Source organism: Enhydra lutris, unplaced genomic scaffold (genome assembly GCF_002288905.1).
Source record: "Enhydra lutris kenyoni isolate GAN:26980312 unplaced genomic scaffold, ASM228890v2 scaffoldscaffold17, whole genome shotgun sequence".
NCBI classification, from domain to species: domain Eukaryota; kingdom Metazoa; phylum Chordata; class Mammalia; order Carnivora; family Mustelidae; genus Enhydra; species Enhydra lutris.
The window spans coordinates 5,656,219-5,721,563 of record NW_019154101.1 but is presented as its reverse complement, the minus strand read 5'-3'; the positions used below and the strand labels follow the sequence as shown (position 1 = coordinate 5,721,563).

Genomic DNA, 65,345 nt, shown 5'->3' with positions numbered 1-65,345 from the left:
CATCCTCCCATCACTGAGGCTGGCCTGACTCTCTGGGGAACGGCAAGTGCAGGGAGGCCCGGGTTGTTTTGTGACGTGGCCCAGCACAAGGCTTTGGACTGCCCACTCAGCTGCCTTGGACTCTCTGAGCTCCCCAGGCCAGGAGAGGCCTCACTTGTGCCCTGGGCACCTGGCTGCCTTCCATCCTCTCCTCTCTCCTGGAAGGCCTTCCCATTTGTTGTGTAAACTGTTTACTGATGACCCCACCAGATCCCGCCCCCCCTTCCTATCTCCATCTGCTCTACTTGTTGATCTTGAACCTTGTTCCCTGATGACCACAACTTAGCACTCCGCTCTTTCTAATTGTTGTGCCCGGAGGGGAGGACACTCCAGTCCCCCAGTGCAGGTTCCAGCATGTTCTCTGGGAGCAGGGAGGAGCAGGAAGCCTGGCCTCAGGGAGAAGTTGCAGGAGGCCCAGGTACCTCCCCATTCTGCCCCGAGGGCAGGGATCAGGGTGCTCGATAACAGTGGTAATGACAACTGTACACGGCTCCCTGGGCTTTAATGTGAACCCATACAACTCCTGTGGGGTGGGTGCCATTAGCCTCATTTGGTAGAAGGCAAAACTGAGGCTTAAGTGAAGTGACACGCCCGAAGTCCTGCTGTTAAGTGTACCCGGGGCACTCAGGATTCAGCCTCTGAGTCCGTTGTGTTTCCAATACCCCATGGCTGCCACCTGGTACTGGCAGTGTGACCCACATTAAACTGGTTTGGCTTCTTAGCCACAACTCCACCCCTACCGGTAAACCTCTTCCCAAAGTAGAGGAAGGAGCTATGGCTTCTTAGAAGGAGACAGTGGCAGGAGGTCCTGCCAGTACCATGCCCCCACCTGGCCCCCAGGGATCACCCCTGCAGACCCCTTCATGCTTCTGGCCTGGGCCTAGTGGAGCGCCCCAGACCCCGACTCCAGGGAAATGCTCCAGGGTCTGAACTAACTGGGGGTGAGGGGCGCCCTCGTAGCCTGGGCTCAGGCCTTCTCCTGTGAGGTGGGACAGCCAGGGCCAGAGAGGGTGGAGCAAACTGGGAGCTGTTTTCCTCTGGTTGGTGAGGCTTTCGAAAGGTCCCTGGAGTATCATTCCTCTTGAGTTTAGCCCCACTGCCCCCACCTGCCCCTGTTGAAGGCTCTGTGGGCCATGAGATTCCAGTCAGAGACTCAGGTCCTGCCCTGGACTCTGGGGGCTGGAGCTCAGGGCTGGGGAACTGTTTGCAGCCCCCTGGACTGTAGGATTTTGTGGCTAGTCTCTGATACCCCTGTTCTGTCTTTAACACACCGCACTTGAGTGCCTGGCTTATGTACGTACCCAGAGCTTCACTGGTCCCTAAAGTAGGATAGGACAAAGACCTATCCCCTTGCTGGGGTGTAGGCCTAGTGGCCCAATCAAGGCCTGGTCCCAGACCAGAGGGCAGATGGTGCTGTGACTGCTTTGCTCTTTGACCTGTGGCTGCTGTGGATAGCACCTTCCTCTCCCTACCCCCCAAAGGGCCGGGCGTGTTGCACACGCACTGCTTTCCACCCACCTACCCCAGCAGACAACCGCCTCCCTGGCCCAGCCTGGAAGGGCCAGAGGCGAGATCCAGCTCCCCAGGTTTTTCTTTTCCTCTCCCCACCGCACATCCAGACCTTTCCAAGCCTGCCTAATGCCTCTTGCTCTCCCACACCCCATCTCTCCATGAGATGAGGGAGGGGTCTGGCTGAGCTCAGGTTAACCAGATTTTAGTCCCCTTATTGGAAATCCTGTTAGAACAGGGTTTCTTAAACTCACTTGAACATGAGTGTCACATGGAATGCCTGTTAAACAGACAGATGTCTGGGCCCATCTCATATTTGGTGGCTTAGGGACCTGCTTGTCTAACAAAGCTGTTAAGATGAGGTCAGCTGGAGCCCACTCCAGCAGGAGGAGCACAGGGTGTTGTGCAAAGAGCGGGCAGCAGGACCTCCATGAAGTCAATGTCAGGGTCGTGTTCTCAGAGGCACAGCCAGTCAGAATCCAGAGAGGATCAGTCTGTGTCAGAAACTTCCATCATCCAGAACTGCAAAGGCTGATGAACCAACTAGAAAGCCAGTTTCTGGGAGTGAAGTCTCAGGGGCAGCTGCCCAGGGACTTTGTGTTCATTTTATTTCTTTTTTAGTTTATTTTTAGAGAGGGAAAGAGAATCTTGAGCAGGCCCCTCTCCCGGTGCGGAGCCCAACGAGGGGCTCAATCCTGCAGCCCTGAGATAATGATCTGAGTGGAAAGCTTAACCAACTGCGCCACCCAGGCCTTCCTCTGTATTCATTTTAAAGGGCAATTTCTAGAAAGCGGTATCCTCTGTTTCCCAGTTTCTGGATGTGATTCCCACGCGGTATCTTTTTTGTGAGTTAGAAGACAGTGCTTTCACACCTTTGACTTCCATCTGTTAGAAAGTCATGTATTTAATATAAATCTTATGAGGATAAGACACTTGGCCGCCAGAACATAATAATAAATTGGCAAACCCATGCTATTTGCAATAGGAATGACAGCCCCTCAGATCCGGAATCTTTGTGCAGCACACAGCTGGCCACGTGTCCCCAACGGCCCTGCAGCCCCTGAGTTCACAAGTAAGAGCAAAATGCCTCTTCTATTTTTTAAAAGATTTTATTTATTTGACAGAGAGACAACAAGAGAGGGAACACAAGCAGGGGGAGTGGGAGAGGGAGAAGCAGACTCCCCACCAAGCAGGGAGCCCAATATGAGGCTTGGTGCCAGGACTCGGATCATGACCTGAGCTGAAGGCAGTTGCTTAACCGACTGAGCCACCCAGGTATCCGCCCCCGCTGCTTTTTTTTTGTCTTAAAGCCTGTTTTTTTTGTGTGACAGATGCACAGTCCTCTCCTAACTGGTTGAGAGGAAGGCTCCATGGGCTGCGCCTAGCAGCAGAGGCTGCTGAATCCCTCTTGAGCGTCCCCTGATGGCCCATTTTGTTCTAAGGAGTTTTGTGGCAATAATAGCAGGTGGTTTTTGAGTGTGGACCCTGTGACGAGCCCAGCTCTCTGTGCTTTACGTACTGGTTTACCACAGCTATGGCCTGAAGCCCGGGGATTCCTAAAAACTACTGAGGTAAAGCACATACAGGAAAGTGTACCTAAGTATACAGCTCACTGTTTTTTTTACAAACTGCCCGAGTCACCAGCACCCAACTCCTGAAAAACTTGATTACCAGTGCCCCCTCCTCACAGACACCTCTCCCACCACAAAAGAACAGGGACTTTTGTCTGTTTTGTTCACTGTTCTATCCCCAGCACTTAGTCTAGTACCTGGCGCAGAGTAGCTTCTTAGTAAGTAGCTGCTGAATGAATGAAGCACAGAAAGATTAAGTAACTTCCCTAAGGTCACATTCTGTAAGTGGCCCAAGCAGGGTATGAGCCCCTGGTGGACTGGCTTTGGTGGTCTGGGAGAGAGCCACAGTGCCATAGCACCCTGCAGCTATGGGCCGGCTTGGGCACTAAACCCCCTTACATGGCTCTCTTCTAGAAAGCAGGCAGCTACAGTCTTCAGAGTTCAATGTGGAGAATACAATGAGGAGGGAGATAACTTTCTTTTTTTTCTTTTTTTAAGATTTTATTTATTTGACAGAGAGACATAGAGAGGGAACACGGCAGGGGGAGTGAGAGGGAAAAGCAGGCTTCCCGCTGAGCGGGGAGCCCAAAGTGGGGCTCCATCCCAGAACCCTGGGATCATGACCTGAGCTAAAGGCAGACACACCACCCTAGGTGCCCCAAGGAAGGTAACTTTCAAACCTTTCTCCCTTTTCAGAGTTTACAGTTGTGTGTGATTGAAAGCCAGCTTGACCCTCATGTTGCTCTCAAGGGCTGGCTTTTTTTTTTTTTTTTTTTTTTAAGTAATCTCTGCACCCAATGTGGAGCTCGAACTTACAACCCCAAGGTCAAGAGTCGTCTGCTCTGCTGACTGAGCCTGCAAGGGGCCCCTCAAGGGCTGGGTCCTGTTTAGTTTTTTGAAGAGGAACCCTAACTTATTCATTCTTTAAAATTGTATTCTCCATCTACTAAGGTTGTCCCAGCCAACAGAATTTAAACTTCTGTGAAAATGACTGTGATTCTTTATAAGGAGGTGTTGTTGCACATTGAGAAGGGAGAGAAGCAGGCTGAGCCCATTACCAGTTCCAGGGATGGCAACACCTATCACCACCACCACCCCTAAATATATATAAATATGTAAAAGGTTCTCTGTTCAAAAAGGAGAGAAACAAAAAAGACAAGGGACACCCAGGTGGCTCAGTTGGTTAAGCCTCTGACTCTTGATCTCAGTTCAGGTCTTGATCTCAGGGTCATGAGTTCAAGCCCCATGTTGGGCTCCATGCTGGGCATGGAGCCAACTTTAAAAACAAATAAAACACTCAAAAAGCCAAATTTTTATTTTGTTAGGAATTACTCACTGAAGTGGTCTTGGTATCTTACCATTCATCACATCAAGACAGGATGCCATGTGCTAAGTCAGTTGTTTGAATAAGAAATGCTTACTTAGCCTGTTACCAGGGCTCAAATAGTGTGTCATTTTTTTGTGGAAGAAGAGCTCAGTGAGCAGATTGGTTTGCACTGAAGAGGTCTTATTGGACTTTAGCACACCTTAAAATTGCTTATAACAAAGCATGAAATGGTCAAAGAAAACCTCTCTTCTTAAACATTTGTGGAATCCTTGCAGGTGCACCAAGTTTAATGGTAAAGGAGCGACCTTTCATTAGTGTCGCAATCCACCAATGTATGGATCAATTTTACACTCACTTAACAGGACTTTATTAAAGCAAATTAGGTCTTATATGGTATATTAAAAAGTCCAAAGAGGAATCCACCGTGATCTATCTGTTAGCAGAGTCCATGTGGGTGGGTGGCTTCCCTCCCCTCCCCTCCCCCAACATCCTAGTGTGCAGTCTGGGGAGACATAGCAGACAAGAGGTTCCTTCCAGCAGCTTTGGACTGGAGTTTAGAAACTGGCATCCATCCTCTGAAAAATTTCTACCTCGTCCGAATCTAAACAAAAACAGGATGCCCTTCAGTTGTAGTTATCGTATGTACATATTTCACAATTCTAGGATTTTAATGTGTCCTCAAGTTGGAATAGCCTGGGATTTGGTCCAGCTCCAGCCATAGTCCCAAGCTAAGGTTTTTTGGAAAACATCACACATTTGGGGATGAAGAATTTACTCTTCTCAACTAATCCAGGGAAGCACTGCATTTTTAAAATACCCTCTATTTTGGGGGTGCCTGGGTGGCTCAGTGGGTTAAAGCCTCTGCCTCCGGCTCAGGTCATGATCCCAGGGTCCTGCGATCGAGCCCTGCATCAGGCTCTCTGCTCGGCAGGGAGCCTGCTTTCTTCTCTGCCTGCCTCTCTGCCTACTTGTGATCTCTGTCTGTCAAATAAATAAATTAATTTTAAAAAACCCCTCTATTCTCATTTTCAGTTAAGTCAGACTGTAAATTGATTTAGAGTCTGTGATTGTCTCTTCCACAGCCCAACGCCTCACATTTAGTTTCTCTAAAATTCGCTGAACTAACAGAACAAGAGGCAGTTGCAGTCTGCATCGGTGCGCAGGGGCATGACACTTTAGGGGTGCAGGACTGCAATTATTTGGTCTGTTTTGGTGGCAATTAAAGATTACAACATTTAGATAAAATTTTCTACCTTGTTAAATATCAAGGAATAACATCTTCACGTAGAGAAGAGTAGAAACATTTGTTTTGGGTAACAGTATCGATTAATAGAAAAATTCCATTTGGAAAACGATTTGATTGTAATTATCCAAGTGTTCACTCTCTTGAAAAATGTTAAATGTTCAGAATTTGGGGAATGATTAAACAAGTCACATCTACTCAATGTAGTCATTGAAAGCATGATTAAGGCCCGATAATTTAAGGTCAGGAGAAGAAAACATGCTTTTGATGGCTAAAAGTTAAGAAAGAAAAAAGGTACATGAAATGTCATGTGTCTTACGATGTTGACATATTTTTTAATGCCTCTGGATGAGAAAGAAAGTAAATAATTATTAACTTTAGAACAAAAATCTTTTCTTTCAAATGGATGGGGCGCCTGGGTGGCTCAGTCATTGTTAAGTGTCTGCCTTCGGCTCAGGTCATGATCCCAGGGTCCTGGGATTGAGCCCCACATCGAGCTCCCTGCTCCATAGGAAGCCTGCTTCTCCCTCTCCCACTCCCCCTGCTTGTGTTTTCTGTCTCTGTGTGTCTCTCTCTGTCAAATAAAATCTTAAAAAAAACAAAAAAAGTTGGAAAGTATACTTCAAGCTACTCAAAACCTTTATTTTTTTTTAGATCCAAATTTACCACTAGTATTCATATTGTTTTAAAAAATCATACTATAGGGCGCCTGGGTGGCTCAGTCGTTAAGCATCTGTCTTCAGCTCAGGTCGTGATCCCAGGGTCCTGGGGTCTACATTGGGCTCTCTGCTCAGTGGGAAGCCTGCTTCTCCCTCTCTCTCACTCCCCCTGCCATGTTCCCTCTCTTGCTGTGTCTCTCTGTCAAAAAAAAACTCAAAAAAACAAAAAAAAAAAACTTTATAAAAAATAAAAATCATATTATGGCTGTGTGGGTAAAATTATATGTTTCTTAAAAATTGTAAGCATCAATATTTAAATAAAAGATAACTATTTAAATATAATTCCTTATCAGAATGGAGAGTATGGCCTTTAGCCTCTAAAGGCTGCAAACCAATCACAAAAAAATGTTATGCAGGGGCGCCTGTGTGGCTCAGTGGGTTGAAGCCTCTGCCTTCAGAACAGGTCATGATCCCAGGGTCCTGGGATCGAGCCTGCATCTGGCTCTCTACTCAGCAGGGAGCCTGCTTCCCCCCTCTCTCTCTGCCTGCCTCTCTGCCTACTTGTGATCTCTCTCTCTTTGTCAAATAAATAAAATCTTTTTTTTTTTAAAGAAAGATTATATAATCTTTGGGGTTCCTCTAGCTCCCAGATTCTACAGATAATGAAAGGGTGAGCATAGGGGAGCCACCTTCATTCTAAATTCCATACCTAGCTCTTTCTGAAGCCCAGCAAAGATAGTGGGGAAGGCTGTTCTTGCTGTCTTGGGCTTCACTGGGGGGCATCATATTGCTGAATCCACCTGAGTTTAGGGTCTTGTCCTAGAATGAGATCTGCTTTGGGGAGAAGGGTAGATGTGCACCAACCAAGCCAAACGGCCAATTTATGAAGTGACAGCAAGCACTGTAACAGCAAGGGCACCAAGCTTTTCCACCCCTAACCCTGGACTTCCACCCTGTGGGTACCTCTATCGAAAGCAGATAGTGTTTACAAAATTAAAACTTCTAGGGGCGCCAGGCTGGCTCAGTTGGTTCAGCAGCTAACTCTTTTTTTTTTTTTTTTTTTTTTAAGATTTTATTATTTGTCAGAGAGAGAGAGCTCGCACAAGCAGGCAGAGGCAGAGAGAGAAGCAGGCTCCCTGCCTGAGCCGAAGGCAGCAGTTTAACAGACTGAGCCTCCCAGGCATCCCTCAGCGGCCAACTCTTGCTCTCAGGATCCTGACAAGCCAAGCCGCAGGTGGGGCTTTGTGCTCAGTGCGAGTCTGCTCAGCCCTCCGCCTTCTCTTGTTCTCCACCCACCGCCCTTCCCTGCACTCTGGCAGGCTCTCGCTCTCTAAAATAAGTGAATAGATAAAATCTTAAAACAAAAATTCAAAACTTTTAGGTGTGCCTGGGTGGCTCAGTTGGTTAAGTGCCGGACTCATGATTTTGGCTGGGGACATGATCTCAGGGGTTGTGAGATGGAGCCAGTTCCAGCTTTGCACTGGGCATGGAACCTCCTAGAGATTCTCCCTCTCCCTCTGCCCCTCCCCCCGTCTAAAAATTTTTAAAAATAACAGACTTTTAGGGGCACCTGGCTGGCTCAGTCACAGTAAAGCATGCTACTCTTGATCTCAGGATTGTGACTTTCACCCCCATGTTTGGTGCAGAGATTACTTAAAAATAAAATCTTTAAGAAAAAAATTAAGATTTTTATTTTTATGTTTGTTATTATTCTTTATTTATTTATTTATTTATTTGTGGTGATGGTGAGTTTCAAACAGGGGCCTCAAACAGCAAATTGTGCTTAGAAGGGTGCCAGTCAGTGAAGAATTGGGAGGAAAGGGCCGACCCCGCCTTAGCCGACTCAGGGGAAAGCTTAAGCGTTACCTCCACCCAGATGAGCACCTGCCTCCGGGTGGGGCATGACCCGCTGGGCCAGAACTGCTCCTGGACTTGGGTGGCTGGACTAGCATTATCCCCAGATACTCCCTATTCCTCCCTTTCCTGGCCGACCCAGGCCTCCTTCAGCGGACAGTCCTTCTTTAGATATGCTAATATCTTCCTTCGCCGGGGACGGTCCAATCCGAGGCGCTGAACTCGGTGTGGACGGGCAAGTTTTCTTTCCTCTCTACCCAGTTTACGTGGCGGTGGAGTGGGCGATCTCACCGCGGCCCCCTCTGCTGGCCCCTCCCGAGTGCTCCAGAGGCCAGGCTTAAAGGGGGTGGGGCTGGGCGGGCCCTTTCCCGCCGAGGGGTCGCGGGGGGGACGGGATCTTCCCGCAGGCGAGAAGGGCTGGTTCGCCTCGTTGGGTGGTGCCCTCCCCGGGGCTGCAAGCCCAGCAGGGGCGTGTCCCCGCGCTCACCTGCCATTGGGCAGGTGGGGCGGCCGGCCTCGGGCAGGGCCGGACTATATAAACGCGGAGCGGCGCCGGGCCAGGCGCGCCGCAGGATGGTGGACAGCGTGTACCGCACCCGCTCCCTGGGGGTGGCGGCCGAAGGGCTCCCGGACCAGTACGCGGACGGAGAGGCGGCGCGTGTGTGGCAGCTCTACATCGGGGACACCCGCAGCCGCACGGCCGAGTACAAGGCCTGGCTGCTCGGGCTGCTGCGCCAGCACGGCTGCCAGCGGGTGCTCGACGTGGCCTGCGGCACCGGGTGAGCCGGGGCGGGGGGCGGCGGGGGGCGGCGGGGGGACCTCGGCCAGCTCGTCCGGCAGCCTCCTCCGGCGACCCGAAGCCGGGCGGGGACGGGCGGCGGGGTAGAGCGGGCGGGAGGCGGGGCGGAGGGCACCCAGGGTGCGAGGGGGGTGTGGGCACTGCAGGGTGGGGACTCAGGGTGGGGACTGCCAGGCGTCTCGGGGCGACCCGGCGACCGGGCTTTGGAGCTAGACCGGCGGAAGCTATCACGGGTACTGGCTCTGGCATGGCTCCCCAGGGATGGCCTTGGACAGTGTTAACAGTTAACATTCGTTCAATATTTGTCCGTGCCACGCGCTGTGCCAGGAGCTGTCCACAGTCCGCGTTTAAGGTCCTCACAAAACCTCATGGGCTAGGGAATGCTGTCCCGTTTACAGTGGTCAGAAACCTGCCTCAGAGGAGTGAAGGCCCTCTACCTAGTAGAGAGGAGATTCAGACCTGGGTGGGTCCGGGTCTGGCGGATGCTCCAAACCCCCAGGCTATACTACCTCCCCAAGCACGGGTCCTCAGTTTGCCCCATCTCTCAAGTGGGGCTAACACCAGCTACCTCACAGGGTTGCCAGGAGGATTAGTGCACGCTGATAGGGTGCCTGGCTCTGAATGGGTGCTAAAAAAACAAAACGGAAAAGTTGCTTCCTGGTGATAACACACGGATGTGAGGAACCTCATTCGAGGTAGGTGGAGAGGGCCTGGGGAGACGAAGAAGAGGAGTGGAAGAAGACGAGTGGAGGAGATGGAAGTGTCCAGCATAGGGTCTCCTCCTTGCCTTCCCAGGCCCCCTGACTGCCCCTCTCTGCCTCTCCCCTCCGGCCCTGCCCAGGGTGGACTCCATCATGCTGGTGGAAGAGGGCTTTAGCGTGACCAGTGTAGACGCCAGTGACAAGATGCTGAAGTACGCGCTTAAAGAGCGTTGGAACCGGAGGCATGAGCCAGCCTTCGACAAGTGGGGTACGCAGGTCCAGTCGGGCCCTCCCTGCCCAGCACCCCAGGGTGCAGTACTTTCTGCCCCGGGCTCCTTTAGCTCCTGTGGCTGGAGTGCTTGATTTCCTTAAGGGGACAGCAAAATTACTTTCATTTCCCGGGAAAGGGAGGCTCAGGCACCGGAATGAGGTATCTGGTAACGAGGGGCTAGTTTTAATGATGTTTGTAGGGTCTTCTCCCTTCTCCCAGATAAAAACCGGGAAGCGCAGAGCCATTCTTCCCAATCACAGCTTCCTCCCCCTTTGACTCCTCCTCCCCTTCACCCTCCATTCCCATAATGACCCCCTTCCCCTAACTGGATAGGGAACCCCGTGTGTCTTGAAGGGGAAACTGAGGCAGGGCTGCACTTGGTGAAGGTGGGTACTGCTGGGGCCATGGGGCCACCCTGATCCCTCTTCCCCTTCATGGTCCCAGTCATTGAAGAAGCCAACTGGATGACCTTGGACAAAGATGTGCCCCTGCCACCAGGGGGTGGCTTCGATGCTGTCATCTGCCTTGGAAACAGTTTTGCCCACCTGCCAGACTGCAAAGGTGAGAGGGGGTGTGGCCTGGATCCTGGCCCCTGCTTTGAGCTCTGCCTCTTTCCACAGACCCTCTGGGTGCCTGCTCTCCTGTCAGAGCAGACTGTTTTCTGCTCCGCTCTGCCTTGGCATCGGTATCCCCAGGGAGGGAGGAGGAAGATGGGAGGGAGACTGGACCCCAGGGCTCTCGGCAGACGCAGCCTCTCTGCCCCCACCCTGAGCTCAGGAGACCAGAGCGAGCACCGGCTGGCGCTGAAGAACATCGCGAGCATGGTGCGTTCTGGGGGCCTGCTGGTCATTGACCATCGCAACTACGACCACATCCTCAGCACAGGCTGTGCACCCCCAGGAAAGAACATCTACTATAAGGTGGGGGTCCCCGAGGGTGGGAGGCCCAGAAGGAGGGGATGGCATCCCGGGGTCCAGGTCCTCCAGTGGTTGCAGAGGCTAATGTAGCCTGTCCCGCCACCTACAGAGTGACCTGACCAAGGACATCACGACGTCCGTGCTGACTGTGAACAACAAGGCCCACATGGTGACCCTGGACTATACGGTGCAGGTGCCAGGGGCTGGCCAGGATGGTTCCCCTGGCTTGAGGTAGCCCCTGGGCTCGCTGGGGGGTGGGGGGGGGGTGGTGCTGAGGCTGCCAGTCTTCACGGCTGCCTGGGGCCTCTGTTGCAGTAAGTTCCGGCTCTCCTACTACCCACACTGTTTGGCTTCCTTCACGGAGTTGCTCCGAGCAGCCTTCGGGGGCAAGTGCCAGCACAGCGTCCTGGGTGACTTCAAGCCTTACAAGCCGGGCCAGGCCTACATTCCTTGCTATTTCATCCACGTGCTCAAGAGGACGGACTGAGCGCTGAGCGTGGTCTCAGCTCCTACAACCCTCTGCCCAGGCCCTGCCCGATCTGGCTGGGGAGGTGGGGACCAAGGGTCCCATACGGAGGGCAGCCCCCAGCACAGATCCTGGGGTGTGGGGAGGGGCAGACTGCTGCTGTAGGTGTAGGGATTTGGGCAAATGGAAGCATGAGCAATACAGTCTGTGCCTTTATCGTTTTCTGCACGCCTTGTGTTTGGGTCAGAAGGCTCCAGCTTCCGGAGGTGCCTTCCCTTGGCCCTACTCCTTCCACAAGCTTGCTCTTCCGCGCGCCAGCCGTTCAGACCACAACCAGCAGGGGGCAGCATAGACTTTATTTTCAGCCAAGACTGGGCTCCCTCTGGGGCCCAACCCCAGCGCTCCATCCAGGCCCAAGCTCCTCCTCCTGAGCAGGGGGTCTTTAGTCCTGGAGCTGGAGCTGGCATGGAAGGACAAACCGGTAGGCGGGGGTGATGCCCTTTGAGCGCTTGTGGGGCTGCTCAGCTCCGGCTCCGAGGGCGTCTGCTTGGAGGTAGGCAGCCTTTGGGTGCGACAGCAGCAGGCGGAGAAGGAGCCCTTTGCTCTCTCCGGAGTCTGCGGGGTTACCTAGCACCTTCGGCCCTTGCGGGCGGGGGCCGGACGGCAGGAGGCTCCTAGCAGGCCGCAAACTTGCGCTGGCTGCGCTTGTACCTGAACAGTTCCTGCTCGCTGACCGAAGGCTGCAGCCGGGCGGCGGCCTGCAGCAGGTCCTCCATGGTGAGGAGCAGGGCCGAGCTCCCGGCCTCCAGCCCTGGTTGGGGGAGGTAAGGGAGAAACAGCCTGTGGTCTGGGTCCGAGGAGGACAGAGCCTTGGGGTGGGCCCCTTCTTGCCCAGAGCCCCCAGATGTCAGTAGTCCCTCCTCTGAAATCCAGGAGCAGGCCTGGATCCCATTAGCTTTTTGGTCGACCTCTGGGGCTGGCAAACGGCTCACCTTCTTCCAGGTCCCGGACCCTGCGTTTGAGGGCAGCTGTCATGGCATCAGAGCAGAGGGAGTAGAGGTCTGCCCCCGTCAGCTGGGGAGGGCAGCGATCCAGCACATTCACCAAGCTCACGGAAGGTTCTAGCTTGAATCTGTTGTGCCGGCAGAGGAAAGAAATGGTTGAGTCTGTCAAAAGGCATTCCGGACCAGCTTATTCTGCACATTGCCTTTATTCCCTAACCATCCCAAGGCCCAAGGCCCCTCAGAGTCTCCCGCTAACGGGGCATACTTGCGTGTGATGGCACTTAGAACACGGAGCTGGGAGGCACGGTCCTCGCTCACTCCCACAAACACCAGCTTGTCAAATCTGTAGGGAAACGGTCAGGCATGAGTGTCAGGGAGCCCAGCGCCAGGGTGGAGGGGGCACAGGCTGGGGCTCAGGGGCCAGGCCCATGTGGGCGTGGTTGAGGTGAGTGGTTCAGGGTGTGCACCTGCCGGGCCGCAGAAGGGCAGGGTCCAGGAGGTCTGGTCTGTTGGTGGCTCCGATCACAAACACATCCTGAGTGCTGTGAAGCCCATCCAGCTCGGCCAGGAGCTGAGACACCACCCTGTGAGTGAGAACATGGAGCCAGAGTGTCCTTGGCCCTTCCCCAGCCTCTGCCCTGCCTGTGGGGTCCCTCCTCGCCAGGCCTTCCCCGAGGGGCCACCGGCACAGCCGGGTCCTGTGTACCCCTCCATGCAGGCCCCCTGTTCTCAGTGTCCCCCACCCGACCCCACGGCCCCCTTTTCTCTGTTACACTGTTTCGGAACTGGAATGGCTGGCAAGCTCCGGGCTCTATAAAGACTGCGGCAACCTGTCTCCCGTCCCTCCCCGCCTTAGACCCCAGACTCCAATCTGGCTGAGACCCCCACCTGTCCATCACACCTCCAGAGTCTCCGCTTCGCCCCCGGCTCGGGGCCAGGGAGTCCAGCTCATCGAAGAAGATAATGCACGGAGCTGCGGCCCTGGCTCTGGAAAACACTGAGGAGAGAAAGGGACCCAAAGGAGGGGGAAGCTCAGAGGGTCTGAAGTCAGGCGATAGAGGAGGGGAGCCAGGAGTGACAATTCGTCACTCTAGGTGCTAGGCCACCCTGGGCAGGTCCTCTTGCAGAAAGGACCATGAGGCGGTGCAAAGACCAGGAGCCGCAGGAGGGTCGGGGGGGCACAAGGGCCATTAGGGTTTGGGAAGAGCTAGGAGCCTGGCCCCTCCTCGCTCACCTTCTCGCACATTCTCCTCACTCTGACCCACATACATATTGATGAGCTCAGGCCCCTTCACGCTGAGAGAGAGGATGAGACTCGTCAGATGTGTAAGCACACGACCTCCCAGCCACCCCGCCTCCGGCTCCCCAGCCTCCGGAAGCTCCCAGTCCACCCACCACCCCTTCCATACCCCCTTGCCACCTGAGGAAGGTAAGGCAGCATTCGGTGGCTACTGCCTTGGCCAGGAGGGTCTTGCCCGTGCCAGGCGGACCATGGAGCAGAAGGCCCGAGCGCCTGAGGCCCAGACTCAGCAGCTCAGGGTGCTCTAGAGGGAGCTGAATGGTCTCGAGAATCTCTCTTTTCACCTCCTGCAGCCCGCCCACATCATGCCAGGACACCGAGGGGATCTAGGAGATGGAAAGTGTGTGGTTGGGGGCAGGGTAGTGGAGAGAACTCCTGTCCTACCTCCGAGGACCTGGAGTCTCTACCTTGGGGGCTCCAATGGCCTGGGAATGAGCTGTCTGCAGCTGCTCCAGTGCCTGCCCGAAATCCTCAGCCAGGAGAGGAAAGCCAGCAGCACACAGCTCCCCCTCGTCCTCCTCAGTCAAGCCACCTGCTGAGCTGCAAAGAGAAACCCAGGAGGACCTCTGGAGGAGCTGACCAGAAGCATCCTCCCCAACACGGTCCTCCTCCCCCTTCCCCAACTCCCACCCTCCTCCTCCATATTTCCTCTTGCCTCCTTTCCCTCCCAGTTTCCTCACCCCGAGTTCTTGATCCTGGCGCAGGCTGCCCGGCTGCTGTGGGTCAAAAGGGCATAGAGATCCCCTACCACGAAGCCCTGGGGAAGCACAGGAGAGGGCACGGGAGCTGGGCACAGCAGGCAGGAACCCTCAGAAGCCAACCCCCCAGCAGGAACAGAGGCCCAGGGCTGAAGCCCGCAGGGGCAGGGCAGCGGGACTTGGGGGCGGGGTTGCGTGCCTCTTCAGGGTACTCACCGCACACCGCCGTGCCAGCTGTGTCAGGTTCACCTCTTGGCCCAGGGGAAGGTGGGCGGTGAGGGCCCGCAGGACACTGAGCCGCTGCCCCTCTGACAACACGGGCACCTCCAGCTCGTGAGGAAACGCCGTCTGCACATCGGCGGGCAGGTCCTGGGCCTGGCTCGTGGTGGCCACGACCAGCAGGGGCGGGCGGCTGCAGACACAGAGCCAGCACTGAGGACCAGAGCATGGCTGGTGGCCCCTGAGGGCTGCCGTGTCATGAGGCTGGTGCAGTGGGGCAGGGAGGTGGGTGGGTGCTGGGTTGCGAGAGGGAGCTGAGCACCCCAAAGCTTCCTGCAGAGGCTCCATGGGCACACCCTGAGAGGGAGACCTGTGTCCACCCCCTCACACAGGGAGCTCACTGAGGGGAGACGCTGTGCTTTTCCTCTAACGTGGTGCTCCCCCACGAAATACTAGGGACCGCATCATCCCCCTCCCTCTGGATACCCCAAGCCCCTCAGCTCAGGACTGCCAGGAGGACAGCCAAATGGGCTAGAGGTCTGAGAAGCCACTGAGGAAGAGAAGACAACAGGCTGAAGAGAGGTGGGGGGGGCTGGGCCCCACCCTTTACAGACCCAGCTCTGCACAATACCTGGTGAGGGGATCCTCATCGAGGAGGAGGCGACGCAGCGTGGCCACCACACGGGTGTCCTCCCCTAACCCGTCACGGTCCCGGCCCAGGAGGTCCACGGCTGTCAGCAACAGAACCGCAGGCCGGCAGCGCCGGGCCCGGGAGAAGGCGGCCTGCAGCTTCGTCTCCACAGCCCCACTGCTGTCTGCGCAGAGGCTAGAGCAGGGCACCTGGGGACAAGGTGGCCTGTGAGCAAAGGGCAGGCGTGATGGAGGCAGAAAGGGCAGGGACAGGAGCCACAAGAAGAGGCGGAAGATCTTTTTTTAGAGGGCGGAGACGGGGGAGCAGTAACACTGGCCAAGTGGTACCTCTTCTTTACCCTGACCTCAGTCCCTGGACCGCCCGTCACAATCTTCAAACCCCTTCCTTTTTGAAAGTATCTTTCAGTAGCAGAGAATCATGGGAATATGTCTGACCTGCTCAGGTCCTGGGGCTAGGCTGGTGGCCAGAAGGGGGAGGGGAGAGGGAAACTCCGGGCCAGGAGGTGTACTTGGGGTTCAACTCTCCAGGTACCCTCACCTTCAGCAGGTGGAGCCCGAGGCGGCTACAGGCTGCGGTGACAGCTGTGGTTTTCCCACTGCCCGGGGGGCCCCGGAGAAGGACACTGCTGGTTCCTGTCAACAGAGCACCTCTGCAACCAGAGAACAGACACTTGTCTTTTCTATTCTGCTCAAACTGAGAGCCCTCAGTAACAGAGGGACCCTTGGATTGAGAAAGCAGGCACTCTCCCTCCTTGTAGACCCCTTCCTCCTCCAGGGCTGCTGCCCCGTGTTGAGGCTGTAGTTCCCATGCCACCTGCGGGGCTCTGACAGGGGCAGGGAGCGTACCCAGCAGCCAGGACCGTTCCCTTTTGTCATCGCTGCCTTCAGTAAAGCCTTGACTACTATGTCTGGTCTGGACTATATTAAGAGGAGGGAGGGCAGGGTCTGTGTCTACACATAGGCCAGTGGTATGAGGAGCTGTGTCCTTTGGTAAAGGCCAGCATGGCTAGTGGGCTCCCCGCGGGGAAGGGCGATCTCCAAGACAGCCGTCCCCGGTGGAGATTCTGCTTCCACAGCCAACCCTGGTGGGTAGAGGTTACCCCCAGGAAAGAACCTATGAATTTGCCTACAGAAAGGACGTGGGCTAGCGGCCTGGGCATACTGGTCTGAGGGAGGACCACCAACCCTATGCTGGCCAGCGCATTAGGGACTGCTTGTCCAGCCCACTGCCCCTCCAGAGATGTCCCGAGCAGGCTTCTCTCATACCCTGGGGCTGCAGCCTCACTCACCCTGGCTGGAGGCGAGGCTTCAGGGCAGCACAAAGCTCAGTCACCAAGGTCTCCAGGCCTGGAGGCGATAGGCTGTTCCAGGGAGTGGATTCTCCTGAAGTGAGACTGGGAACAGGGCTCAGGGTAGAACCCACCTATGCAAGGTGGGAGGAAGCTTTAGTGTCTGGAATCTGTTTCTGTCCCTTTTCCCAGGCCTAGTCCCATCCCCAGGGCCTCACCAGGTACAAGGAGGTATGAGCTGTGTCCGCCAAGTAGGCCCCGGTCGGCCCATCCGGAGCTTCGCCAACAGTTTTCTTCACTTTAAAAAACATTTCCCGCCACCTGCAGAAAAGAAGCCCAATGAACTGCAGATCCAGAGCCCGCATACGTCCCTCCCAAAAGGACAAGGTGGCTGTCTCCAGCACAGAGGTGGACCGCAGGGACAAACTCAAGGGCAGCACGAACAACTGCCCCCAGACACAGCAGGGGGTCGGGGGGGAGGTAAGGGAGAGCAAGTAGCGGTCCTTCTTATCTCCCTGGCAGGCTCCTGCGCATTTTGAGGGCAGGAGCGAGAGCTGTCCCCCATATCCCTCATGACAACCATCAGAGAGCCTTGGGGTGTTTCTCCAGGTAAATGGCCCCCCCTACAGTTCCAGTGGGAGAAGCCACAGCTGCACTGAGCAAATGATCATCTGACCATTTTCAAAGGCTTCAGAACACAGTCTTCCCCCCGCCAATTCATACAAAGCCTTCCAAAACCTCAGCAGGAAGGGGCCCTTGGCTCTTATCCAGTAATCCACAAAATTGAATTGCAGATTCCTTATTAAAGACATCTAATGACTTTCCATTTTGGCTGCACATTAGAATTATCTGTGAAACTTGGGAACATCAACATCTCCTACATGTTGTATGATTCCATTCGACAGACTGGTATTTGCTGGGGCTGTGGGAAGGAGGGAGTAGGTAGGGTCTGCTAATGGGAAGGGGTTGGGGGGGGATGAAAATGTTCTGGAATTAGATACTGGTGTTGGTTGCAAAACCTTACGAATATAGTAAAAGCTACTGAGCGGTACACTTTAAACGTATGAATGAGATCACAATTTTTAAAAAAGTAGTCTCAATGCCCAGTGTGGGGCTTGAACTTATGACCCTGAGCTCAAGAGTTGTATGCTCTACTGACTAGCCAGGCAGGCCCCAGCCTCACCTTGACTTTGCACCAATAGGTCTGGGGCAGGGCTCAGACATCTGTAATTTTGAAAGCTCCCCTCAGCCATAACCAGGGCTGTGCATTCACTGGCTAGTCTCAGAGTGAGTTGGGGCCACTCATCCTAAGAAGGGTGCAGTGGGGAGCAGATAGTAGTTACTAGCCGAATCTTCCAGAAAAGAAACGATGAACGACTCCCCTCTTTAATCCTAGGGGCAAAGGCAATGACTTGACCCAGACTCTAACTTGGGCCTCTTTAAGCTCCAGTCCATACAAATTCTTTTGTTCACATTGTCTCATTCATAAAGCTGCTTACTCTGGCAGCAAAGTGGGGTGTATGGGAATAACTCCAGGTGGAGGGGAGAAGCATACTAGATTGGTACTATGAACTCTGGCAGTTATTAGGGTAGGCAGATATCGTGATAAAAAGTGGAACATAGGGAAGCCTGTGTCTTCCTGTTATTCAGTATTAATGAACAGTGGGTAGTTCTAGAACCTGGCATCTCAATCCTGAGTCACAGTGCACATGGTGAGCAGTGGAATCCAAGGAGGAACAACACTGTGGAAGGCTAGGGGGAAGTCTCCCCTTCCACGGACAGCAGGACCATCTCGGTAAGTACAAGGACCAGACCTCTTGAACATATCTGGGTATTGGGGAACACTGGGTTGTGTTCTCAAGAGACAGAGGGGAGACAGTGGAGCTGGATCCTGCTGGCTTGTTCTGGGAGAGCAGAACCGTGGAAGAGCTTGCAGAGGCCACAGCACCATCACTGGAATTCCAGTCCAGGGATCACAGGACTCCCCAGCAAAGGCTTCCCTTATCAGGTTTGGGGGAGGAGGGCTAAAGCACCCATCTCTGTCTGTCTTTGGACCCACCTGCCCACCCCAATCCTGCTTTCCAGGACCTGCTTAGTGGGAAGAACTTTGGGCTCAGCACCCAAAGGAGGGAGGCAGGTCTCTACAGGGCTGGAACAGCAGAGACCCAGGAACAGAACAGGCTTGCTGGTCTGTCTCAGAAGGGCCCAGTGCCTGCTTTCCTTTGAAGTACAAAGGGTGGGCCTCCTGTAGTTTTCCTACAGAAAGCTAGCTCATAGATATTGGCTATATTTAAGATGGGAGACACATACAGGAAGTAACTAATACACATCAGCCTGGCATTTTCTACCAGGCCCCAGTTGTAGATTAGATTTGGGAAAGCTCAAAGAGGTGCCATGAGCATTAAATGGGGTTACAAAGGGCACTACCAGGCCCTCGCGTGGGTATCACAGCTTTGAATAAACCGAGCTCTGAATGTTGACCAAGAATGAATCAGTTACACTCCACACAAGGCATCACTCCTGGCAGAGGACCCAGGCTGCTAGGCCAGAGACCTTGGGCATGCCAACTTGTACACCTCAGTTCCTTCTGGCTGGCTGGCACCACCTCATTGAAATCCCCTGTGAACGTTTGATTAGCATGTCTATCAGTTGTGTTCTCCTTCTAGTACATGGCTACAGAAAATCAGTCTTAGGGTATCAGGCTACGCATTCTCCTGCTTCACAGAAAGCCAAAGCAGTCTCTGAATTCTTTGCCTTCCATTTTACATGGAACCTCTATGATCAGTATCTACAGTGGGAGAAAGGTTGGACTCCTTGTTTTGGGTGCTTGGGTCACTTTTACTTAATTTCTCACTCTTTACTGAGAATAAGGAAAAAGAGGCAGCCTTTCAACGACAGCAGCAATCTGTCTCTCCCTTATTTAGGAGATGGGATTGAAAAGCTGCATGTGCACACACCATTAATTAGGGCAGAAATCAAAGCCCGGGTCTCCTTATGTTGAGTATATGGAAGGTGTGGCCCGAAACCTGGCCCAAACGACCCTGTGGTTGTGAATGAAAAGCAAGGACTCTCATGTTGGTCTAGGCCCTTAAACTTCTTAATGCTTTCCTTTACCTGTGACCACCCAATTATTTGAGGATAAAAACCTCCCAAAGGCAGCAGGCAGTGGTTCTTAATCTTTTTTCAGTCCCGTATCTATTTGAGAACCTGAAGAAAGCATACCTTTTCTCTAGAAAAATGTACATGACAGGGGCACTTGGGGGTGCTCAGTGAGTTAAGTGTCTGCCTTCAGCTCAGGTCATGATCCCAGGGTCCTGGGGTAGAGCCCCAAATCAGGCTCCTTGCTCAGTGGGGAAGTCTGCTTCTCCCTCTCCCTCGGCCCCTCCTCTGTGCTCGTGCTCTCTCTCTCAAATAAATGAATAAAATCTTTTTAAAAATGTACATGACAACAACGGTTTCTTATATAAAAAATTATTTCACTTGTGGGGAGGTGATTATAGAACTCTTGCACCCAGGTTAGGAATCCCAGCTGTAGGATAAGAGGCAGGTGCGTACCTGGGCAGTTTCTCTGGGCTTCCTTCCAGGATCTCTACTTGCCCAACTGTTGGCACACACAGAACATCCCCTTCCTGGACTGCCCTGCAACACAGCAGTGGCCCTGGTCAGCTCACAGCGAGAGTCAAGAACATGGGCCGACGCATCCGCACATGTCTACTCCCAACCCGCAGACCATAGGGGCCTACCACCCACCCAGAGATCCCAAGCAGTTGTCTGGACACCAGGTCTGACCTAGAATGAGCTGGGGGGAATGGCAGAGAGGCTAGAAAGGGGGACTCAGCAGTGAGGGGCAGAGCAGGATCCTGGCTCTTTGCAGGCCCTCTCAAATCAAAGAGGTTTCTCAGTTTAGAATGTCCAGATTCACCTTCTGGTACCAATTTCTCTTCTACTGACCACCTGCCACACGAAGAGGCATCTAGCCACAGTACTGCCAAAAATGTGGCTTTGTAAAGTCAGAGGCTCTGTGGGACCTGATTCTAAGGCATGGGATAGAAGAGCAAGGGTGAGATGCTATCCTCCTGAACGGGGGTAAGCAGCTAACCTGGGTGTCTGAAAGTGCCGGTAAAGAACACGGTCATAATTTCCGTTGGTGCTGTAGTGTGGAGAGGACACAATTTCGATGTGCAACTCTTTGGCAAACAGAGGCCCAGGCAGCACTGAACAGCTTCCTTTGTCTTCAGGCGTTCTGGAGCCTTCCAAGTACCTCTATCAGAGAAATAACCACCACCTTACAACCTTCTTCCAAGGAGTCAGACTCTGCCCCACCTTAACTGTAGCAGCCAATATTTCTCTTTGCATCCTCCAGCCACAAGGCCTGTGGGAGGGGAGGCCTAAGGTAGCCAAACTGAATTCCTGTATCTTCCCTAGAAACAGAAACCTCTCCTTCTCATGGGCACCACCAGGAAGAGATTTCTGACTCTAGCTCCAAAAAGTTCCCCAGTACGAATAACCTTTCTGCAATACCTTTAAGTTGACCCTGAGCCAGGAAAATGGTAAAGACATTTAATTTCCACAAGTCCTTTTGAGTGACACCAGGCGGCAACTGGAATCGATATTAATTGGACATTAGTGGGGCCACTGAATTCAGGCTGTGGGAAAAGGATATGATCTCACTGAAGCTGAAAGGATTGGTTCAGCTGAATGAGATGAACCTCAGTGAGCTGTCCTCAGTCTGAGGGCTCCAGTTTCTCCACCATTCAAAGGGAAACCCACACCTGACTCCCATTCATGCATATCTTATATCCTTCTTGACATCTTAGAGCACTAAGTGGATATGCCAGCATTATCTAACAGAAGTTTCTACAGTGACAGAAATGTTACCTACATGTACTATTGAGTATTTGACACGTAACTGAAGCAACTGAAGAACCGAGTTTTAAATTTTATTTAGTTTTAATTAATTTAAAAAGCCACACTGTGGCTAGCGGCTTCCATATTGGACAGTATAGGTTTAAACCATACATCTAGGAGCCTAATTAAACAGTAAACTATATTTGTTCCCCCCAATACAATGATCTTCTTGAAGTAATCTCCTTAAAGGGAGAAAGAAAATTTCTCTTGGGTATATTTACTAAAATATGAAAACCAAATACCAGGCACTAAAGAGAATATCGAGCCCTCCCCTTCGAGGAATTTACAATATATAACTGAGTATTAGACAGAGTACATAATCATAAAGGGAAAGAAAATAAATGCCCTAAGAAAAGTACAAAACGCTATAGGAGAAAGAAGTCATGTTAAATATACGGTAAGATCATGTAAGGCTTTGAGAAGAAGGTGGTGTCTTTCGATGGGCTTTGAAGGAAAGGATGGTAGGACCTTAACAGATGAGGCCAGCAGAAAAGGAAGGAATTTGAAGACAAGGATAAGCATGAGCAAAAGAAATGAGTTATCATCCTCTATATTACTCAGTACAATCCTGGATACACTGTAACCAATTCAACAAACAGCTGATTAAGCAGATTAATATACTGTATATACCTGGTAACTTGAGGATGACTCTTTCCTTTCACCTGAATAGATGAAAGCCCTTCCCATGTGCCACTACACCATGGAGGATTATATTTTGATTACAGAGATAAATAAGACTAAGAGACATTAAGATCTAAGAAGTAAGTGATCTAAACTCTACAGCTCTCTTATTCCAATATAGTTTAGATAAGGAAGAGGGAATAAGGAGTGGAAGCATTCCTGACCTCAGTCCTGTATCCTACCTGAATTCTGAGCTCTCCCACTTCCAGGAGATCACAGCCGAGATTAAAAGCCAGAGTGGCAGGCACGAGGGCCAGTCCGTCCGCGAGGGGCTCTCCCGGCTGTCCAGAGCCGGGTCCCAGCCTTTCAGAGAGGTCCCAGCGAGGCTCTAGGACCTGAACCCTGGCCAAATGTGGCTGAGAAGTGTTCGAAGATTCTCCCGCCCGGGTCACCCATACCCATTCGCCCTGGAAGAGGCCCAGGCTACGGAGACAGCTCCGGCTTACTCCGAGCGAATCTCCAGTCCCTCCCAGAACTCCCCGGAGTCGCCGGACTGTGCGGTTAACTGCGAAGGAGGACACCACGGGTGGGGGTGGGGGCCGGCTGCTGTCCCCAGCCTCCTGACCCAGTTTGGCTCGCCCACGGAGCTCAGTCACAGCTAGCCGCGTCCCTGGGCCCAGCAGCCCTTGCAACGCCGGCCGCGTCTCCAGCACCCGCGGTCCGGGCACTGGCAGGGCCTCTCCACGCCGCACCAGCAGCGGCCCGACTCTCGGTCCCAGCCCGGGCCCCGGCGAGGTGCCAAGCAGCGCCCAGCCTAGCGCCGGAGGCCGCCGCACAGGCCGCGCCCGCACCCACGCCCCGGAGCCCAGAGCCAGGAGCCGCAGCAGCGCGCGGCTAACCAGTAGCTGCGGGGGCCCTGGACCCTGCTCCTCGGTCTCCGCGCCCGGTCCCTCCAGGGCCGCCACTAACAGCGCCGGCCCTGCGGGGCTCTCCTCTGCGGGCCGCAGGGCTAGCACCAGGCCCAGCCCGGCCTCAGGCCACGGGCCACCGGGGGGCAGCAACACCGCCAACGGGGGTGCCTCGGTCGGGAAGGGTTCCAGGACTCGCAAGACTGCCAGCGCCATGGTGACAGGAGACCAACGAGGAAGGGGAAGGAGAGCCGCTTCCGGAGCCAGACCGCCGCCCGCCGTTTCCGCTTCCGTCGAGGGCGGTGCGAGGACAGTGGGCGGGGCGGCGGGTTCCTGGCTAGCGTTCTCCTGGAGGGTGAGCGGCCGCTCGGATTGAAGGGTGGCTTTGTCGGTGGCGGTAACGTGTTCACTGCCGCGGAGTAGTCAACATTTTGAGACGGTGTTTGCAGGGATTTGCCTTCCGCGCCTGCTAAGGGAGTAACGTCCTCCCCACTGCCCTGCCTTGCACTTAACAGTTAATTGAATGATCAACGAACCGTTGGCGTGCCCAGGACCAGCTTGGCCCAGGGCTGGGAGCTACGGGTGGAGTGTTTAGGAAGGAGTCCAGTCCTCCGTGGAACTCCTATAGTTTCCACGGTGGAACTGTAGGCACTGAGGCTTGGTGGTTGTGGGGAGGATTGCAGGAGGGAGTGGTAGGATAAAACTGCCTCAGCTGTGCTTATGGCTATGTAGTGGCTGCAGGCTGGATTACTACCTGTGATTCATGGAGCCCTGGAGTATTTGGTACTGCCTCACCTGTTCCAGCACATGCTACACAAAACCCACGTCCCAGTGTTTCTTGTCCTGTTTCTTGTCCTGTTCGTTCTACTCCCACCAAGCTTGAAGACAAAGCAGCTTCGCTTTTTCATCCTCCAAAACAGTGGCTCTCCCCGCCCCACCAATCGTTGCAGACTGGAGACCCACGTCCTGTTTCTACCCTGCGGGGTGAGGGGCGATGTGGTGGTGGGGGCAGTAGAGCAGGTAGAAGAAAGGGGTCCAAGTCTTCAGTCATGAGAGGGAACCAACAGCTTGCTTCCCAGTTTTGCTGTTACTTAGATTCCATCCTTGTCTCCAGTTCCACTGCTCTGGACAAGGCACTTGGACACCGACAGGCCACACCTCCAGTAATTAACAAAAAAAAAATTTTTCTCTTGGAATCAGTCCATTGGTTGGTGGTAATCTACCCTTCCTGGACCTTGCATTCTCCAACCACTGCCTAACTTTCCCCTTTCCTTCACAGCTGAACAACTTGAGGCAGTCTTCTACTTTGTACATCATGAATTCCTGAAAATCTGAGAGTTGAATATTAGATTTACATGTTAGAACGTATTTCTATTCCTAGTGAGACGAGACGGTATTTTTATGTATTTTTTTTTTAAAGGTTGTGTTTATTTGACGGAGGGAGTGAGAGAGCAAGTGGGCACAAGCAGGGGTGTGGCAGAGGTAGAGGGAGAAGCAGGCTTTTGGCTGAGCAAGGGAGGACAATATGAGGCTTAATCCCAGGACCCTGGGATCATGACCTGAGCCTAAGGCAAACCTTTAACTGGCTGAGCCACCCAGGGATCCCTATTTTTTATTTGTTATTTTTTAAAAAAAGATTTTATTTATTTATTTGACAGAGATCACAAGTAGGCAGAGAGGCAGGCAGAGAGAAAAGGAAGCAGGCTCCCCGCTGAGCAGAGAGCCCAATGCAGGGCTCAATTCCAGGACCCCGGAATCATGACCTGAGCTGAAGGCAGAGGCTTTAACCCACTGAGCCACCCAGGCGCCCCTATTTTTTATTTGTTAAGTGGGCTTCACACTAGGGCTTGAACTCATGACCCAGAGATCAAGACCTGAGTTGAGATTAAGAGTTGGATGCCGACCCAGCCCTCCAAGAAAATATATTTTAAAAGTCTGATTATAGTTCCTGGAGGTGTTTCTAGTCTTAAACTTGAAATTGCCTAATTCCACTTTTGTTTTATTTTGTTTTGTTTGAGAGAGAGCAGGCATGCTTGAGGTGGGGACAGAAGCAGAGGGAGACAATCTTAAGCAGACTCCATATGAGCTTGGATCCCAGTGTGTGGCTCCATTTTACAGCCCTCAAATTATGACCTGAACTGAGCCAAACTCAAGAGCTGGACATTTAACCAACTGAGCAATCCAGGCAGCCCTCCACTTTTTTTCTTTTTTTAAAGTAATCTCTGTGCTCAACATGGGCCTGGAACTCACAACCCAAGATCAAGAGTCACATGTTCCACTGACTGAGTCAGCCACGCTCCTCTTCTAGTTCCACATCTTTAAAAGAGCATGTAAGAATGTACTAGAGACCTGAATTCATATGGGTGAAAGTTCCCATTTGGTAGTTCTGAACTGTATAATGTGGCTCTGTCCCTTGCTTCCCACAGGGACCAAGGACTGGGAGGATGGTGGGGTGAGTCCAAAAAGGATATGCCTGCTTTACATAGGCAAGCTCTGGGCCTCGGGACTACAGTGCTCCTTGAGGGCTTAGGAATGGGTAAATAAATCTGGTCTCCTGTCTGGTTCAGCAGTCATATAGACACAAATATCCATCCACAAATATCCTTTCTTTCTTCTTCTTCTTTTTTTTTTTTAAGATTTTATTTGTTTATTTGAGAGAGAGAGAGTGAGAGAGAGCATGAGAGGGGAGAAGTTCAGAGGGAGAAGCAGACTTCCTGCAGAGCTGCCCCAAGGCAGGACCCAACTCCAGGACTCTGGGATCATGACCTGAGCTGAAGGTACTGGCTTAACCAACTGAGCCACCCAGGCGCCCCCACAAATATCCTTTCTTCCCAGGCTTTTCCCCCAGCAAATAATGGTTGGCATGCAGTCTGCTTTGTTACTTTGAAATTGTCATTAATCAGTAGGAGCCAAATACTATTTCCATAAGATAGGAACCTATATTTGTTGCCTTTACTTCCTTACCTCTCACTCACTCTTCAACTCATTATAACCTTCCTTCCACTTCTATAAAACTTTCCCTCAAAGATCATCTACAACTACAGAATCAAGGTAGTGTTGTTTGATCATTATCTTACTCAGTCATTCCTTGGAATGTGTCACTATTGACCAATCCTCTTTTTTACTTCCTTTGCCATTGCAACACCGGTTTTCCACCTACACCTCTGATGGCTCCAGAAGTCATCTTCAACTCCTCCCTTTCCCTTACCATCTTCTGCACAGTCCAGTGAATCACCAGATCCTGTTGATTCTACATATTTCCCAATTCTGTCTTGTCTTCTCCCTGCCATGGCCTTTGTCTTAAAACACTGCTGTATGGGTCAAGGGTCACAGGCTTTTTCTTGAGCCTTCTCCAGTATCTTCATATAGTCAATAGTCTAATGGAGTCGACTTTTTGCATGAGCAGGGGGAGAGGCAAAGGGAGAGGGAGAAGCAGACTCTGTGCTGAGCCGGGAGCCTGATGTGGGACTTGATCCCAGGACCTGGACAGCATGGCCTGGAGAGCTGAAGGCAGATGCTTAACCATCTGAGCCACCAAAGTGCCCCTTTATTTTATTTATTTTATTTTCTAAAGGATTTTATTTATTTATTTGACACAGAGAGACACAGCGAGAGAGGGGACGCAAGCAGGGGGAGTGGGACAGGGAGAAGCAGGCTTCCCGCCCAGCAGGGAGCCCAATGCGGGCTCAATCCCAGGACCCCAGGATCATGACCTGAGCGGAAGTCAGATGCTCAGTGACCGAGCTACCCAGGTGCCCTGATTTATTTATTTTAGAGAGACAGAATGAGAGAGCAAAAGCGAGAGTGAGAGAGAGAGAGAGAAAGAAAGCACAGGGGAAGAGGGAGAGAGTCTTAAGCAGAGGCCATGCTGAGCATGGACCCCGGCCCAGGACTCCCATCTCCTGACCCTGAGGTCATGACCTGAGCTGAAACCAAGTGTCAGACGCTCAGCTGAGCCACCCAAATGCTGCCCCACGCCCCCAGCGTTAGATTTTTTTTTTTTTTTTAAGATTTTATTTGTCAGAGCACAAGCAGGGGGAACAGCAGGCAGAGGGAGAAGCAGGCTCCCCACTGAGCACGGAGCCCAGCTAGGACCCTGGGATCATGACCTGAACCAAAGGCAGACTGAGCCACCAAGGCACCCCTTGACTTTTTTTTTTTTTTTTAAGATTTTAATTATTTATTTGAGAGCACTTGTTGCCCTTGAGCACCAGTTGGGGAGGGGCAGAGGCAGAGGGAGAAGCAGGCTCCCCGCTGAGCAGGGAGCCTGCCAGAGGCTGGGCTCCATCCCAGGACACTGGGATCTTGACCTGAACGGAAGGCAGAAGCTTAATTGACTGAACTACCCAGGTGCCCCTGGAGTTGACTTTCTGAAACCTATTCCTCCAGCCACTTCTAGATTTGTGTATTTATTACATTGTATCTTAAGCATCTGTTCATACAAGTCTGTGAACTTCACCAGTCAGTAAACCCCCTAAAGTCAGGATCATTCATTAGGACATTGGCTTGGGCAAGGTGGAAGTAAGGGATGTCTATCCTAAGACACTCAACGACATAGCTTTTCCACTGTATTCCCAAGTGTTCCAATCTAGTTGGTTCCCCAATCACAGGACACTTGGCAATAGGAACGGGGACCCGCTTTCCAAAATTGTAACAAACCCAGAATTTTCATTTAATTTCACCCAGGTCCCCGGGAGCCAGCCTTCTCCTTTCATTCTCTGCAAGTCCCGTCTAGGAAACGGATTCCCTGGAAGACAATCGGGAGCTCTCTCCACCAATTTTGCATATGCAATTAGTGCTAAGTAACCCTGATGAAGAAAGGTACCCTTCATTTTACGGCTTCTTTCCTTCCATTCAGACTGAGCGAAGGAGCAGAGCAGGGAAAGAGTAAAAGCCACTTTGGAAGGGACCGGGCTGCGAAGAATGGCCGAGGCCGACACATACCAGCCGCGGGAGTGCGGCACTAGGTGCTATGCTAGGGTTTCCCCTTATCCCCGCCTCCTTTGTTAAGCTCGACCCACTTTAGGGCGGGACCTTCCGCTTCAACCAATTCTGGGAGACGAACCCTGGCGGTTTGTACTCTTCCTTTCCAATGAGAAAAAAAGGAAGCCGCTTGGCCCCAGTAACCAATCCGAGGAGGCGGTGCCTGGTTGTCAGGCAGGTTTGTAAGAGTTCGGGCCAATTGGAGGCGCAATCACCGCTCGACCCGGGCGCAGCGCGCAGGCGGTGGCGAAGAGACGCCGAGCGGGCCGAGTGCGGCCGAGCAAAGCCGGAGCCGGAGCGGGGCCGCAGGAGCCGGGCTGGGTCCGGACGGGCAGAGATGCCCTATAAACTGAAGAAGGAGAAGGTGAGTGTGGCCCTTTTTCTCGCGCCTCCGCCTCGGGGCCTGCGCGGAGCTCCGGGAGAGGCCGAGCCAGGCCCGGGACAGCCCCAGACTGACCCTCCCGTCCGGCCCCCGCAGGACTCCCAGGGCCAGTTCTCCACCCCCGCTGCTGGCCGCACCCCCAGCCTGTGCGGCAGCTGGGAAGCCTCCCTCACCTTGCCTGGGATGGAGTCCCCCGCGTACACCTCCATCCATTCCTCCCTTCTCCTACCCCCGGCCCTGGGTAACCACCTCCCTCCAGATCTGCCCCACTCCCAGGTCACTCCCCTGCTTTTTCTCCACCAGCCCCCCCCCCCCCCGTTTACCCGTTTGGGACAGCCCCTCATCTGAGACTGCACCTCCCTCCAGCCCACCTCCCCGCCCCCCGCGCCCCCCATTGCGCGCAGCCCCTTCTCTTCTTACATGCCTGGGCCTGGGCCTGGGCCGGCCTTCTCCACCGTCCCCTACAGCCCCTTCTCCCTCCCCGCGAAGCTCCTTGACCTAGAACTGCTCTGCTTTCTCTCTCCTCCACCAAATCTGGCCTAGGCCCCTCCCTCTAGTTCTTCCTTCACACACAAACTTGTAAGCCAGAACTGAGCCCTTCCTTCTGTTGATGGAACCTCAGAACGTCAATGCTGGAAGGGACCTCTGAGTGCATTCAGTGCACTCCTTAGTGATACAGATGAGGAGACTGAGGCCCCGATAGGGGAAGGGACTTGGCCAAGGTCACACAGCCTGCTTGGAGGCCCAGCTGCAATACGAGGTCTCTTGATTTAAAGGCCTCCTTTGTACCAAAGCCTCCCTATCAGGCATCAAGCGACTTGCAGGTTCATCCTAAGTCAGTTACCCTTCCTACTCTGAGCAAGCTCCTCCTTTAATTCCTAATCTTAGGATAACCTTTGCATTTTTCCAATTTTGCACCAGTGGTGGATTCCTGCCTTCCTACAGTACCCTCAAATCGGGAATCTGCCCTTACTATGGGATTAGTTTTCCTTCTTACCCCAAAGGCCAGACAGCCGCCCCTGGACACCTTGACTTTCTCATGGTGTCCTGATACAGACTGTTTCTTGATGTTGCCTTCTTTACCTTCCTCTTCTACCTCCATACTGCCTTCCCCTGCTCTTCATCCCTGCCTTTCTCTACCTTCTATTTCCTGCTGTTGCTGAGGTCTGACTCAGAGGTGTGGTTCCTTTGAGGTACAGACTCACACAGAGGATGCTAGGATACCAGTTCCAGCCTCCCCCAGCTTCTCCTCTCCTGGGGTTGGCCCCTCGTGGTGTCTGGTCTGGTGCTCTGCTCAGTCACTTTATGACCCCAGAGGTGTCTTGCTTTCATTTGCCCTCCAGTGGGCTGGGTTGCTGGGTTGCGGTCCCTGACCTTATCAGTTCAACTCTTTATCTTGGGGCTTTCAGAGATTTGGCAGGCAAGTGTGATTCTGGGTTGTCCCTATAACCTCACAGGGACAGAGGTTCTGAGTGGAGGGCTGGTGATGGTGTACTAGGCACTGAAGCTTCTGGGGTCCTGGGCTTGGCAGGTTGGTGTGCTGCACTCAGGCCCTGTGTCCTTGGGGAGTGGGCCTGCTGAGGTGGTTTGGGCAGTGGAGCTGTGAATGACACACAGCCGCACCTGAGGCTAAGGGGCTCCGTCAAGGAGTGTGGGGGGGTGTGGAATTCAGAGGAAGCTGGTGAGGTCCCCACCCATCTGTAGTTTTTAGTCTTGTTGGAACAGATATTGTCCCATCTACAAAAAGCCTTCTACTAGATGATTGAGAAGATTCTTAGACTTGCTAGGACCATAGATATTTGACCATAGTACTTGGCTGGGAGAGAGTATTGGCGGAATTGGGGTGCACAAAGCCAGGCATCTTTGATTCCCTTTAAGGTTTAACTTTCTGCTCTTGATTTCCAGTTGCATTTGGCCTCCTTCAGTGTTAACAAGTCCGGAGGGGGTGGAGGGACAGTGTGACTGAGGTTTGCCTCGATGGGGTGGGAACAGAGAGGAGGGGTGGGCGGGGGATCTTTAGTTTGGGTCCATCCCCTTTCCTCGTTCTTAATCTCTGCTCGGCCCAGTCTTGGTCATCCTTCACAGCCTCCTCCCTGAAGCCTTTTCTGAGCCCTCAGTCAGGAGGGAACTCTCCCTCCTCCCCTGGGTTTGCACAACACTTGATAGGTCCCCTGGTCTTTCTGTGTTCCTGTGGACTGCAATTAATTGTGAACAAATCTTTTCTTCCCCCTTGAGATAATAACTAAGCTCCATTTTGGCTGGCCATCTTCCTTGCACACAGTAGGCACTCAGTAGATGAGTACTGAGTCAATCCCTGGAGGCGATTTGCTTCCTTCCTCTTCCCTCAGGTTCTGATCTGGGAACATACCTCTTAGGTTCCTAGGCCGTGTGCCCCTGCTCCTTTCTACCTTGTCGCTTTTGATAATAGTCATACCATTGGCTAACATTGGGATATTCACGTGCTGCATGGACACTGCTACAGGGGATTAGATCATTTGATTGCTGTCACTTAAAAGCTGAGGACTGAGGCTCAGAGAGCCTGGTTCACCTGCTTACGATCATAGAGCTAGTAAGAGTTGGGCCCAAAACAGAGTGTGGGGTCCGAACCACCGTGCGGGTGGCACTTGACGCTGGACTGTTCTAGGGTGCTCTGGGGTGCGCTGGGGTGCTCTGCCGTGTGCACACTCCCCCTGTTCTGCAGGAGCCAGGGAGCAAGGGTGGTGGGCGTGGCTTCCCCATGCCCCCACACTCGCCCACGCAGGCAGGCAGCTGGGATCTCTCTTAGGAGCACTCCCTGATAGGTTTGAGCAGTCGGGCTGGTGGAGGGGTGCTAAAAGGAGAAGGAGCTTGTGGTGGAGCAGAGAGATGAAACCCATGCAAAGATGGGTCAGCTTTGTCCACGCGGCCCATGTCTGGGGAATGTGTGGGCACCTCAGTGACTCGTGCCTGCACCCCCTCGTCCTGTTGCGCCACACCCCATGCTCTGAGCCATACTCCCTGGCCCCTTGGCGAGGGGTCAGTGTGCCCAGCCTGGTCGGTGGGCAGTGGAGAGGGTGCTTAGCCCCAAGGAGGAGCACCCTGTGACACGTAGAGCTGCTCCACACCTGGGAAGGGCTCTCTTCCTCCCTGCCCCCTCCTCCAGCCCACACAGAGCTCTGTTCTCGCAGAAATCCCTGTGCCCCCATAGTCCCTATGACTTAACATTTGTCACCGAAGGGGCTCAGGTGCCTTCGAGCGGCAGAATCTCAGAGCTGGAAGTGACTTCCAAGGTCCTCCGACCAAGTCTGCATTTACGGCTCCCATCCCTTCTGCCCATGGTTTAGAGGAGTCAGGAATGCTCCTTTGCTGGAAGGCTCTTGGGACCCGGGAGCTCGCAGCCCCATGAGGCAGCCAGTTTCTGTGCTGCTGCTCTAGGAGAAAATTCTTTCTCGTTCGGAACCTCAGTCTGTCTTCCTGCCACTTCATCCCATGGCTCTTGGGCCCCGGGACCCACATAGAACAAGTCGCAGCTTTAGTTCGCATGCAGCTCTTCATTTATTCCCATTGTTAGCCATCCCAGCCTTGCAGCTGTTGCTCTCAGGACAGGCTTTTGAACCCACTCCCAGTACGGGTTGTATTTCGCCAGAAGAAAACCTAGGGTTTGTCGTTGTCCCTCCCAAATTCTGATGCTCACGAGTGAACCAGATCTTGCCAAACAGTCCCGTGAAGTGCCAAGGACAGGGGCCCTTTCCCGCTCTCCCCCCTCCCCCATGCCAAGCACTCCACACTCCGTCTGTTAATTGGATGGAAGGTCAGGGGGTACAGCCCTGGCACTTGGATGATTTGTGTTGAGCTTGCAATCAGACCTAAATCCCCAAGTCTTTTTCACATTTTCCCCATCCTGTCCCTGTGCAGTTGCTTTTTTTGGCCCGAAGCATAGGAAGAGATGCCGCTGGGCAGGCGAGAGCTCTGAGCCCAGCGGCCCAGTTCCCGAGGGAGACTTCAGACTAGCGCTTGTCTTTGTGGCAGGTCAGGGTTTTACCTCGGTCCCTGTCTCTGTGCTTGTCCACTGGGGAGTTCTTGGGATAGTTCCTATACCCGATTAGGCCAGTAGCACCCTCTAGTCTGGGTGTGATTTGTAATTTCCCAAAAAAAGGCTTCCAGGTCTTTGCAGATGGCCTTGGGTAGGGGGGAGTGGTGATTCCCTCCCCTCCAGCGTGAGAGCCTAGGCTCCTCCTTCCCGATATAGCCAGAAGCCAGGCTGAGTATGTTGTTCTATGGTGCTTCTCCTTCAAGCCCCTTACCCTGGTTCTTCCTAGACAGAGGCCCTCCCAGGCCCCAACTCCTACACCAGCCATGCGAGGTGACAGAACACTATCTTGCTTAATTATCCTATCTTCACAGTGTCTTCCTGACCAGATTCCAGACTGTGTGGAGAGACTGACTCTCCCTCTGTGTATCCCCAGACCTCCTCCCCTGGGCTGGGTTCAGGGTACATGCTCCATGATTCCGATTGATTGATTGATTCGGTTGGACAGAGGATAATTACAGCACAGACTTACGGGGTCCAGATGAGGCCACTCTCTCCCCCTTGCACCTGCTGACTACCTCCATCTTCCCCCTTCAGGAGCCCCCCAAGCTTGCCAAAGGCACGGCCAAGCCCAGCAGCTCAAGCAAGGATGGTGGAGGCGAGAGCACCGACGAGGTAATGATCACGGACAGGACCCTAGTTACGGGGCGGGCACCAGCTCCATGTGCTTAATGTCTGGTGGGTGAGGGATCCCAGGGGGCCGAGAGTTATCCCAGCAGAAGAGACAGGATTTCCGCAGCCTGGGAGGGACTTGGACAGCCCAGCCAGGTAGCTGCCCTCGGGAAGCCTTCCCCTATGGCTGGTGTAGAGCAGAGAGAGTCTGCGGGACTTCAGACTTCCCATCAGCTCCCTTGCAAGTCGTTTCTCTGTCTACCAACTGTGAGTGATGAGAACTCCTTTCTCCTTAGGCAGCAAGCTAAGGGTATCAGGGCCTGGGGAGAAGGGGAAAAAGTACACGGGTGCTCAGTGGGGGATGAGTGGCTTCAGCAAGGCTCAGGGTAGGGCATGGGGGTGGGGAGAGGCTGGTGTCCCCACACTGCAGACAGGGCTGGGCCCACTGCCCTTGGTTCTGATTGTAGAGGAGCTGCTAAAGGATGGTCATGCACAGCTTGGCAATCTAGGGCTGTAAAGCCATAAATGGCAAGCCGAAAGAGCACTGGAGGGTGGAGAGACTTAAGTCCAGAGTATGTCCAGGAAAGTTCAGGAGTGTGCAAAGTGAGATGTTTAAGATGGTGGCCAGGCCCGGGGACACGTTGAGCAAGTACCTGTGTTACTCAGAAATTGGTGATCCTTGTTTTCTCTGCTTCTTCTGTCCTGTTCTGAACTGTTCAGAGGGTTGGAGGACAACAGGAAATAGCTCTCCAGTTATGGGCACAGCTTGTGGGGTTTTTGGGAAGAAGACATCAATTAACAAGTGTTTGGGGTTAACCCTGGTTTTGGCTTTTTCTGGGTACTTCTGGTCCCTGTCACCTCTAAAGAGATCCAAGCACTTTTCACACCTCTGACCGTCGTTTTAGGCCTCACTTAAGTCATCAGAAGAAGAAGGGTAGGTTTTCCCCATTTTACAAACAAGGGGAGTGGGGACCACAAAATATGAATTCCTCCTTCCTCTGCACTTATGCAGTAATCTGAGCGTGTCTCTAGGATAGGCCTTATCACTTGGTGTTGTAACTATTTGTCAAACATGTGTTTCTCTCCACCAGACTATGGACTCTGAGGGGAGGAGCTGGGTGTGCTGGAGCTGGTACATTGCTTTTTCCACGTACCTCTATGCTCATGCATTGGGTCTTTTTTTGGAGGTCGGGGTGTTTATATTTATTAACTTTTTTAAATTTTTTTATTTTTTTATTTTTTTTTAAAGATTTTATTTATTTATTTGACAGACAGAGATCACAAGTAGGCAGAGAGGCAGGCAGAGAGAGAGGTGGAGGCAGGCTCCCTGCGGAGCAGAGAGCCCGATGCGGGGCTCGATCCCAGGACCCTGGGATCATGACCTGAGCTGAAGGCAGAGGCTTTAACCCACTGAGCCACCCAGGCGCCCCTATTAACTTTTTTTTAAAGTAACCTCTAGAGATGCCTGGGTGGCTCAGTCAGTAAAGCATCTGCCTTTGGCTCAGGTCATGATCTCAGGGTTCTGGGATTGAGTCTGACATCAGGCTCCTTGCTCAGCGGGGTGCCTGCTTCTCCCTCTGCCAGCCACTCCCTCTGCTTGTGCATGCACGCGTGCTCTCTCTCTCTCTGTCAAATAAATAAATAAAATCTTAAAAAAAAAAAAAAAAAGAAGAAGTAATCTCTACACCTAATGTGGGGCTTGAACTCATGACCTCGAGATCAGGCATTACATGCTTCTACCGACTGACCCAGCCAGGTGTCCTCATGCACTTGGTTCTTAATAAATAGCGCTCCTGGGCAACACTCCTCTGGGCTCAGTCTCCCCTTTAGGAATGGTGACATCTGTGGGACCCACAGGGAGGTGGCTGGGAGCTGGCAACCGACATTCAAAGCAGCAAGAGGGACTTAGAAACAGGATTTAAAGGGACAGAAAGGAATAGTTAGAGGGCCGTTCTCATCTCTTGCCTAACTAACTCCCACTTGTTTGGTTACTAGGTAGACTGGATGTCTTGTCCTAAAAGCAGCCTTTCTTGACCACCTCCCTATCCCTCCCCAACAGGACGTGGTCGGGGCAGCGATGAACCACAGCTGTAGTTAAACAATTTTTTTTTTTTTTTTTTTTTTTTGTAGTTAAACAATTTGATGTAAATTCGTTGTTCATCAGTTTGAACCCTTGTGTCAGCAGTGAGCTCTGTGAGGCTCCCCTCCCATGCTGAAGGGCCTGGCACACCAGAAGTACCTGTATTTGAATGCATTAGTGACCAATAAGCAAACCAGTCAACTTCAGAAAAGTGCTGGAGGCGACCTTAGAGTCTAACCGTCTCCTTTCATAGGTAGGAAAATGAAAGCTCAAACAGGCTAAGAAAGATGCTGAGACCAACTGTGGGGATTTCTCTCCACTGCCGTTCTGGAAACATGGGTTAAAGGCAGTGGGTCGATAAGAATGAGGCCTTTCTGAAAGAGGAGAGTGCTGAGTTCGCCTTGGGCTCTGTTCTGTGAAACGTTGCCCAGGGCTCCCCTGTAGGAGGCAGCGGCGGGAACTGTGCATGATTTTCCAGGCTTGTCCATGGGGCCCCGGGCAGAGGGATGGTGGAAAAGTTGGGGGCCGGGCTACCAGGCTCAGGTCCTCCAAAGCCGTTTGGCACAGTCCTTCCCTTGCTTTTTCTAGTGCAGAGTTTGGGGCTCTTTTACCCTGGGTCATGCATTTGCCAGAGGCTTTTCAATTGATTCTAATAATGATAGCAGCCACCATTTATTTTATTGGGTAGTTACTTGTGTGTCAGGGTCCCAGGGCAGCCATTACACATGCCCAGAGACGAGGTGGCTTAAAATAACAGAAATTGGGGCGCCTGGGTGGCTCAGTGGGTTAAGCCTCTGCCTTTGGCTCAGGTTACGATCCCAGGGTCCTGGGATCAAGCCCCTCATCAGGCTCTCTGCTCAGCGGGGAGCCTGCTTCCCCAACTCTCTCTCTGCCTGCCTCTCTGCCTACTTGTGATCTCTGTCTGTCAAATAAATAAATAAAATCTTAAAAAAAAAATGACAGAGATTGATCCTCTCATGGTTCTGGAGGCCAGAAATCTGAAATTGACATGTCAGCAGGCCGTGTCTCTCTGAGGTTCCAGGGAAGAGTCTTCTCCCATGCCTCTTTCCCTAGCTTCTGGTGGTTTTCAACAATCCTTGGTGTTCCTTGGCTTATGGATAGATCATTCCAGTCTCCTCCTCAGTCTTCACATAGGGTTCTTTCCTGTTTTTCTATGTCTCTCTGTTCACCTTTCCTTCTTCTTCTTCTTCTTCTTTTTTTTTTTAAGATTTATTTATTCATTTGTGAGGGAGAGAAAATGCAATCAGGGGGAGTGGCAGAGGGAGAGGGAGATAAGCAGACTCGACTCCGAGCGGGAAGTCCAACGCCAGGCTTGATCCCAGGGCCCTGAGAGCATGACCTGAGCCAAAATCAAGAGTCGGAGGCTCAACCGATTGAGCCACCCAGGCGCCCCTGCATTGCCCTCTTCTTATGAGGACACTAGCTGTATGGGATTTAAGGCCCACCCCAACTTGATTATGTCTTCGAAGACCCTGTTTCCAAATAAGGTCGTGTTCACAGGTGTTGGGTTGACTTGAATTTGAGGACACACACTGTTCAATTTCCCAGGCTCTGTCCTCAGACCTTTGCTTGCATTTTTTTTTTAAAGATTTTATTTATTTGATAGACAGAGATTACAAGTAGTCAGAGTGGCAGGCAGGGAGAGAGGAGGAAGCAGGCTCCCCACTGAGCAGAGAGCCCGATGTGGGGCTCGATCCCAGGACCCTGAGACCATGACCTGAGCCGAAGTCAGAGGCTTTAACCCACTGAGCCACCCAGGCGCCCCAGACCTTTGCTTGCATTTAATCTTTTAATCTCATTTAATCTAGACAACACTCCCCTGAGGTCATTCCATTATCGTCATCATCCCATTTCACAGATGGAACTGAGGCTTAGTGAGGTTAAATAGCTTCTACTCAGCAAGTAAACAGTTGAGCTGGAATGCAGCCTGGTGTGGTGTGGCCCAGGAGCCAATTCTCCCGGGTTCTTACTGACCTGATACACTGGCTCTGAGGTTATTGAAGAGTCTTAGAGCGGAAAGGAGCTTGAGAGATGGGGTCAGGCTCCCTTTTGACCCACTGCTGCAGGCAGCGGTCCTTCCTGGTCTCTCTATGGAGAGAATAGCTCATTGCCCTGGACCCTTTTATATCCTGTGCCCCGTCCTGAGTTCTGGGAGCGGGGACAGAGGGAGGAAGACTCTATCCCAATCTCACCCACTTCAGCCTGTCCTCCCAGTAGCCAGAGTTGTTAACCTAAAAACATTTTTTTGTCTTATCAATCCTGAATTTAAAAGGCTCTGTTGGGGTGCCTGCGTGGTTCCATCGGTTAAGTGTCTGCCTTAGGCTCAGGTCATGGTCCCAGGACCCTGGAGTTGAGTCCCGAATCAGGCTCCCTGCTCAGCAGGGAGCCTGCTTCTCCCTCTCCAGCTGCTGCCGCTCCCCCTGCTTTTGTGCATGTGCTCTCTGTCAAATAAATAAATAAAATCTTTAAAAAAAAAAAAAAAGCTCTGTTGGCATCTCACTGCTTACAGGTTACAGTTCAGATTCACACTCTGGACCCCTGTGAGCTGGCCCCACCCCATTCTTCCAGCTCCCATCCTGGTTTCTCAGCCCCACTGGACTTCCCATCCTCCGATACAAGCCCTTTTATAACTCTGGGCCCTTACTGATGAGATTCCGCTGGCGTGGATGACTTTATTTTCCTGTGCTCTTTCTTTGCCTGCTGAACTCAAGTGTGTCCTTTGAGAGCCAAGTCAGAAGTCACACCTGCAGGAGTGCTTTCGCTAATTGTTCAGCCGGAGCCTGTGTTCCCAGATCTGTGGTGGCCCTCTCTGCTTTTTCATTCCCCTGAGAGCTGCCGGCGTGTTGGTCTCGCCCACTGGACTGTGAGCTCTCTGAGGACAGGGGCCACCTTTTAATCTCTAAGGCTTAGCATGACTTTAGTCAATAAAGGGAGAAAATAATGAAGCGCAGCTAGATGGAGCTCTGGAGAGGAGAGAATGCCCCTGCGGTCTTGGGGCTTTTACACGAAAATGATCTTTATTTGACTAGTTAATTTGTTAAGCAAAAGCAGTGATGTTAATCTTTGCGTTTTTCTTTCTTTCTTTCTTTCCTTCTTTCTTTTTTTTTTTTGAAGATTTTATTTACTTATTTGACAGAGAGAGGGAGAAGCAGACCTCCTATGGAGCAGGGAGCCCGAACTGGGGCTCAATCCCAGAACCCTGGGATCATGACCTGAGCCGAAGGCAGACGCTTAACAATGACTGAGCCACCCAGACGCCCCGTGCCATAATACTTTCTATAGTGCTTAATTTGTATTTCTGTCTCCTGCTTCCGGTTTAAATATTTGGGTTTGGTTACTAATGGTGGCTGTGTTAGGATCAGTTTGGACTAGGATTGGTTCAGAGTGGGCAAGTTTAGTTGCAGTCTCTTATTAAAAGTGAGCTTGGTGCCTAAATTTGAAGTCCCACTTGACTGCTGGAGGCCTGAATCTGGGAATGCTTCTTGGAAGTGGGAGGACAGGGAGCTCAGGCAGAGGAGTTGGCCATGACATAGTCTCAGAAGTGGGACCAGGCAGAACCAGTAAGGGGTGGGGAGCGGGTTGGCTGGCTTGCCTCTGGTCAGTGTCCACCCATGCTGGGAGGGTTGCAGAAGGTTCTCCAGGGGACTCACCTGCTTCCCACCTCCAGCCCGGGTCAGTAGAGGAGTCAAAAGCTGAAGCTTTGGGGCACCTGGGTGGCTTAGCCAGTTAGGTGTCTGACTCCTGATTTTGGCTCAGGGCGTGATCTCAGGGTCATGGGATCGAGCCCCACCTCAGGCTCTGAGCTCAGCACAGAGTCTGCTTGTCCCTGTCCCTCTGCTTCTCCCCCTCTAGTGTGCTCTCTCTCTCTCTCTCAAATAAATAAAATCTTAAAAAAAAAAACAAACTGAGGCTTTTACTAGGCGCCTGGCTGGCTCCGTCAGCAGAGCCTGCTGCTCTTAATCTTGGGGTTGTAAGTTCAAGCTCCATGGTTGGGTATAGAGATTACTAAAAAATAAAATCTTTAAAAAACATGTTAAAAAAAAAAAGCTGAAGCTTTTAGGAGAAAGAGTTGAACATGAAGTGAGTCGCTGGCACAGCCCCATACATCCCTTCTGACAAGCATGTTTCCCAGGGAAGAATGAAAAGACCAGGAATGCCTCACTGGCGCTTGGCAGCCCGGTGCTGCTGGCTGGACAAGCTGTCTGTCAGATGCTTCTTGTGTCTGGGGCCTGGGAGCCAAGGGTCCTTACAAAACCAGGGTGGCCCGGTGGGATGGGCTGTGGTGGGGCAGGCTGAGCTCAGCTGCTCTCGGGCCTCCCCCACCTTCAGTGATGCAATCCTAAGTAGGGAAGAGACCTTAGGCATCAACCTGTTTTTTTTAAACTTTGATTTTTAAACTTTGATTTTTAGCCATGCAGCCCTCTGTTCTCTTAACCTTACTTGGAGATTAGTTCATTTCTCTGTTAACAGAGAAAATTGAGGCTTTGCTTCTCCCTTTCTGGGTCCAGTGCCTGCTTTCCCTGGACCTCTCCTCTGTGTGAGGCTTATGGAGGTGCAGGGGTCTGTCTTAATCTGGGAGGACAGAGAGAGATATGTTCTTCCTTAGAATTTTGTTCTTCTGAGCCCTTGGCCCTGGTATCACTAATGTTCTTCCCTCCTCCTCTGCTCCTGACACCGCACAGTGTTCTGTTCTGATAGGTCCCAGCTTGGGACAGGAAAGGCCTGGGCTTGGCCCCCTGTCAGTCAACCGTCCAGACCTTCATGGAATGACTGTTAGGTGCCAGTGCTGAGGGGATCCAGAGGAGTGCAAACCAGGGTCCTGGCTTTCAGGGAACTTACCTAGTTGGACATGTGAACACACCAAGCAAGAGACATCACTGGGGATGATCCCAGAACCAGTGAAACAGACAAGTAGTGTCAAGAGGTCAAGGGCAGGGACTGGACACTGCAGGGTTGGAGTTGAGAAGGCTTTTTGGAAGAGGATGGAACTTAAATGTGTCTTTAAAAGATGAAATGCTTTCTTGGGTGCCCCCATGGTATTTATTCTTTTTAGAGAGGGAGAGAAAAGGCAGGGAGGGGCAGAGGGAGAGGGAGAGAGAGAATCTTAGGCAGGTTCCAAGCCCAGCATGGAGCCCAACACGGGGCTCAGTCTCACAACCCTGAGATCATGAGCTGAAAACAAGAGTCAGATGCTTAACTGACTGAACCACCCAGGTGCTCTTGGTTTCCCCCATTTTAGACCAGGGAAGACAGTGGACCCATAGGAACTTTTGAGGTGTGCTAGTTTGAGGAATTTCCAGGTTGCATTCCTAAAATCCAGGGATGGGAAATAATTAATTGTGATAATAGTAGAAGACATTTCTTATAAAAACTGTGAGTCATATAATGTTCCCTTAAATCCTTATTACAACCTTATGAGGTAGGTACTATTGTCATCCCCACTTTACAGATGAGGAGACTGAGGCAGGCAGACTGTATGACTTTCTGGAGGTTACTGGGCTAATAAATGACAGAGCAGGAGTCAAACCCAGGCAGTCTTAGCATGAGTCTGTATTCTTGACCACTAAGCTCCACAGATAAGGGTTTGGTTGTTCCTACAACAGGGAAATTAAGGCCGGAAGCAGGGATGGGTCTGACACACACCGGGCTCTGGTATCCCACCCTTCTGCCTCTCTCCCCTATCCCTCACTGAGGTATGACCCATCCGCCATATGCCAGAAGAGAGACCCCAGACGCCAGGGCGCCTTGCACAGTCTGCCCCAAATCACGCTGGCCGCACGCTGGTCACAGCAGAAGACGAGTATGGCGGCTGCTCTTGCCCCATTTCCTTGCACTCCCCTAGTCAGGTTAATGTCTGGAGCAGTCGTTTCAGGTGGAGGAGAAGACCAGATGGCCAAAAAGGTAATGAGCTACCCTGGACCCACAGGCCTGCCCCAGGCTGGATCCAGTACATCTCTCTTCTCCTCTGATCCCCAGATAGGTCACAAGCTTGACATAATTGTTTCTATAAAAAAAATTCAGAGCCTGCAAAGCATAGCATTTCTGTCCTCCTCCCCTTCCCCCTACCCCAGAGAATTTCTCATTTTCCCATTCCTGTGGTAGGAAGTCAGAGTTTGGGGAGGAGACTGGAGAGCCGGTGGGGATGGCAGGTATGAGGACAGAAGGTCAGCTTCTCCTGTGGGTACCCAGCTGGGCATGGCCTCAGTCCTCTGGTCCTGTTGCAGTCTCTGGGGGCAAGCTGTCCTGTGGCTTTGCCTCTGCCCTCTCCCCGCAGGTGGTTACCTGGCAGGACCTGGGGGCGGACAGCCACACACCTGTATGTAGCCGTCTGAAGATGGGCTTTGTGGGGCTCCCACACCTGCGTCTGGGAGAAAGTAGAGACACAGCTTTAAAAAATCAGCAGTTTTTCTCCAATTATATAAAAGGGTCAGCCGGCAGAACATTTAGAAAAGATGAAAAGTCCTGTATCATTGTGCTACAACGGGAGATAGTCATGAACACCGTGGCAGACTTGCTCTTGTTTTTTCTTTCTGCACTGGGTTTTGGTTTTGTGCATGTGGTACAATGTGGGTGAGCTCATTCTGCTTGTACAGTTTTGCATTATCCTTATTTACCTTAGCATAGGAAGCAATTTTCTGTCATTACATAGTTTTCAGCTTCGTTTTATCTTAAAATTTTTATCAACATGACAACATGTACATTGTCAGGAAAGTCAGGTAGTACCCTTGGCCTTGTAATGAACAGAGCGGCGCCTGCCTAGCCCCCCGCTCTCCTATTGCTCTCTGGAGACACCTTTCAACTCCCCTTTCCTTGGAAATTGACTTCTGTGCTTCCAAATAAGATTCTTTTACTACTTTTTGTTCTTTAATTTTTCTTTTCTTTTTTTTTTTTTTTTTTTAAGATTTTACTTATTTATTTGACAGAGAGAGAGATCATAAGTCGGCAGAACAGCAGGCAGAGGGAGTGGGGGGGGAAGCAGGCTCCCTGCTGAGCAGAGAGCCTGATACGGGGCTCGATCCCAGGACCCTGAGATCATGACCTGAGCTGAAGGCAGAGGCTTAACCCACCGAGGCACTCAAGCACCCCTCTTTAATTTTTGAGTGTTAGATATTATCTCTTGACTTTCTACTATGGAAAATTAAGGCCTCAGCATCTTATATCACCAACACAGACATTTCCCATGCTCCCAAAATACTTATCACCAATTTTGGGCAAATTACTATGACTATGTAAATGTTTTCCAGAGCTGAACCATGTATGATTACATTTAGTACATAGTTTTTATAAACACAATTTTAACTCCCATGATTTTCCTTCCATCCCTCCATCCATTTATTTATTTGCTTTTATAAATAGCGCTGTAAAGAAAGTACACAAAAGGGGTGCCTGGGTGGCTCAGTGGGTTAAAGCCTCTGCCTTCGGCTCGGGTCATGATCTCAGGGTCCTGGGATCGAGCCCCACATCGGGCTCTCTGCTCAGCGGGGAGCCTGCTTCCTCCTCTCTGCCTGTCTCTCTGCCTGCTTATGATCTCTGTCTGTCAAGTAAATAAAATCTTTAAAAAAAAAAAAGAGAGTACACAAAAGCCTTCTTTTGTATGTAAGATTTTTCTTTTCTTTTTTTTTTTTTTTAAAGATTTTGTTATTGTCAGAGAGATAGAGGGTAAGAAGGGGAGCATCAGGCAGAGGGAGAAACAGGCTCCCCGCTGAGGAGGGAGCCTGGTGCAGGACTTGATCCCAGGGCCCTGCAATCATGACCTGAACCAAAGGCAGATGCTTAACTGACTGAGCCACCCAGGCACCCCTCTTTTTTTTTTTTTTAAGTTTTACTTGTTTATTTGCGAGAGAGAGTGCACATATGTGCTTGTGGGATGGGGGAGGTGGAGAGAGAGAATCTCAAGCAGACTTCCGACCGAGTGCTCCATCTCAGGACCCTGAGACAGTGACCTGAGCCAAAACCAAAAGCCAGACACTCAACCAACTGAGCCACCCAGGCACCCCTGTAGGATTTTCTTAAGCTATATTTTTCATAGTTAAAACTACTGAGACATAAGAATAAATTTCTTTGAACTTTTTTATTGGGGGCGGTGTTTCTTTTAACCTTGAACCGAAGAATGTGACTCAGTCAGTAAAGCAGTAAAGTACACTAATCTCACATGTGTTGCTTAATGACTTTTCACCTGTGTTTCCGCTAGGACCCACCTCCCAGATCCAGTTAAGAGAGAGAATATTTCCATTATTCAGAATGTTCCTCAGGGCCCTTCTCAGTTAAGCCCATACCCCCGCCAGCCCTCCTCTGGAGAGACAGCCACTTTTCTGCCTTCTGGTACCATCAGTTCATCAATTAGATTTGCCTGTTCGTGAACCAGAACAAGCATTTTGAAGGCTCTTGATGCCCAGGCAGTGGGCATCATTTTGGAAGACACAGCTTCTCGACCCCTCTCTTCTAGGGATAATAGACCTTAGCTATCTCTGATGCTGACTGGTGCTGCTCCAGGGCGGGAGACAGCTGCGTGGCTACCCAGGCCTGCACAGGCAAAGATGGATGGGGGGGGGGTGTTGGGGGGGTGGAATGGGCAGCGGCCCAGGGTGGTAGGCATACCTTGGGGAGCCGACTCCAACCAGCCACTTGTTTGACTAGGCCCAGTCCCAGCCGCAGCCACAGCCGCAGCCCCAGCCCCAGCCCCAGCCCCCATCATCCAACAAGCGTCCCAGCAACAGCACGCCACCCCCGACGCAGCTCAGCAAAATCAAGTACTCCGGAGGGCCCCAGATTGTCAAGAAGGAGCGACGGCAAAGCTCATCCCGCTTCAATCTCAGCAAGAACCGGGAGTTGCAGAAGCTCCCTGCCCTGAAAGGTACTTGGAAAAGGTCAAGGGCGCTGGTACACCAGGCCTAGGGGTTCCCGGGGGCACTGGCTGATGGAGGCTTTTGGGGTATTTTGGAGGGATGGAAGTTCTAGAGAATATGAGAGGGAGTTCCACCAGGGCTGGGTTGGGGGGCAGGTCGGTGTAGGGGAAAACCTTGTAAGGCTAGTAGCACAGGGCAGTGAAGGGCTGGGGACGAGAGTGTGACTGTTGCCTCCCTGCCCCCAGATTCGCCCACCCAGGAGCGGGAGGAGCTCTTTATCCAGAAGCTGCGCCAGTGCTGCGTCCTCTTTGACTTTGTGTCAGATCCGCTCAGTGACCTCAAATTCAAGGAGGTGAAGCGGGCAGGACTCAACGAGATGGTGGAGTACATCACCCATAGCCGCGATGTTGTCACTGAGGCCATCTACCCTGAGGCAGTCACCATGGTGGGCATGGGGCAATGGGGTGAGTGGGGAGGGACCGTGGCTGTGGAGAAGCCCAACAGGAGCGCTCACCTGGGTCCTACCGCTCAGTTTTCAGTGAACCTCTTCCGGACGCTGCCACCTTCATCAAACCCCACTGGGGCTGAGTTTGACCCAGAAGAGGATGAGCCCACCCTGGAAGCCGCCTGGCCGCACCTGCAGGTATCAGAGGGAGGGGGCAGTGTGGCCTGGCTACAGGGGATGGGGTGCTCGGGGACCTGCAGCTAGTGGGGATCTCTCAGACCTTGGGGAACTCCGCCTAAACGGATGCTCATTGCCCCCAACAGCTCGTGTATGAGTTCTTCTTACGTTTCCTTGAGTCTCCTGATTTCCAGCCAAACATAGCAAAGAAGTATATCGACCAGAAGTTTGTCCTTGCTGTGAGTCCCTGAAGTCCCTGTCCTGCCCTCCTTCTAGTCCATGAACTCTAGCCCCACGCCCCCTTGAGGCAGCCCTGCTCCTTCTCCATCTGTTGAATAGATGGGCTTTCAGCTGGGTCTGGTACAAAGGGACAGGTGGTGGTGGGAGGGATAAACAAACCTCTCTGCTCTTGGGAAGCTTCCAGCATAACTGAAGGAAACAAGCAACAGTTACCTCTTCCCCGGCAGTGGGGCACGTAAACGTGCGTATCCAGACATTGCCCTGGGGAGAGCTGTGTCTCTGCTTGCCAGAGACTTGTCCCCATGCCCCCCATCCAGAGAATCTCTAGCTGTCCCCTGGCTAGGACCCCGTGTCACCCTAGCCCTCCCTGGCTCCTACCTCAACTCAACTGCCTTTCCCGTCGCCGGCTCCCAGCTCTTGGACCTGTTTGACAGTGAGGATCCTCGAGAGCGGGACTTCCTCAAGACCATCTTACATCGCATCTATGGCAAGTTTTTGGGGCTCCGGGCTTATATCCGTCGGCAGATCAACCACATCTTCTACAGGTGAGGCCAGAAGCCAGGCTTAGGAGCAAAGCAAGCCCTGCTAAGTGGGGGTGGGAGCAGGGAGGTAGGAGGACTCTGCAGAGTGCTGGAGGGACATCAGGGATTATCAGGAGAGCCTTTCTTTCTTCCCTCAGGTTCATCTATGAGACAGAACATCACAACGGAATTGCTGAGCTCCTAGAGATTCTTGGCAGGTGAGAGGTGGGGTGGGGGGACGCATGCCCAGAGGCTGGAGGGATTGGAGCACTGAACTTGACCCGTCCTTTGGTCCTAACAAGCCTCTCATAATTCCTAGCATCATCAACGGCTTTGCCTTGCCCCTTAAGGAAGAGCACAAGATGTTCCTCATCCGTGTCCTGCTTCCCCTTCACAAGGTCAAGTCCCTGAGTGTCTACCACCCTCAGGTGAGCTGCCTTCCTCCTGATGATTCCTGACTCTGGCAGCAGAGAAAAGAGGGGGAGGGGAAGATATTCCAGCTGGGATGGGGGTGGCAGAAGGAGTGGGTGGGTAATTCCTCGGTACACCTCTTCTTCCATTCTGGGCTCTTGCTTCTGTCCCTGACCTGAGACCTGGGCCCTGCACCTCACCGCCTTCCTGCTTCAACCTTTTGCAGCTGGCTTACTGCGTGGTACAGTTCCTGGAGAAGGAAAGCAGTCTCACGGAGCCGGTAATTCCCCTTCCCAGCCCCAGGACACCTCTTCTTGTCAGTTAGACTTGCCAGTCTGCCTATCAAGTAATGCCATAAGCAGGGGCTCAAGAGGGATGTGACCCAAGAGGTGACACGCTTTCCTCTCTGAAGGAAGAGTAGAGCCTATGTATACGTAGGAAACAGATCCCGGTCAGAGAAACGTGAGCAGTTAAGGGGAGGCCACCCAAGCAGTGCCCACCCAAGTCGGGGGAGGGGCTGGAAGACTTCTGGCAGAGGCAGGCAGGTGTTGAGGGAGAATTTTATCCCTGTGCCCTCCTCACAGGTGATTGTAGGACTTCTCAAGTTCTGGCCCAAGACCCACAGCCCCAAGGAAGTCATGTTCCTGAATGAGCTAGAGGAGATTCTGGATGTCATTGAACCTTCGGAGTTCAGCAAAGTGATGGAACCACTCTTCCGCCAGCTTGCCAAGTGTGTCTCCAGCCCCCATTTCCAGGTGAGACGCTGACCTGCACATCCCTGTCCCCTGCCTCCCAGAAATTGGGGAGGGTTTTAAGCAGAGCTATCCGTGTCCCTGCTGAGTCCCACCTGTCCCCACCAGGTGGCAGAGCGCGCCCTCTATTACTGGAACAATGAGTACATCATGAGCCTGATAAGTGACAATGCTGCCCGAGTCCTCCCCATCATGTTCCCTGCCCTCTACAGGAACTCCAAGAGCCACTGGAACAAGTACGGGGCTGGGGCAGGGCTGGGTGGTGGAGCTCTGGTTTGGGACCCTGTAAGTGTGGGGAAGAACCAAAGAGCCAGAGGGCCTCATCTGGCCACCGAGCAGGGGGGCTGGTGCTCACCGCACGCTGATAGGCCCTTGAGGACCTGCCCAGCGAGGGGACAGCTCTGTGAGAGGACTGTGATACCATACAGCAGAGCAGGGCTCGTATCCTTTCTATGGCCAGATAGTGGGTGGCTTTGGAGACCTCATGATGTGCTCTGAGAAGCCCATGTGATCTTTGTAGCCTGTGCTGAATCCCAGCCTTGTAGAGGCTTTCCTGCTGAACACAAGTGCACTGTGGTGCCGATACCGTCCACCCTGCTGCGGGGAGACCATTAGCGTAGGCCAGAGGGTAGGAAGCGTTGGGAAGAAGGTAGGTCTTGGAGCATGGGGTGAGGGAAGGACAGACAGGCGGACCAATAGCTATAAAGACCCTGAAATGCCAGTCCAGTCACATGATTTGGCTAGAGAAAGCAGCTTACGCTGCAGAGGTCTCCAAAAACTCTTAGCAGAGACTCCTCCTGGGAGAGAGCACCGCCCTCAGCGTTGGTAAGACCTCCTATACCCGATCCTTCTTCCTGGCGGCAGGACAATCCATGGACTGATCTACAACGCATTGAAGCTGTTTATGGAGATGAACCAGAAGCTGTTTGATGACTGCACGCAACAGTATAAGGCAGAGAAACAGAAGTGAGTCTCTCTCTACCTGGGGGCCTCCATCTTCACCCCTGGGGTCCCTCTGGTTCTCTCTCAAGCCCACTCCCCTCCTCCAATCCTGTCCTTGCTCCCTTAGGGGCCGGTTCCGAATGAAGGAAAGGGAAGAGATGTGGCAAAAGATTGAGGAGCTGGCCCGACTTAATCCCCAGGTGAGGTTTTGCTGTTATTGCCCCGAACTCCAGGGCCCAGTTTGGCCGAGGGAGGGTTTGTTTGAGGAGGAACACGAAGCAGACAGGTCCACCAACTTCTGAAGTGGCTCTCACAACCTGCCCGTGCCTCTCCTTTCCTTACTCAGTATCCCATGTTTCGAGCACCTCCACCACTGCCTCCTGTGTACTCGATGGAGACAGAGACCCCCACGGCAGAGGACATCCAGCTTCTGAAGAGGACAGTGGAGACAGAGGCTGTGCAGGTGGGAAGGCACAGAGGGAGTGGGGAGCAGAAATAAAAGCTCTGGAAGGGAGAGGAGATGGGAGTAGCAGAGCCCAGGAATAAGGGGAGGAAACCATAGAATCTCTTGGGAATTGACCAGCATCCCTCACCATCTTGGTACCCACACGCAGATGCTCAAGGACATCAAGAAGGAGAAGGTGCTGCTTCGGCGGAAGTCAGAGCTGCCCCAGGACGTGTACACCATCAAGGCGCTGGAGGCACACAAGCGGGCGGAAGAATTCCTAACTGCCAGCCAGGAGGCTCTCTGACCCCCTCACCATCCTTCCGCAGGGCCACAGCCCACTCAGCCCTGGGACGCTGCCCTAGCCCTTCACCCTCTGCTCCCCACTGGCTGACTTGGGGCAAGGCAGTGCCTCTCTAGCTACTCTAGGGAGGGGATGCAGCACTTGAAGTGGGGACCCTTATACAGTGGTCTCTCTTCTCCCCCAGATGTGTTCATGCCTCCCTGTGGCTAGTACAGACAGGTTGAGCACTGAGATCCTCAGCGCTCAGACAACTTGGGGATGCCTGTCCCCCTCCTGCTCCTAACCCCACAGCTACTTGAGGCTGCTCTGAGAAATACACACAGGAATACATAACGCTCCTCTCCCCTTCCCTTCATCCTCTTTTGAACTCCAGGTGTCTTTCCTTTGCTCCCTCCCCTGAAGCACATAGGGAGCAGCAGATTACTCTCACCAAAGTTAGGTCAGGCCCCATTGGCCCCTGGAGTAGCTGGAGGGGAGCCAACCCCCAACAGGCACAAATAGGCCCCCAGTCCCAGCAGTGAGCAGGCTGATGGGGCTGAATTATTTTCTTTAACCCCTGCCTGACCAAGATCACATGGGAGGTCAAAAGGAGAAAAGCATAGGCTGTGGACCACAGGTGATGAATATAGGGCCCAGATGGACCAAGAGAAGGGGGTGAACAAACACCCTACCCTGTGCCCCCTCTTTGATGAGCAGCAGCCCTGGGATCACAGACATGGAAGGGACCACCCTGGGGCTGACTGTTTTCCCTGGCTGTTGGCTCCCAAAGCCAGGAGGCAGCAGGGCACAGTGCCCTGAGCATGGCTTCCTCAGCACCTGTTTATTTCCTGGTTGGTGCTGATGATGGGCAGGCCCCCACTTGTCCCTGCTGGACACCTTGGAAGGGCGAGGGGCTGAGGAGGGCCGGACCCAGGTCCCAGGGGCACAGGCAGTGCAGCTTTTGGCTGTGTACATAGGGTGCTTTATTCTCCACAGAGCGATACATGCGAAGATGGGTTGGGCTTGGGCCGATGTCCCCATATGTACAGAACTGAATAAAGTGGGTCTCTGAGAAGAAGTCTGATTTGCCTTGATGTGGAAAGGGAGATGGGAAAGATGGAGATGGATGTTACAACCAGGGATATGTTCAGTCCTGTGCTGGTTCTGGCCTGGAATGCAAGGGGATAAGGCAGCTCTCAGGCTAGTCACTTCCAGGCTGGGGCCCCCTGCCGGGCTTGGAGGGCCTTCTGTACCACATCTTCCCACTGGGCATCTGATATCTCCCGAGCCCAGGCCGGAACCCCTGGCGCAGGCAGGCTTACTCCAGCCATTGTCCTTTTCACCAGCTCCACATGTTCTGAAATCACAGAGAACAGTTAGGGGATAGAAACTATGGTACCAGCTCTGCTCCCCATTCCTTGAATTAACCCATAACCCTTGGGCTCGGAGGGCAACCAAATCTGTCTTGTTATTTCCAGGCAAGCCTGCCCACCACCCAAGTCTAGCACAATAGCATTTCACCTGGATTCCAAAGTCTGTAAAATTTTAGATTACAAACTATCATTTCAGGATCAGGGTGTTCCTCTGTGACTTCCCTTTACTGGGTCTGACCAGTCCCTTTCCTCCATCATTATTATAGAATGAAAGAATGTTCGCTTTACCCGGGTCCATGGGAATAGAGCTGTGGTTGCTCAATCCTGTAGCTCCCTCCTCCTCTTCATCCTCGCTCTCTAATGGTGGGTCTGGCAAATGAAGCCCCAGGGCCTGCAGAGCCAGAGAAGACAGCTCAGGGCCAGCTCTTCAGGGATCCCACCTTCACCTGGCCAGAACAGGGCCTCCTCCACCATACCTGGATCCGATCCTGAATATCAGCAACTACATCTTCTCCATCCCCCACCGGTGCCAGCTCCACCTCCTCTTGTTCAGGCTCTTGGTTCAGGGGCTGATAGGAGTAACCAGCTGGGCCTGCCCCCGTTTCCTCCTGCTCTTCCTCAGGCTCCTCGCTGCTCCAATCCCCAGTGCCTTCCGTAGGGCCCTGATGCGGTCCTAGTTCCTCAGTCTGGTTGGGGAAGATACGCTCGGGGCCCATGGTGTCTCCCCCTAGAACTACTGCTGCCATCCGGGCAGGGGCTGCAAAAACAGGGAGGCAGGAGGATAGGGATCGGATGAAATTTGGTCCACATTCGGCCCCTCATCCAGTTCCTTGAGGTCTCCTGGGCCCGCAAAACGTTCAAACGCTCCCAAGCTTCCTGCACCCCACCCTCTCCTGGGCCCTCCACCTTCTAAATCGACTCATATCTTGAACCGAGGCCCACCCCACTTGCTCTGCCAATTCTTAAATAACAGCCCGAACACGCCACCTCCCAAAAGACACTCCGTCCAGAACCCCGCCCTCCCCTACCCGTCCTCGACTTGGGAACTGTGGGTCGCCAAACATGTTCCCCTAGACAGGGCGTACCCGCCCCCTTCTCCCCTCTCCAAGGGGTTCCCTTCTGTACCGCCTGACAAACGCCCTTCAGGCCCCAGGGGCTCCCCTCTAATGGCCCCAGCTGCGGCGTCCGCCACCCGCCCCCACCGATTCTAGGCGCCGGTGTTTCCTCGCGCCTCACCCGCTCCGAGCCCGCGGCTGAACCCGCACCTTCACTTCCGGCGAGGCAGGACGTACTCTGGCGCTTGGTCCTCCCGCCCCGCCCCGTGCTCATGATTGACGCGATCGAGGGCGAGGAGAACGCCCCTTGCTCCGCCTTTGCCATCCCCAGCCCAGACAACAAAGGACTACATTACCCAGTGACCCTCCACGGGATTTGACACATATACGTACATGCGCACAATCTCCTTCGGCTCCTGCACTCTCCTCGGCCCCTCACGACCCTCCGGAAACCCGTGGACTACAAGTCCCGGTAGGCTTCAGGTACTTAGCTCTGACTGCACGTGCGCACACGGCCGCCCGCCGGAAGGACCGAGGCTGGCTGTGTTTATCTCGTTGGGGACCGAGGTGTCGGTTGGCGCGCAACGGGTTCTAGACTGCAGGCAGCTCGAGGACCCGCGGCCCCGCCCCGGCCCGGCCTGGCAGGTAGCCCGGGATGGGTTAAGGGACAAGGAAAATTGGAGGGGCTGGGGTCGCTCATTGCTGGAGCTGGAGTCGTGGGGGAGGGGCCTGAGAGTAATGAGGTGGGGGTGGGGAGGGAACTAGGGGGATGATGGGAACGGAGAGTGTTAATGGGGAAAGAAGGGCTGGGGGAGGATGGTGAGGAAACCAATGGAGGAGACCTGGTGGCTGGCGGAGGCACTGAAGGGAATTGGAAGAAACACTGGGCTATGAGGAGAAGGAGAAGCTGAGGATAATGGAAGAAAAGCGGGGGGAGGGTCTAGTATTCTGGGGGAGGAGAGGTTGGGACGACTGGAAGGAGACAGGGATAGCGTCATGTAGCGTGGGAATATCCCTGGCCGAAAGGGGTCAGTGAATATTAGCTTTTTCTCCCTTGGTGGCTCAGGGAAAATGGAGGGCTGTCGGGGTGGAGCTTGGTGCGGTGGGAGAAGGAAAAAGCAGAAAACTGCAAAGCTCTCAGGAGATCAAGAAGGGCCAAAAACGGGGAGTGAACATGGCAAGAGACCAGAGAGGGGGGTATGTACGTGAAGAGAATGGAAGAAGCTGGAGAATGCAGCAGTGATGAAGGATCCAGGAGACCCAGAGATAAGCGGGGACCCTGAGATGGTGGGAGCTTTTCTCCATGAGTTTGAGTTTTCCTTGTGAAGAAGCTACGATTCTGTCCACCTTTGGATGGAATTGCTTCTCTCTTCTCCTGTGAATTCTTTACTTTATCTTGACATAGCTGAAGGGGAAGTGGAAGCTATGAGGGAAAATGAAAGACTCGAATTCCTAAAACCTTCAACCTTCTATCTCCCGAAAGCCCAGATCCAAGATCTGTTGGGATTGAGGACAGGAATAATGAAGTGAGAGTGGTTTCCTGCTGGGGCTATTTCAGGTTTGGCAGGCTGGCTATTTAGAGCAAGGGATGGGGCTTGAGGGAGGTTGAAGGGGGAGGGGGCAAGCCAGCTGAAAGCTGTGTCTCTTTCTTTCAAGGGGCCTCCCTTACTTGCTTTCTCTGTGTCTGAGGTTCTGTCAGGCTCTTTCCTCTGCCAGGGCTTCCTGAACAGGGAGCAGATGATCTACTCAAACACAGCAGGTGCCTGCCAGCGAGGGCAATACCAGTTGGAGAAGCATTTGTTTGACAGAGCCTTCAAACGTACCCATTATCACTAGGTTGGCAGGTCATGCCTGAGTCTATTTATTGTCCTGCCCAAGGACATTTTTTGTTTCCTTTCTGTCTCTGTCTCTCTTTTTAAAAGATTTTATTTATGAGAGAGTGTGTGTGAGCATGAGCTGGGAGAGGGGCAGAGGGAGAGGAAGAAGCAGACTCCCCGCTGAGTAGGCAGTAGGGAGCCGGCTGTGGGACTCTGTCTCAGGTGTCTCAGGACCCAGAGATCGTGACCTGAGCCAAGACCTGAGCCAAAGGCAGATGCTTAACTGACTGAGCCACCCAGGCAACCCTCCTTTCTCTTTTCTAATGCAACCCTACCCCGTCCCCATAACAGGGATCCAAGTGGGAAAAGAGTTGCTAAAATAGCTTGTTTATCCTTACAATAGCAGGGTTGGGGAAGTAGCAGGAGGGGAAAACACCTCCTCTTCTCCCCCACCCCCTCAGTCCCCAGCAGACACATACCTTTCTGGCTTAAGTTCCTGGTCTTGGCAGGATACCAGGCACAGCTGTCAAAGGAACTTTGGAGTGCCTGTGAAGGGCCCTGGATGACCCTTATGACAACAGCTCAGCTTGGCAGGAGTTCCCTATGAGGGACTAACCATCCCTGGAGGTCCCTGCCCTGGATCAATCCCACCCTGTCCTGGATAGGGGGACTATTTTCACTCTAAAGGCCTAAAAGCTTTTCTGCTTTGAAGCACCAATGCCAGCTTTCAGTGGACCGATTGGGGTTGGCTGGGCTATTAATAGTCCTGAGTATTTTGAGATCCCTTTCCCCACCTTAAAGAGCAGAGATTCTTAGAGAGGTGGCAGTAAGCGGAGCAGAGCCAGAGAGACAAGAGAATGCACTGCCTTGGGAAGGAGGGTTGGGGGGTGAGGGAGTTGGGGGGCCCTTGGAGCTTGTGCCAGGCCAGGGATGGGATGGGGCCTCCATGAGTAAATGAGGATGACTGTGCCGAGCCCTTGATCAGCAGATTCTGAGCTGTCAATCAGGTCGGGAGTGGCCCCATCCTTCCCTGTTGGAGAACACAGGGCCAGGGCAAACTCCCTGACCTCTGCCGCTCCCCTGGGCCAGGGCCAACCACCTGAGCTTTGGACGGGTGGTGTGGGAGGGCCATCAGGGTGACACTTGGAGTGAAGGGCTGGTCCTGGGCAGAGTCATGGTGAGCCAGACAAAGGCCCTGCCTGAGGAGCCTGTGGCCCTAACTTGTGTGCAGGTAGCAGAGGCAGCAGGCCGTGCCGGGGGGGCATGTTGCTGTAACCAGTGACCCAGGGGATGTTACGGTGGACAGTGCACCTGGAGGGCGGGCCCCGCAGGGTGAACCATGCTGCAGTGGCTGTTGGGCACCGGGTATACTCCTTCGGGGGTTACTGCTCTGGTGAAGACTATGAAACACTGCGTCAGATTGATGTGCACATTTTCAATGCAGGTAAGCTGATGCTGGGACCACCCCTGGGTACCCACATCAGGGAGGGGAACGGGTCGCTGAATCAGGTTTGGTGGTGGTACCCATGGCCAAAGGGGACAGGGGAATGAATATCTGGTTTGGGAAAAGGTGGACAGCCTGGGAGGGAGCTTTCCAGGGCTGAGCAGAACTGTGCCCACAGTGTCCTTGCGTTGGACAAAGCTGCCCCCAGTGAGGCCTGCCATCCGTGGGCAGGCTCCTGTGGTACCCTACATGCGGTATGGACACTCAACCGTCCTCATCGACGACATGGTCTTCCTTTGGGGCGGGCGGAATGACACCGAAGGAGCCTGCAATGTGCTTTATGCCTTTGATGTCAGTGAGTATGGGTCTCAGAGAGGCTGTGTTTTGCCAAATGATGCCTCAGGGAAGTGGGTGGGGACAGATGTGGGCTGGGGCGGCTGGGAATAGAGCACCCCAGAGTCTAGGAGGAGGTGTCCGGTTGCTTACCTGGCCCTTCTCCTCTCTTTTAGATACTCACAAGTGGTCCACACCCCGCGTGTCGGGAACAGTTCCTGGAGCCCGGGATGGACATTCAGCTTGTGTCCTGGGCAAGACCATGTACATTTTCGGGGGCTATGAGCAGCTGGTACGTCTGGCAGGAAAGTAGAAGTTTAGGGTGGGAATGAGAAGGAGAAAGGGAAATTGAGGGTGGCGGGATAGGAGGCTTTGACTTGTTCGCAGGTTTTGAGGGGGACAGGTGGAGGGTCAGAGAGTGACCACTGATCCCATCTTTTATTCCTTTCTTCACTTCCTTTCTCTTCCCACTCAGGCGGACTGCTTTTCCAATGACATTCACAAGCTGGATACCAGCACCATGACATGGACCCTTATCTGTACAAAGGTCTGCCCTTTCTTTTTTCTCCCAGATCCTTACCCTCAGTTGAAGAAATCATAGGAAGCTCAGTGAGAGCAGATCCCCTCCTAGGCTCCATGTTGACCCCCTCCCTCTCATCTCTCTGCTCCTACCCAGGGCAACCCTGCGCGCTGGAGGGATTTCCACTCGGCTACAATGCTGGGCAGTCACATGTATGTCTTCGGGGGACGTGCCGACCGCTTTGGGCCATTCCATTCCAACAACGAGATTTATTGCAACCGCATCCGTGTCTTTGACACCAGGACTGAGGCCTGGCTGGACTGTCCCCCAACTCCCGTGCTGCCTGAGGGCCGCCGGAGCCACTCAGCCTGTGAGTGTCTGTTGGTCCCTTTGGGGTCCCCCTTCCCGCCCTCTGTCCTCACACTCCACATTCCTCTCTCCTTCCAGTTGGCTACAATGGGGAGCTGTACATCTTTGGTGGCTATAATGCGAGGCTGAACCGGCACTTCCATGACCTCTGGAAGTTTAACCCTGGTACAGAGCACTACCTTTAGGGGGAAAATGAGGGGCAATTGATGGGGGAGAGGGGAAATCCTGCGAGAGTCGGGGTGGAGAGGATATCTGGACTGGGTAGGTATTCAACCTCCATATCAACTTCTCTTCAGTGTCCTTTACCTGGAAGAAGATTGAACCAAAGGGGAAGGGGCCATGTCCCCGCCGGCGCCAGTGCTGCTGTATTGTTGGTGACAAGATTGTTCTCTTTGGGGGTACCAGGTTAGGAGGAAAGCAGGGAGGCCTCAGGGAAGGGCCCAAGTCTGTGACTGCATGGGAGGCATTTGAGCGACAGGGTCTCATAGATAGTCTTTCTTCCTTTCTTCATTTCTTTTTGATCCCCACAGTCCATCTCCTGAGGAAGGTCTGGGAGATGAATTTGACCTCATAGATCATTCTGACTTACACATTTTGGACTTTAGTAAGTACACGTATTCCCAGAGTGCTGCTGCTTTAGGTCCCTGGCTTTGGGTGGTGACATTAAGGAACGAACCTTTTCCTTGGCTCTGACCATCTCCCTCTCCCTGACTTCTTTAAAGGCCCTAGTCTGAAGACTCTTTGTAAACTGGCCGTGATTCAGTATAACCTGGACCAGTCCTGTTTGCCCCATGACATCAGGTACAGTGGGTGGTTGGGGAGGAGGGCTTGGTTGAGGGTGAGCAGGCAGCACAGGCATGATGTGGTGAGCTTGGCCTCCATGTGGAGGGGAGAGAGGTTTCTGTTCTGCTGGAGATGTAGTGTACTTGTGGAGAGTGAGAGGGAAGGAGACTGAAAATTATCAGGCGGGTAAATAATAGGGGGGAAAAAATCAGGTGTTTCAAACCAAGCTCAGCAGCATCACTTCTTGAGTCCCGAGCCTATTTGGTGGTTTTTTTTTTAACATGCTGAGAAAGTTTGATTCAGTCTTCAAAGTTAGCTGCAAAGTACCAACAAGTTTAGGAATCTCTGGATCACATTAGTTCCAGAGTTAAGGGCGGTCCTTCCTAGGTACTTACCTTTGAATCCCATTCTTAGGTCCAAATCAAGCACCAAAAGTTATTTGGTGTATATTGTGTTTTTTCTGGGTCATTCTGGACACTTCCCTCTCCTTGTATCAGTTAAGTTTAAGCTGAGAGGGTGTGTGTTCAGCATTTAGTGACACAGTGTGCAAGGCATAAGGAGGTATTTGGTAAATCTTTGTAGAGTGATAGAATTGTCAAAAAAGGAGGAAGAAGGGATTTGATTTTTATGTGGTGAGAGGGGCGGGGAAAGCTTCTAGAAGCCCAGGAGAGCTGAGTCAGGCCCTTAAAAAGGATAGGACTGGAGAGCAAAAACAGGCATTCCTGGTTGGGTCTGAGCAGAGGATGAAAGGTAGGTTGGGAAATTTACTGAGCTGTGTACACAGATGGTTTTTTCCAGGTGTTGGGCACAAACGCATGTATATAAACACAGATAGGGAGTCTACATGAACTTGCAGGTGGAGGAGTGGGTGATATTGGATTTGGTGGTGGGTGGGGCCTGATTGTTGAACTTATTAGTAAGGTCCTAAGAAGGGAGATGGCTGTGGGTGGTTGAGCTTTAGAATGTTGAAGGGACTGATGATGTGTGATGTGTTCATACCTTTGTTTGAGCAATTCTGGCCTTGGGGGTGGAGGCTCTCCCAGCTGTCCTTTCTGCCTGTCATTGTTGGCCTTCCAGGTGGGAGCTGAATGCCATGACCACCAACAGCAATATCAGTCGCCCCATCGTCTCCTCCCATGGGTAGGAGAAAGTTGCTGCCGCCTCCCTTCCCGAGCCTGCTATTGTCTTCACTGCCCCTTCCCATCCCTCACCTGCCTGCCCCTTTGGACCCTGGACTCGGTATACCTCTGCGTGGAGTTGTTGGACTAGAGGTGTTTCCTGTGCTGTGAACTCAGTGGGGAGCTGTAGGGGGGAGGGCGAGATCCCTCCCCCCCCTTGGGGCGAGGGCCCCTTCCCCTTGGTGCTCTGTCCCATACACCTCCTTCCAACTGCTCCTGGGCCTCTGCTCTGCCCCAGGCCAGCCAGGCTCTGCTGGGAAGCGAAGGAAGTGGGGATAAGGGAGAAGCAAGCAGTGTCTGAGCCTCAGGAGCTTCCCCCCCACCCTTGTTTCCACCCCCTCCCCCGCTTGAGCCATGAGCATCCATTGGGAGCTGAGAGGAGTTGCAACTGTTGCCATGAAACCTCCTTCTCCCTGACCTGGGGAGGCGAGGACCAGCAGATAATCCCACCCTTCCCTGAGCTGTTGCTGTTCCCTGACGCTCCCAGCCAGCTCAGATTTTATAAAAAGGAATTAAAAATCTCCAAACGTGTGATGTGTTTTGTGAAGTGCGATGGGTGGGGGTGGAGGACAGAAGCTTGCAAAGGGGTAGGGTGCTGAGGTTCTAGCTTCTCCGCCAGGAGCAAAAGGAAACCAAAAACCACTAAGGCCCAGACCTTGTGCCTCTTGAGCGCGGAGTCCAGCGCCACGCGACAAAAAGGGCGCGACATTATCTCGAACGGGCGCCCAGCCGCCCGCAGGTCCGCCCCTTTGAACGAACGAGTTGCGCAGACGCGGCCTCCAGGTGAGGCCGGAAGAGGCGGGGCGGGAGCCACCGGGGCGGAAGTAGTCCCGTTCGGAGCCGGAGAATCGTGCGAGCCAATGCCGAGGGAGCGTGCCAGTGTCGCGGCGGCCGCCGGGCCTCCTCGCGGTGGCCGGGGCGGCGGGGAGGTCGCCGGGGGCCTGCGGAAGGGTGAGGGCCCGGTGCCGGGCCGAGGGACAGCGGGGCGCCGGGGGCAGGGAGAAGGCCAGGGGGCGGTGCAGTCACCATGAGACTGCGAAGTTCTCTGAAGGAGCCGCTGTAGGGAGCGCCGCCGACGCATTGGGCAGTGAGGGGCGCTTCCTGGGTTAGCAGATCCCGGGCAGATTCCGAAAAGGAGGATGCGGGTTTTCCGCAGGGAGAAAACGCATGTGTAAAAGTACGATCAGGAGACGCATGGGTTGCTGGGGAGGGGTCAGTAGGTCAGGTTCACCAATTTCAAAAACATTTGGTGAACATCCACTCTGTGCACCTGTTCCAAATGCCGTTCTAGCTGCTGTAGTTACATCAGTGAATAAAGCAAACAAACTGTTCTGGGGCGCCTGGCTGGCTCAATGGGTAGAGCAAGATCTTGGAGTTGTCAGTTCAAGCTCCGCGTTGGGTATAGAAATTACTTAAAATTTTAAAAAGAAATCCCGTTCTCATGGAACTTACCTTTTAGAAAGGGTGACCAAAAACAAACAAACAAACAAACAAACAACTAAATAACGTAAAAAGCAACAGCATGGGACTGTGTGTTTTTAAGGGTGAATCTGATATGTGAAGTATATCTCAGTTTTTAAAAAGGTTTATAAGGGTTTTGGAGATAGAGAAGGTCTCACTGAGTAGGGGATGTTTGAGCAACAGTTTGAAGGAGCTAAGGGAGCAAACACTAAATATATTTGGAGAAATCTCCCAAGCAGAGGCAATATCAAATGCAGAGGAACTGAGGCAGGAACGTAGACCTTTTTGCTCAGGAACTGCTAGACCAGTGACTGGAGAGGAGTGGGGAAGAGATTACTAGGACATGAGATTAGAGATCACAGGGGGGCTTTCAAACCATTATAAGGCCTGTAGCTTTTACTCTGATCAAGAGGAACCCATTAAGGAGCTTTGAGTTCTGGAGTGGTGTGATCCAAAGGGTATATGTGTGGCAAAGAGGTGGGAGTGATGAGATCAGCTTTGCATTTTAGATGCCCCTGTCAAACCTGAACTGGAAAACCTAGCTTTGGGAGGAGACAGAGGTTGGGAGACCAATTAGAAGACGAGAGCACTAGCTGAGGTAAGAGGTGCCGAGAATATGAAGCCAAGCGCTGGCAGTGGTCGCTGAGCAAGGGAGACACGCCCTGTGGGGAAGCCTGTGGAGGCATGATTCAAAAGAGATGAAAAAGAAGGGACTGTGGCTTGACCCACCTCCGGCCTTACAGTTCTTAGCCAGGTGAGGCCCCAGGTGGCTGGAGTGTTTGGGAAGTTAGGTATTGAGGTAGCACCATTACTATCTGTGCTGCTTGGGGCCTGTAGTGATTGGTCTGATGGGGATATTGGAAAGGGTTAGTTACCTAAGAAAAGAGGGTGGGGGGGTGCCTGGGTGGCTCAGTGGGTTAAAGCCTCTGCCTTCGGCTCAGGTCATGATCTCAGAGTCCTGGGATCGAGCCCCACATCGGGCTCTCTGCTCAGCAGGGAGCCTGCTTCCTCCTCTCTCTCTGCCTGCCTCTCTGCCTACTTGTGATCTCTGTCTGTCAAATAAATAAATAAAATCTTAAAAAAAAAAAAAAAGAAAAGAGGGTGGGATGAGGTCTCTGCAGCTGGGAGAGGCTGTGCTGAGTCATGTCCTCACCTCTCCTTCCACAGACACATCTAACATGTCATTTGAAGAGCTGTTGGAATTGCAGAGCCCAGTGGGGACTGAGACATACAAACAGTTGGCAGCTGGAAACAGTTCTAAGAAGCAAGGTTCTAGACCACGTGTCCAAAATGCGTGTGTTGCAGATAAGCACAGGTGAGGAGCAAGGCCTGCTCCAGGAACTGGAGGATACCTGGGACCTTGAATAGGTGTCTGAATTCATAGGTGGGAGGCCTTTGATCACAATTGAAAATGCTGGGGAGCCTTGTGACTCTTGATCTCCCCAAGAGCATGTGACTCTTGATCTCAGGGTTGTGAGTTCGAGCCCCACATTGTGTTGTGGAGATTACTTAAAAATAAAATCTAGGGGGGGTGCCTGGGTGGCTCAGTCAGTTAAGTGTCTGCCTTTGGCTCAGGTCATGATCCCATTGCCTTGGGATCTAGCCTCACATTGGGCTCTCTGCTTGGTGGGGAGCTTCCTTCTCCCTCTCCCCTGCTTGTGCTCTCTCACTCACTCTCTCTCTCTCAAATACTTAAATAAAATCTAAACAAAAAAATAAGGGGCGCCTGGGTGGCTCAGTGAGTTAAAGCCTCTGCCTTCAGCTCAGGTCATGATCTCAGAGTCCTGGGATCGAGCCCCACATTGGGCTCTCTGCTCCATGGGGAGCCTGCTTCCTCCTCTCTCTTCCTGCCTGCCTCTCTGCCTACTTGTGATCTCTGTCTGTCAAATAAATAAATAAAAATCTTTAAAAAATAAAAATAAAAATAAAATCTGGGGCACCTGGGTGGCTCAGTCAGTTAAGCGCCCAACTCTTGATTTTGTCCCAGGTCATGATCTCAGGGTCATGAGATTGAGCCCTGCATTCAGGCTCTCACACTGGTCATAGAGCCTGCTTAAGATCCTCTTCCTCTCCCTCCTCCTCTGCCCCTTCCTCACACACATTCTCTCTCTCTCTCTCTCTCTGTCTCTTTCTCAAAAAAATAAAAAAATAAGAAAATAAAATCTTAAAAAAAAAAAAAAGACTGGAGACCCTAGACATGTCCTTTAATTTCTCCGTAGGCCTCTGGAAATGTCAGCCAAGGTCCGGGTGCCATTTTTGCGTCAAGTTGTCCCCATCAGTAAGAAGGTGAGGAGGAAGCAGGAAGAAGTGTCTCAGGGGAGAGGGAACAGTTCTTTTATACTCTTGTTTTCTTCAAAGGTAGCCCGGGATCCACGCTTTGACGATCTTTCAGGAGAGTATAATCCTGAGGTGTTTGACAAAACCTATGAATTCCTGAATGACATCCGAGCCAAAGAGAAAGAGGTTTGGAACATGAGACTGGCTCATGGGGATTCCGAAGGGTAGGAAACTAAGGGACAGGTTAGAGAGTCAGGCAGAGGGGAATAGGGAGCATAGGGGTGGGAAGATTTATTTCTCCTTAACTGATTAACTTTCCCTAATTTGCTTCCTGTTTTCAAATCCTGGCTCATTAGTTGACTAGCTGTGTGACCATTGGCAGGTTCCTTAACTTCACAGTTTTCTAATCATAAGAAGAGGTAATAATAATGCATATCTCAGTATGTCATTTGCATTAGCATATGTGAACCTCTCAGAATAATGCTTGGCACAGAATTTTGGTTGACACGTACAGACTGCTAACCGTCGTGTTCCTTTTGCCCTGTGGAGCTGGTGAAAAAGCAGTTGAAGAAGCACCGTTCTGGGCAGGAGCAGGAGAAACTGCAGCAGCTGCTTCAGAGGATGGTGAGTGGCTCAGAACTGCAGGTGGGTGGTGAGAGCAGCTCGAGGCAGTTGGGGGGTGGCTCCCAGGCCCTCCTGCCCACCCATCTCATCCACCTCCTCTTCGCTTCTCAGGAGCAGCAAGAACGGGCACAGCAGGAACGCAAGCGGCAACAGGAGCTGCGCCTGGCCCTGAAGCAAGAGCAGAGGGCTCGGGCCCAGCAGGGCCAGCGGCCATACTTCCTGAAGAAATGTGAGTGGAGCACAGCTATCTCAGGCTGGTTGCAAGGATGGGCTTGGGCGGCCATAGAGGCAGCATGTTGTGTTGGAGGTCTGTGAGCTCCCTGAGGGAGGCCAGAAGGCAGGATGCCATGGGAAGTTGGAGGAAAGTAGAGATGGTAGGCAGGAGTTATTTGTAACTATTCTCATATCCCTAAGTATAGATTACGAGCGAGGAGGGTTGCTTTTATCTCTCTCCTGCCTCCCCTCCATATGTTGGGCCGGGCATAGAGAAGGAACTCACAGTTGGTGTAATAGATGAAGCAGAGGATCCTAGAACAAGTCCATGTGCTGCACATGCCAATGAACTCCAAGCAAGTCATGCATGCCAGCATAGTGGTTGAGAGGTACAGACCGGGGGAAGGGGAAGGGTGCCTCCTCCTTTGCTTACCAGCCTTTTTTTCCCTGTCCTCTAGCTGAGCAGCGCCAATTGGTCCTAGCTGAGAAGTTCAAGGAGCTGAAACGCAGCAAGAAGCTAGAGAGTTTTTTAAGTCGAAAGAGGCACCGAAACGCAGGCAAGGACCGGAGACATCTCCCCTTGAGCAAAGAGTAATAAGGAGCTGTCCTGAGCTCTGCCACTGTGAGCCCAGTGAGAAATGGATCTGTGGGGACAGACTTGGGCTTGGCCTGTTCTGGTTCTTTTCCATCCAAGGGCAAGAATCTTAGCCCTTGATCTAGGTTGGCTCAAAGATGACTAGAGGGCTCTTGGACTCCTCCAGGATTGGACAAGAAGAGCAACTCAGCCTTGTGCTATGCCACACTTCCTCTGCTTGGATCTGGTTCCTCATGTCCTCATGTCCTTCCATCCTTGCTTTAGACCAATGATTGTGGTATGGAAGAGAATGGGCCAGTGAGTGATCTTAAGGCTGGTGAAGGCCATGACGTCTGTGGATGGCTCCTAGAGCTGGGACTTTATTTAAGAGCCAATTCACAAACATTCCTGTCACTCTTCTTTTTTTTCTGCTTTTTTGGTGGGGTCTGTGAGTGGCCTAGAACAATTGTTTGAGTGGGCCACTAGTGCAGCTGGCAGTGAACAAAGAAGGCTCCCACAAAGAAGGAAGAGACTCCTCCTACTTAAACCTCAAAAAACATAGTCATTGAAAGAGCGAACCACTCCCACAACTTACCTTCTTAGCTTTGGTTTTGGATACAAGGAGAGGTAGGGGGCGAGCACAAAGTTTCCCCAGTAATGTGTAACCACAGTTGGTTCTCAGTACTGTTTGGGTCTAGAGTTCAGACTACCTGTGTAGACTGGAAAATCCTCAAGGTAATAGTTCAGTTTGAAGTGGTCTCAGGGTGGTTGTGCTCCCAGACACCTAGCAGAAGCAAGTATAATCTTCTCTTGAGGTTTGTACTTTAAACCCAAGCCTCAGGGAATTTCTTCAGATAAAATTTGAAGAAATGTGTGCTTTCAGTGAAAATACAAAGCCACACAAGGAAAGAAATCACCATGACTGAGTCATTAGAAAAAATACACAACAGAATCAGACCAGCAAAAACCTGTTAGAAATATGAAATATAAAACATAGGAGCGCTTGGTTCAGGATGTTAAATGTCCAACTCTTGCTTTTGGCTCAGGTCATGATCTCAGGGTTGTGAGATTGAACCCTGTGTCCTGCTCCTCATTCGGCAGGGAGTCTGCTGGAGAATCTCTCCCTCTCCCTCTGCCCCTTCTCTCTTTCTCTATAAAATAAGTAAATTTTAAAAAGTACAAAATACAAAATATCTTGCTCATATTTAAAGATAAAGTATGACTAAAGAAAAGAACATTTAAAAGGACCAAATTGATTTGATAAAAAAGTAAAGCTTTTAAAAATTAACAGTATACCATTTGCGGTTAGAAACCTTATGGTTAAACAACAGATGAAACATACCTAAAAGAAGAATGAACTGGAAGTAGATCTGAAGGTACACAGATGGAACACAGGGATGTAGAGAAATGGAAACTGAGGAAAAGAGGTGAAAAAACATGGAGAAAAAACATGGGAGATAGATTGATGTGATCCATACAGTCAGAATTCCAGAGGAGAGAATATTTTAAAGATGCTGGGAATTTTGTAGGATTGAAATTCATAAACCCTAAGCCTCAGAAACCCCAGTTAATTCTAACTGGTTGATGGTGGGCTCAAGTCAGTAAAGCGTGTGCCTCTTGATCTCAGGGTCATGAACTTGAGCCCCACACTGGGCACAGAGATTTTTTTTTTAATTGATAAATCATAAGAAATTAAAGGATGTTTGAAAGACATCTAAAAAGCAGCTATCAGGAAAAGGAAGAGGGAATTAGAAGCTAGGACATTTAAGGTTTGATGCTTCTTGAATGGGGGAAAAGATGTAACTGATGACTGAAATGTGAGATGAGCATACGGTGTTTGTCTCCCGGTGACTGTAAGCTGAGGAGCGAAGCTACCAGGATAGTCTGCCTTGCCCAGAGGGATCCAGTGCTACAGGGTCCCTGATGTCACATGTGCCAGTCCTCCGTTAGAGCCAAAGAGCAGATTCTGGCTGATAAAAGCAGAAAAACTATTGAACCCTTGGGCTCACAGAAACAAGTTAGAAAACAAGAGGAACGGTGGTTGGCAGATAGGTCTGAGCCGTTAAGAGCACCTTAAATCCTACCTGGGAACCAGAGTGTGCTGAAGCTGTCCCAGCTGCCACCAGAGGTAGTTCGCTTTCCTTCCTGCTTTGCTGTTGATTGAGAAATTCCTGGCAGAGGCATTTGATTAGCTAAGCCTTGGTTATAGGACTAAAAGGAGATAGCTGGGAAAGCCAAGTATCTGGTCTTCTATGTGGTGGGAAGTGGGCTCTGTCTCCTTTCGTGATTTGTGTGGAGTTCCCAAGCATGAGAAGGGGCTTCCGACGAACAGTGGTCAAACCACACTGCATGTCCAGCTGGGGCTGGATTGCCGCCCCCGCAGCCAGACCTTCAGATGCTGCTTTTCCCTTTCGTCAGGGACCCACAGGAGACATCAGAGCTTGGAGCTTCAGCTTCTGGTTAGTTGAGCTGCTTGTTTTTTTATTTTTGTTGGCAACATATTGAGACATAATTCAGTTTACCCATTTAAATTGTACAACTCAGTGGTTTTTAGTTTATTCACAGAGTTGTGCAACCATCACAATTTTGTAACATTTTTGACACCCTGAGAAGAAACCCCAATACCTTCTAGCAGGTACCCCCCATTTTTTTCTTTTTTAAAGATATTTATTTGATGGAGAGAGACAGCAAGAGAGGGAACACAAGGAGGGGGAGAGGAAGAGGGAGAAGCAGGCTTCCCCACCGCTGCAGGGGTCTCGATCCCAGGACCGTGGGACCATGACCTGAGCCGAAGGCAAATGCTTAACAACTGAGCCACCCAGGCGCCCCTCCCCATTTCTTCCCAATCTCCCCAGCTCTAGGCAGCCACTAAACCACTTTGTCTCTAGATTTGCCTATTTTGAAACATCTTGTGTAAGTGGGATCAATATTGCTCATGTACAGCCAGCTGTCTGGGGTATAAGGAACTGAGGCTCTGAGGAGGGTCTTACAAGGCGGGCAGGGGAGCAAACTTCTGTGTTGGACAGGAAGCCTGTGCCCTGTATGGATGGCAAGTCCTAAGGGCAGGGGAGGAGGCTCGTCTTCACTGGTGCTGGGGGGGGGGGGCAGTCAGGACTGTTCACCCCGGGGGACTGGGTTTCGACAAATCAGGCCACAGTGGA

General features: G+C 52.3%; 6 protein-coding genes across 20 annotated transcripts in view; 4 read left to right on the top strand and 2 right to left on the bottom strand.

Annotated features, from left to right (window-relative positions):
• LOC111147598 (canopy FGF signaling regulator 3) overlaps positions 1-772 on the top strand; it is a 10,107-nt gene extending 9,335 nt beyond the window's left edge. For all 3 annotated transcript variants that reach the window (XM_022503727.1, XM_022503726.1, XM_022503725.1), the window contains one exon: positions 1-772. This exon is cut by the window's left edge and continues 741 nt beyond it. The gene's annotated coding sequence lies outside the window, so the exon portion shown is untranslated.
• Positions 773-8,759: 7,987 nt separating this feature from the next.
• Positions 8,760-11,574, top strand: LOC111147599 (glycine N-methyltransferase). Of its 2 annotated transcripts, none has more exons than XM_022503729.1 (6): positions 8,760-8,981; positions 9,843-9,970; positions 10,418-10,534; positions 10,751-10,893; positions 11,000-11,121; positions 11,206-11,574. In XM_022503729.1, exons 1-6 carry the CDS (start codon positions 8,776-8,778, stop codon positions 11,375-11,377), a joined length of 888 nt encoding a protein of 295 aa, XP_022359437.1. In that variant the 5' UTR covers positions 8,760-8,775; the 3' UTR covers positions 11,378-11,574. The 2 variants fall into 2 exon arrangements, with proteins under 2 accessions (XP_022359437.1, XP_022359439.1); XM_022503731.1 differs by having other exon boundaries at positions 8,767-8,981; positions 10,418-10,544; positions 10,794-10,893.
• Positions 11,575-11,692: 118 nt separating this feature from the next.
• LOC111147699 (peroxisomal biogenesis factor 6) lies at positions 11,693-23,182 on the bottom strand. 2 transcript variants are annotated; one of them, XM_022503931.1, is made up of 17 exons: positions 22,289-23,182; positions 20,617-20,780; positions 20,073-20,156; positions 16,736-16,838; positions 16,518-16,651; positions 15,767-15,878; positions 15,209-15,417; positions 14,575-14,770; positions 14,341-14,417; positions 14,068-14,200; positions 13,781-13,986; positions 13,595-13,656; positions 13,249-13,357; positions 12,828-12,944; positions 12,626-12,703; positions 12,349-12,488; positions 11,693-12,167 (listed from the first exon to the last, which is right to left on the bottom strand). In XM_022503931.1, exons 1-17 carry the CDS (start codon positions 23,168-23,170, stop codon positions 12,031-12,033), a joined length of 2,943 nt encoding a protein of 980 aa, XP_022359639.1. In that variant the 5' UTR covers positions 23,171-23,182; the 3' UTR covers positions 11,693-12,030. The 2 variants fall into 2 exon arrangements, with proteins under 2 accessions (XP_022359639.1, XP_022359640.1); XM_022503932.1 differs by having other exon boundaries at positions 22,553-23,182.
• A 4,809-nt stretch (positions 23,183-27,991) lies between these two features.
• LOC111147753 (protein phosphatase 2 regulatory subunit B'delta) lies at positions 27,992-48,645 on the top strand. Of its 6 annotated transcripts, XM_022503977.1 has the most exons (17): positions 28,239-28,301; positions 32,926-33,003; positions 35,618-35,623; positions 43,739-43,955; positions 44,193-44,392; positions 44,480-44,590; positions 44,716-44,808; positions 45,224-45,354; positions 45,489-45,548; positions 45,650-45,758; positions 45,968-46,021; positions 46,326-46,496; positions 46,602-46,729; positions 47,358-47,459; positions 47,563-47,635; positions 47,782-47,898; positions 48,050-48,645. In XM_022503977.1, the coding sequence occupies exons 1-17, from the start codon at positions 28,275-28,277 to the stop codon at positions 48,185-48,187; spliced, it is 1,815 nt and encodes a 604-aa protein (XP_022359685.1). In that variant the 5' UTR covers positions 28,239-28,274; the 3' UTR covers positions 48,188-48,645. The 6 variants fall into 6 exon arrangements, with proteins under 6 accessions (XP_022359683.1, XP_022359684.1, XP_022359685.1 ...); XM_022503975.1 differs by lacking the exon at positions 35,618-35,623 and having other exon boundaries at positions 27,992-28,301; positions 43,745-43,955; XM_022503976.1 differs by lacking the exon at positions 35,618-35,623 and having other exon boundaries at positions 28,152-28,301.
• Positions 48,646-49,128: 483 nt separating this feature from the next.
• On the bottom strand, positions 49,129-50,839 carry LOC111147756 (male-enhanced antigen 1). Of its 4 annotated transcripts, none has more exons than XM_022503985.1 (4): positions 50,773-50,839; positions 50,013-50,293; positions 49,825-49,927; positions 49,129-49,520 (listed from the first exon to the last, which is right to left on the bottom strand). In XM_022503985.1, exons 2-4 carry the CDS (start codon positions 50,280-50,282, stop codon positions 49,369-49,371), a joined length of 525 nt encoding a protein of 174 aa, XP_022359693.1. In that variant the 5' UTR covers positions 50,283-50,293; positions 50,773-50,839; the 3' UTR covers positions 49,129-49,368. The 4 variants fall into 4 exon arrangements, with proteins under 4 accessions (XP_022359693.1, XP_022359692.1, XP_022359695.1 ...); XM_022503984.1 differs by having other exon boundaries at positions 50,802-50,825; XM_022503987.1 differs by having other exon boundaries at positions 50,739-50,794.
• Positions 50,840-51,052: 213 nt separating this feature from the next.
• LOC111147754 (kelch domain-containing protein 3) lies at positions 51,053-62,587 on the top strand. Of its 3 annotated transcripts, XM_022503981.1 has the most exons (15): positions 51,113-51,236; positions 53,640-53,852; positions 54,031-54,207; positions 54,362-54,477; positions 54,661-54,732; positions 54,862-55,075; positions 55,153-55,239; positions 55,371-55,479; positions 55,605-55,678; positions 59,664-59,811; positions 60,716-60,782; positions 60,855-60,959; positions 61,323-61,397; positions 61,509-61,626; positions 62,069-62,587. In XM_022503981.1, exons 2-15 carry the CDS (start codon positions 53,699-53,701, stop codon positions 62,203-62,205), a joined length of 1,653 nt encoding a protein of 550 aa, XP_022359689.1. In that variant the 5' UTR covers positions 51,113-51,236; positions 53,640-53,698; the 3' UTR covers positions 62,206-62,587. The 3 variants fall into 3 exon arrangements, with proteins under 3 accessions (XP_022359690.1, XP_022359689.1, XP_022359691.1); XM_022503982.1 differs by lacking the exons at positions 59,664-59,811; positions 60,716-60,782; positions 60,855-60,959; ... (1 more) ...; positions 61,509-61,626; positions 62,069-62,587 and adding exons at positions 55,797-55,875; positions 56,935-57,558 and having other exon boundaries at positions 51,053-51,236; XM_022503983.1 differs by lacking the exons at positions 51,113-51,236; positions 53,640-53,852; positions 54,031-54,207; ... (4 more) ...; positions 55,371-55,479; positions 55,605-55,678 and adding an exon at positions 57,856-57,986.
• Positions 62,588-65,345: the final 2,758 nt, after the last annotated feature.

Coding starts and splice junctions, on each gene's coding strand:
- LOC111147753 (XM_022503975.1), top strand. CDS start 28,047: ATGAGAAAAAAAGGAAGCCGCTTGGCCCCAGTAACCAATCCGAGGAGG. Junction 45,355..45,488: donor ATCAACCACATCTTCTACAG/GTGAGGCCAGAA, acceptor TTCTTCCCTCAG/GTTCATCTATGAGACAGAAC. Junction 46,022..46,325: donor AAAGCAGTCTCACGGAGCCG/GTAATTCCCCTT, acceptor CCCTCCTCACAG/GTGATTGTAGGACTTCTCAA.
- LOC111147754 (XM_022503981.1), top strand. CDS start 53,699: ATGTTACGGTGGACAGTGCACCTGGAGGGCGGGCCCCGCAGGGTGAAC. Junction 53,853..54,030: donor TGTGCACATTTTCAATGCAG/GTAAGCTGATGC, acceptor CTGTGCCCACAG/TGTCCTTGCGTTGGACAAAG. Junction 61,398..61,508: donor AGCAGCTGCTTCAGAGGATG/GTGAGTGGCTCA, acceptor TTCGCTTCTCAG/GAGCAGCAAGAACGGGCACA.
- LOC111147599 (XM_022503729.1), top strand. CDS start 8,776: ATGGTGGACAGCGTGTACCGCACCCGCTCCCTGGGGGTGGCGGCCGAA. Junction 8,982..9,842: donor GACGTGGCCTGCGGCACCGG/GTGAGCCGGGGC, acceptor GGCCCTGCCCAG/GGTGGACTCCATCATGCTGG. Junction 9,971..10,417: donor GCCAGCCTTCGACAAGTGGG/GTACGCAGGTCC, acceptor TCATGGTCCCAG/TCATTGAAGAAGCCAACTGG.
- LOC111147699 (XM_022503931.1), bottom strand. CDS start 23,170: ATGGCGCTGGCAGTCTTGCGAGTCCTGGAACCCTTCCCGACCGAGGCA. Junction 16,839..20,072: donor AGCCCAGAGAAACTGCCCAG/GTACGCACCTGC, acceptor TCTTTTCTGCAG/GTGGCGGGAAATGTTTTTTA. Junction 14,771..15,208: donor GATGAGGATCCCCTCACCAG/GTATTGTGCAGA, acceptor CTGTGTCTGCAG/CCGCCCGCCCCTGCTGGTCG.
- LOC111147756 (XM_022503985.1), bottom strand. CDS start 50,282: ATGGCAGCAGTAGTTCTAGGGGGAGACACCATGGGCCCCGAGCGTATC. Junction 49,928..50,012: donor ATATTCAGGATCGGATCCAG/GTATGGTGGAGG, acceptor CTGGCTCTGCAG/GCCCTGGGGCTTCATTTGCC. Junction 49,521..49,824: donor CTCTATTCCCATGGACCCGG/GTAAAGCGAACA, acceptor CTGTGATTTCAG/AACATGTGGAGCTGGTGAAA.